Consider the following 72,089-nt stretch of genomic DNA (forward strand, 5'->3'; position numbering starts at 1 on the left):
CACCAGCAATTTCCTTGTCATCTCTTTCTGCCTGAAACAGACGCCTAGGTCTGAACACATATTTCAGACCCAGATTAAGAAATCAACAAATGCTGTTCCATTTGTAATGGGTAACTAAAGTACGCTATTGCTTAGTGCTAGATGTAGATAAAAAGCTTGCTTAGCTAGCTATAATCCTAATGTTTGCAGAAGGATCTTTGTGACTTAACGCTAACTAATGCTATTATAGTCAGAGAATGTCTCATTTGGCAACTGAAGGGAAAACTTGGGCAACTCTGACTTACTTTCCTTTTCCTTTAAAAAAAACCCCTCCTTATGTCCATCTCGTCTGTGGAACAGTCTTGTCTGAGGTGCTAGCTGCAAGCGCTATGCGTCGATCAAAGCGTATGGGAGTTGAATCTGCGTGCGTGATGCCAATTGTCTAGAAAACGTGGAGTGGAATTCTATTGCTACGGGTATTCTCCCTACTGAAAAAGTGGAACGGATTTGATTGTGAAGCAATGGAAAGATCGCTGGACTAGTAGACCAGTCATGCACTAATATTTGGATCGCAAATGTGGGGGGGGGGCTTTTTTTTTTTTAAGTGGGGGGGACATGACCCCCCCAAGTTGAAATGTTGGTCATATGCATAGATGTGTGTGTATGAAATCTATAAGCTTCTATGTTCATTGGTAAGAGACAGAAAGGGAAGATAATTAAGTTGAGTTCAAAGGAATGTGAGGTGCTGATGGCTCTGTGGGCAGTTTGCCCTGGGGGATGGGTGAAGCATCTTACCTTACCATCTGGCCTTCTGTCCTCTAGTCAGAGTAAAGGCCAATTTATACTTCAGCGTTTTTACGGACACGCACACAGGGAACGCCCTCTCCGTCAAGGAACTCCCTCTCCGTGCCCTCTCCCAACCCCTCGGAGAGCTCTACATGCACCTCCTGATTTTCCTGACTATCTGTCAGTCATTTTACTGATACCCCTTGGCTGTGGTCCATATTAATAACCGCTTGCGTCAGGGGCGGGGTTGCTGTGACCAACAAGAGAACAGAATCCTTTGATCGCCACTGTTGTAAGTTTTTACAATTCATATTTCAGCTAAACAATACATGTAAATCAGCATCTGAATTAAAATGTAACGAGAAATGGGCAGTGTAGTTGCTGAAAATTTGCTTATTTTATTGATGAAACGGTTCATTTGTAAATTTGCTCCGACTTTTTGATAACCTAGCTAGCATCGCAGTGCAGCGCCATCTACTGTTCTAGTGGTGAATTGCTTTCAGCACGCAGAGCCGTCCGAGTAGAATAAATTCAACCAATCCGTCCGACTCCGTGCGTCTGTCCGTAACAGAGTTGGAGAAGTATAAATCGGCCTTAAGGGGCTATTGAGGCAGTTGCTCTGAACTTTGGTTAGAGAAGGACTGTGTCCTGTTTCATTGTTTGTGTTAATTAAAGATCGCCACTGTTGTAAGTTTTTACAATTCATATTTCAGCTAAACAATACATGTAAATCAGCATCTGAATTAAAATGTAACGAGAAATGGGCAGTGTAGTTGCTGAAAATTTGCTTATTTTATTGATGAAACGGGTCATTTGTAAATTTGCTCCGACTTTTTGATAACCTAGCTAGCATCGCAGTGCAGCGCCATCTACTGTTCTAGTGGTGAATTGCTTTCAGCACGCAGAGCCGTCCGAGTAGAATAAATTCAACCAATCCGTGCGTAACAGAGTCGGAGAAGTATAAATCGGCCTTAAGGGGCTATTGAGGCAGTTGCTCTGAACTTTGGTTAGAGAAGGACTGTGTCCTGTTTCATTGTTTGTGTTAATTAAAAGTACTGTTTGAAGATAACCACACAAAGGACAGTTGACCATTTGGCTGGCCAACCCCTGTGGCTTTATTATCTACTGCTCTGGAGAGAGCTGTGACATCAAAGAACTGTGGGACACTTGGTATGAGTCAAACTGTCACTGAGTGGTGCTGGCCAATCACAGAGACCACTATATTGATGGATTAACCATCAGAATAACAATTTGTTCTAAGTTTATATAAGGCAGGGTTTTAGGGTTGTTCTTCACCATTCTCTTGAACGACCTGTAGGTTACATCTGCATGTCTTTCGATATGACGGGTCCTAAGTACTAAATTAATTATATTGAAACCGCCATTTTGACTGTTCAAATGTTCAAATCGCTAGAATGTCGCTAGAATTTTCTATGACAACCAGCCAAATAAATGGAACGTTTTTAGGATGTAGGCCGAAAATGAGATTCCCCTCTTTGAAAAACCAGCAGCCGCCACTGGTGGAGATGCTACTGGCTTGTAAAGCCCACTCAGCAGCAGTAGAAAAGAGACAGTAGACCACAAAGTATCGGAGGACAAGATTAGGACTCTGGGCTGGCCATTTAATAATTAAAATGTTCTTATTTTAAATTAACTGCTTTACACGTTTGCAGTGTGACAAAGGGCATTGTCTTGCATGAAAATTGTAGTCTGATTGGGAGATCCTTGCAGGTAAGGAACCACATGTTGCTGAAAGAGGTTCTGATAAACATTTGCATTCACCCTGCCATGTAGCTGTATAAGAGGAACTGAACTCCTGCTGCAGAAAATATCCCCCAATCCACAATGACACTTTCTCCTCCTCTCATTGACTTCTTTACACAGTCTTTCCCCAGCTTAATGCCGACCATAATGATTCCCATCTGACCCAAATACATTAAACTTGCTTCCATCACTAAAGTGAACTTTGGACCAGTTCTCTTCTGTCCACACAACATACTCATCAGCAAAAGCTAGTCTAGCCTTTTGATTCATTCTGCTGATGGTTGGACACTGCAGTGTGGGCTTTCAGTCCGAATTCTCTTAAACGACGAGACACTAAATGCCGAGACGGATCCTTATCTTGAACTGGCGTTGACCTGGCATTGAACTGGCAAGCAATTCCAGTTGCAGTGTTGAACCAATTCCCCATTGACACTCTCCGCATTATTCTGTCCTCTTGTACATTTGTCTTACATGGACGACCAGCTTTTTTGTGGAACTTGAATAAATTAGTGTCATTATAAAGCTGCAATATTCAGAACATGGTGTTGATTACAGAACTGGTCAATTTTGGATGGTTCAAAGATTTTTTTATAAAAATATAAATAAAACTCTACAGGGCTTACACTTTCGCATGGCACTGATGTTGCTGGCATATGTAGGTAGATTTCACAAAGTCGGAATGGATTTGGGTACATTTTTGTCATGCGCATTCAAACAATCCCCTTGAGTTTGGCTAGCAACAGCAGCTAGGCTAATTGCTCGTAGCACAATTTACCGGGGTCTGCTTCTTCACCGTGCAGGGCTGTAGTCTAACATCAAATGGTCGTATTTGACATTGACAGTTTTTTGGGGGGCATATTTTCAGTTAGCAGATGGTACTGTTTCAACCGAGATTCCATCTACCTAATAATACTGCCTGTGATAGAAGCTAGAATAGCTTGTTTCAAGGGGGTTCAGCTTGTTTCAAAGGTGATTATTATTGAATGAATGCAATATGAGTCGGCTAAATGCTTGAAAATATCCCTACTGTAGAAGGGAAAAACTTAGGTGACGTTTAAGTCATATATGTTAGGTTCATTCTACATTTACATTTAATCATTTAGCAGACGCCTGTATCCAGAGCGACTTTAACTTACAGTAAGTACAGGGACATGGCCACACTTCACGCAATCTTCATAAATAATAAGTAGGCATTTTTATATAAAATATACAGAAATATCAGTTGTCAAAATAGCAGTTAATAAACGGACCCATCTGCAACCGATGCAAGCAAGCACACCCTACAATTTCCCCAGAAATTGTACCCTCTCTAGTTTTATTTTCCAATAGACATTAACAATCACTAACATTGACCATCCTTCAAAATTCTTCTTGAAAGAACTACACAACATAGCAGTGTGACAAGCAGAGTTCCTGCACACACAGGGTTCACCACAGACTCATCCCCAAGTGGCATCTCCAGAGTTACATGTCTGTGCTCCTAGAGTAGAGAAACATTTCGTGGTGAGTGAGAGCGGCACAGCATATGGGATCTAAACATGTATTCACTTGCCTTAGTCTATTTAGAGTTAGGGTTAGTAACCTAATCTACTGTACTGAAGGTACAGGTGAAAACTGCCCTCACTGATAAAATAAAAAAAGCACTGATTTCATAAGAAGGGGAAAAGACACCAATACACTTGCTAAAACATTAACTAAATCTATTTTCTGTCAGTTTGTGAAAGAAGTCAAACTAAACTTTGAACAAAATTATGTAATGAACTTTTAAGGCTGACTGATAATCATAAATTCGGATTAAACTTGAGTCTGATACCTGCAAATTCTGAATGTTGATCCACTGGCACATGCTTATATTGACAGATGTGCATGGTGCATCCACAATGTTGTGAGGTGGAAGAAAATGGACTGGTGTACCTTAGAGAGAAAAAAAAAAAGTTCTATTTGTTTATAATATAAGAAAACACACTGCTTTGGACGTGATGCAGTCCAAAGCAGTTTACACAAAATAATTAATTTTTCATTAAAGATTGGTAAATTTAAGAAAAACTGAATACAAGACAACGCACAATTGTCAGCTTTGAACATTAGATTTGGAAGTTCAATTTGGACCAACTGAAAATTCTCCTCAGTAAGAGAGGGCTTGTGATAGCGCCCATGGATCAGGATGGGGAATTTGAGCTTCTTGCCAACCAGAGACACATACACAAGTGCAGTGAATCCTGCAGACATGTGAGCTGGAGTTTCTACATCAATTGCTGAATTCAGCAGCACCTATCAAAACAGAGTAGTAAAATATTAATTTGGTTATGTGCCTTGCAATTACCACAACACTCAACACAAAGCTCTACATTTGTGTTAGGTACAATGTGCCATCAAATTACCTGTAAATCGAGGTCTTCTTTCGGAGGTGCAAGTTGGTATGGATCAATGTAGAGTCCACTGGGAAATCTGTAGGACAGCAATATTCTGAGTCTATTTGGTGCCTCAGGACTAAACTCAACAGTGGTGACCAACTCCCTGAAACAAACCAAGGACAGTCTTGTTAAATCTCCATTTTGATTGTCACAGTGGTTGTCTGTATGAACATGGTCGTGGCCAGCTATAAGGTCACGAGGTCTGGAATAGGTTTGAATGGAAAACATTGGTACAATTGGTGCTAGAGAACTGTTTAATCATGCAGAAAAGTGCTAGACAATACTCCTTGCGTTCTCAGGACTTCTTTATGCTCGCTGACCAAAATGCAACTTCGAGCAGTCCCACAATGAGCTTTCCTCAAAATGCGCTGTTTCTGTGTCTGTAGCTTTAAATGCTAATGAGGAGGAGAGGGGCGGCAACATGCCCTAATGTTTACAACGGATGTATCGGGCTAGTAATCAGGAGGTTGCCGGATCGATTCCCCGCCGTGCCTAATGACGCTGTGTCCTTGGGCAAGGCACTTCACCCTACTTGCCTCGGGGGGAATGTCCCTGTACTTAATGTAAGTCGCTCTGGATAAGAGCGTCTGCTAAATGACTAAATGTAATGTAAATGTATTCACACACACACTTGATGCCATCTACCTCTACATTTGTGACAGTAACTCAGCTGGCTCGTAGCCCCGTTGCTGTAAGATGCCTCGAATTTGCCCATTCTCATCTGATCACCCTGGTTTGCAGAGATGCACACTCATAATAATTTCAAAGAGGGGAAATGCGGAACTCCCGCGCGCCATAACACCAACAGCATAACGGTTATCCAAATAACAAAGAAGTGTACAACACTGGCGTTACAGCGTTTGTATTCACACACACACTTGATGCCATCTACCTTTTACATTAGCAACAGTAACTCAGCTGTTAGAGCTAATGTTACAGCCACATTCTAAGGGTAGCAAGCTAGGTAAAAACAAATAAAAAAATACTTCTGATTTGTACATCCAAACACTGAGCAACTGTTATGCTTTGTTCGTTTGCTAGCCACGATGTCTCTCCAGGAAAAAACAATATCGTACTTGCCTTTGCATGATCGTAGCTCAGTTTTTCATGGGCGGGCCAGATTATCTGGGCGGGCAAAGCAGAGAGAAGGGCGGAACCCCGTTCCTTGTGACGTCACAAGGAGGAGATTTTCAAACAGAGCAATTGAGCCTTTATTTTCTCAAAGGAAGAGACGAACACCCAGGGCTTTGTTTAAACCTATCGAAAATTCTAGCCACTGGGGGACCAAAGGCAGGCTAAGGGAACTCATGTTAATGTTAAATAACCTCCTAAAGTGAAGTTTTCATGTAAAGTTGGTTTGAAGTTCGATAGTCATTGGGACGCCCAGTATTGTGTTATTTTAACCGGTGTTAGGTGCTACGACCGTCCGCTTAGCCAATGATTTGGCTGCCAAAACAACAAGTATGTTTAGGGACATCAACAAATTACACGTTTCAAAAGTCAGTAGCTTCTCTACAACATGAACTGGGAGCATCAAAATAATGTTAAACTGTTAAAGGTGTATGCATTCATGCTGTACAGACTTTTTTTGTTCATTTTCACCTCACACTATTTTAAATGAATTTATGAAAGTTTTAAACTTCAATAGCTTTTTGGTCAAAATATACAACAAAATACAATAAAAGGGCATATAAAAAAATACAATAAAACAAGGATTGTTCATTTCACTACTCCAAATGGGTCCACCTGCAGGTACTGAATATGACCACCAGAAGAAACATTGTCGCTGCACTCCATCATTTTCTGTGTGAGCATCTGCTCCAGCAGGACATTATGGAGTCTCATACTTTTTTGAACTTCAGAGGAAATCATTTTCAGAACATCTTTTGTAAGACTACTGGTGATATTACCACCACATAATTTGTCTTTTGGAGTCTTCCTGAGCTGCTGATGGATGTTGTGGATCGATCTGGCAATCTGACCTCTTCTCGGGAAGTTCACGTACCTAAATTATTTTTCCTTTTTTGCATGAGTTACTTTATCTCAGCACTTTGATGGTTATGCTTTTTTGTTGTGATTATGGGCTATTGTTTTCTCCTGAACACATACACGGCTTTGCATGTCTTAAATGTGCAAACTGCAGATACATGCAGGTATAGTCACATTCTTTTACAGTAGTGTGAGTACAGCAGGGCTGGACTTGGACAAAAAAATTGCCCTGGCATTTTTGCTCAGACCGGCCTACCACATTCGGTCGGACTCTGAGCCACTGCATCTGACACAAGAAACAGCAGGAGAGGGGCGGAGCCTGTTAAGAGAAATGATTGGGATATCCCAGTGTCAGTATATAGAAATAACCAATGCCATCCCTGGTTCATGGGCCGGTCAATGGGGAATTTATAATTCTTTTTATTACGTTTTTAATTTTACACCAGCCCAAAAGGTACCTCAGCCTGCCGGTTATTTGCCTGGTATGACAGATTACCAGTCCAGGCCTATTTGACTTACAGCTGGCCTTTGGGTTTTACACCTGACTCCACTTCCTAGGATTAGAAGAGTTTGGATATGTCACTATCATTAACACAAACTGTGATTAGATAAGAGAGTCTCAGCCTCCAAATGGACATGTGCAAATGTACTTTTTTAACAGTTAAACAGGGCTTTGAAATGTACATAGTCCCAAACATTTCATTTTCAAATGTTCAACCCATTCATGTTCAGTGTTCCGAAGCAAGTTAGCTGGTAAATTGAACAAATTACTGCATTATTTTAAAAACTCGCCCCTCCTTGAGTCACCACCTTACCGCGGTGGAGGGGTTTGCGTGTCCTAGTGATCCTGGAAGCTATGTTGTCGGGGGCTTCATGCCCCTGGTAGGGTCACCCAAGGCAAACAGGTTCCAGGTGAAAGACCAGACAAAGCGTGGCTCAAAAAACCAACCATGAAGAAATACAGCAATGGTTCTCAGTTGCCCCTGCCCGGAAGCGGGTCACCGGGGCCCCCCCCTGGAGCCAGGCCCGGGGGTGGGGCTCGATGGCGAGCGCCTGGTGGCCGGGCCTTTTCCCATGGGGCCCGGTCGGGCACAGCCCGAAGAGACAACGTGGGACCCTCTTCCAGTGGGCTCACCATCCGCAGGAGGGGTCATGGGGGTCGGGTGCAGTGTGAGACGGGCGGAGGCCGAAGGCGGGGGCCTTGGCGGTCCGATCCTCGGCTGCAAAAGTTAGCTTTAGGGACGTGGAACGTCACCTCGCTGGCGGGAAAGGAGCCTGAGCTGGTGCGCGAGGTAGAGAGTTTCCGGCTAGATATAGTCGGCCTCGCCTCGACGCACAGCGTGGGCTCCGGAACCAGTCTCCTTGAGAGGGGCTGGACTCTCTTCCACTCTGGAGTTGCCCTTGGTGAGAGGCGTCGAGCTGGGGTGGGAATACTGGTTTCCCCTCGGTTCGGCGCCTGTACATTGGGGTTCACCCCGGTGGACGAGAGGGTAGCCTCCCTCCGCCTTCGGGTGGGGGGACGGGTCCTCACTGTCGTTTGTGCTTATGCACCAAACGGCAGCTCAGAGTACCCACCCTTTTTGGAGTCTCTGGGGGGGGTGCTGGAAAGCGCTCCTCCTGGGGATTCCCTCGTCCTCCTGGGGGACTTCAATGCTCATGTGGGCAATGACAGTGAGACCTGGAGGGGCGTGATTGGGAGGAACGGCCCCCCCGATCTGAACCCGAGTGGTGTTTTGTTGTTGGACTTCTGTGCTAGACACGGTTTGTCCATAACGAACACCATGTTCAAGCATAAGGGTGTCCATATGTGCACCTGGCACCAGGACACCCGAGGTCTCAGTTCGATGATCGACTTTGTAGTCGTGTCATCGGACTTGGGGCCGCATGTCTTGGACACTCGGGTGAGGAGAGGGGCGGAGCTGTCAACTGATCACCACCTGGTGGTGAGTTGGCTTCGATGGTGGGGGAGGACGCCGGTCAGGCCTGGCAGGCCCAAACGTAATGTGAGGGTCTGCTGGGAACGTCTGGCGGAACCCTCTGTCAGAAGGAGCTTCAACTCCCACCTCCGGGAGAGCTTCGATCATGTCTCGGGGGGGGCCGGGGACATTGAGTCCGAATGGGCCATGTTCCGGGCCTCCATTGTTGAAGCGGCTGACCGGAGCTGCGGCCGCAGGGCGGTCGGTGCATGTCGCGGCGGTAACCCTCGGACCCGGTGGTGGACTCCGGAGGTGAGGGATGCCGTCAAGCTGAAGAAGGAGGCCTATCGGACTTTATTGGCTGGTAGGACTCCAGAGGCAGCTGATGTGTACCGGCAGGCCAAGCGGAACGCGGCTTTGGCGGTCGCGGAGGCAAAAACCCGGGCATGGGAGGAGTTCGGCGAGGCCATGGAGAATGACTTCCGAACGGCTTCAAAAAGGTTCTGGACCACCATCCGGCGGCTCAGGAGGGGGAAGCAGTGCTCTGTCAACACTGTATACGGTGGGGATGGTGCGCTGCTGACCTCGACGGGGGACGTCCTGGATCGGTGGAAGGAATACTTCGAAGACCTCCTTAATTCCACCAACACGCTTTCCGACGTGGAGGCAGAGTCTGGGGACATCGGGGGGGGCCCTTCTATCTCTGGGGCTGAGGTCGCCGAGGTGGTTGAAAAGCTCCGCGGTGGCAGGGCCCCTGGGGTGGATGAGGTCCGCCCGGAGTTCCTTAAGGCTCTGGATGTTGTAGGGCTGTCTTGGTTGACACGACTCTGCAACATCGCGTGGACATCGGGGACAGTGCCTCTGGACTGGCAGACCGGGGTGGTGGTTCCCCTCTTTAAAAAGGGGGACCGGAGGGTGTGCTCCAACTTTAGGGGGATCACACTCCTCAGCCTCCCTGGGAAAGTCTATTCAGGGGTCCTGGAGAGGAGGGTCCGTCGGATTGTCGAACCTCGGATTCAGGAGGAGCAATGTGGTTTTCGTCCTGGCCGTGGAACAGTGGACCAGCTTTATACCCTCCGCGGAGTCCTGGAGGGTACATGGGAGTTCGCCCAACCAGTCTACACATGTTTTGTGGATTTGGAAAAGGCGTTCGACCGTGTCCCTCGGGGGCTCATGTGGGGGGTGCTCCGAGAGTACGGGGTACCGGATTTCCTGATCGGGGCTGTCCGGTCCCTGTACGACCGGTGCCAGAGTTTGGTCCGCATTGCCGGTAGTAAGTCGAACTTGTTTCCGGTGAGGGTTGGACTCCGCCAGGGCTGCCCTATGTCACCGATTCTGTTCATTACCTATATGGACAGAATTTCTAGGCGCAGCCAGGGTGTTGAGGGGGTCCGGTTTGGTGACCTCAGGATCGGGTCGCTGCTTTTTGCGGATGATGTGGTCCTGTTGGCTTCATCGGGCCGTGACCTTCAGCTCTCACTGGAGCGGTTCGCAACCGAATGTGAAGCGGCTGGGATGCGAATCAGCACCTCCAAATCTGAGGCCATGGTAATCGACCGGAAAAGGGTGGAGTGCCATCTCCGGGTCGGGGAGGAGATCCTGAACCAAGCGGAGGAGTTCAAGTATCTCGGGGTCTTGTTCACGAGTGAGGGAAGAATGGAGCGCGAGGTCGACAGGCGGATCGGTGCGGCGTCCGCAGTGATGCGGGCTCTGCATCGGTCCGTCGTGGTGAAGAAGGAGCTGAGTCGAAAGGCGAAGCTCTCTATTTACCAGTCGATCTACGTTCCTACCCTCACCTATGGTCACGAACTATGGGTAGTGACCGAAAGAACGAGATCGCGAATACAAGCGGCCGAAATGAGCTTTCTCCGTAGGGTGTCCGGGCTCTCCCTTAGAGATAGGGTGAGAAGCTCGGTCATCCGGGAGGGGCTCAGAGTAGAACCGCTGCTCCTCCGCGTCGAGAGGAGCCAGCTGAGGTGGCTCGGGCATCTGATTAGGATGCCTCCTGGACGCCTCCCTGGTGAGGTGTTCCGGGCACGTCCCACTGGGAAGAGGCCCCGGGGAAGACCCAGGACACGCTGGAGGGACTATGTCTCTCAGCTGGCCTGGGAACGCCTTGGGGTCCCCCAGGAAGAGCTGGCGGAAGTGGCCGGGGGGAGGGAAGTCTGGGCCTCCCTGCTTAGGTCGCTGCCCCCGCGACCCGATCCCCGGACAAGCGGCAGATGACGACGACGACGATTTTAAAAACTTGCAAAATCCCTGCCGGACGCATTTTTTTGGTCTTGAAAAGAGGACATGTCCGGGTAAAAGAGGACATCTGGTCACCCAAATTTTATATAGCCAGCTTTACTTAAGTTTATTGTAAGATATAGGTTAGCTTGTTAGATTCTAAATGCAGTTAGATCTAGACTGTAGGTCTAGTATCTAACGTAAGGAACACTTTTACTGTAGCTAGCTAGGGAGCACGTGTATCATAAATGAGTTGGTTTATAGTCTGTCAAATTAGTTTTAGTTATTGCTGTTCGTTGGCATACAAAGTAAGTAATCTCTTATTAGCATAGTTAGTACATCTGATTAGAGCTAGCAACAATGAATTGCAGATTAAGGGGTCCCCTATCGTCCAGCTAGCTGTGTAGCAGTGTTTTTTTTTTTCGAGCTACTTGAACCAAGTGATCACGTGTCGGCGAGATCAAAGTGTGTCGTAACTCGCGCACAGTGCTCGTAAATTATTGTTGAAGTTTGCACATACCTTTTTTTGCACTGTAGAGCCCTGTGTGCTCCGATAAATTTCAGATTTTTTCTACCAAAATACCCTATATCTCCATCTACTATCCAATTTCGAGTGCCTCTCATGATATCGACATTTAAAAAGGACAGAAATGACTGGCAGGTCGACAAAAAACAACAAGACGTCGACTCAAACTTCTACGGATGGAAACTATCCCATCTGATCATAGCGACAGGATAACCCAGATAGAACATGATGTGGGTGGGCTTCAATCCAACCTAGAGTTGGTGATTCAGGAGAATGTTATGCTTAAGGCTAAGGTGGAACATTTGGAATCAAGATCAAAGCATCAAAACCCACGAGTGCTGGGGCTGCCGGAAAATACTCAGGGGAAAGATCCTAGAGATTTCATGGCTAAAGTGTTTTATACCCTGCTTGGTGGATTACTTTCTGAGCCTCCTGAGCCCGGGAAAAGCCGTTTTCCCGGGCGCCCGTAACAAGTCCCGAGCGCCTAAGGCAAAAAAAGTCTGCAATGAAAAAAATATGCGTGCAATGCATCTTAGCGAATATGTTCTCAATAGTATGTTTCAAGTAGGCTACAGCCGAACCCTTGTTCTGTTTTGATCAATAGTAATTGAGTTGATAAGCGTGTATTCTTGTCTGATCAATACGCAACTGTGAGGTGGCAAATGGACAGAGCGGCCAGTAAACTGTCGTTCCGCTGCGAGGGACAGCGACGTGCATGAATACACCTGTACAAATGCAAATTACATTTCCACTCAAAATGCGGACAAAAGTTTGATTAAAGATTTCCAACGCAGCCTCCATCGGTATTCTTAACCTGGAATGATAATATATAGTATAGAAACAAAGAAAAATATAGCTGCAAGCAGCGATGCGGGTTCCTCCGCAAAATGGCAAAATATTATAAAAATGTACATTGTAGAAGGTCAAGAGTTGGACAACAAGAGAGCAAAACTACTTCATGTTGGGCCAACTGCAATAGGCTGAATGGGGATTTGAACTCATGAGCATAAGGTTACAAGGCAGCCTCTCTATCCTCTCTGCTACACACCAACTGTTGAGAATATTAGAATAGAAAGGCCAGTATTAGCTTTGGTCAACTTTGGGACAAAGGTTAAAAGTTAAGTGGTTAAGTTAAGTGGAATTGCGTGAAATTGCGCATGGTATTTCATAATGATGTCATCCTGTTTAACTAAAAAGATTTTCCAATTTAAGACAGGCTAAAAGACTGTGGCTGGATTCAAACCTACAATCTTATACTTTGCAGGTCACTGTCCCTGTCCATTGAGTTATTCTCAGTGTTGAATATTGTCATGTTTAGTTACTGTATGAAAAAATAAAGCCGTTTCTTCTGTGGTAAGCGTTGTTAGATTAAGCCAAAGTTTAAACTACTAAAATTCAATCATATTTTGACATACCAAGGTGAAATTGTTGATGGTACTTCAGAGTGATGTCATCTTGCACCCAATAAGGTTTGAAAACCATCAGTCAAAATTATATTTGATTTATTGACACAAATATATTGAGGCAATGTGGACATTTACATAAATACACCCATTTCAGACATTTTGTATTACATTTCTCATTCCATTTCACCCTATATAAAAATACACCTGCCCGCACACTATCCCAATCCATGCCGTTTACCTCCCTGCCAGCGCAAGTCACCCCAAAGCAGAAATGCTGTAGCGGACGCATGAGGTTTAGATGACGACCAAAAATTGCCTCTCACAGTCAAAACACATTGCTCACAACACTGTTTCCAGAATTTCTCAAAGATGGCTTGAAGACCGCTTTCCAGAACCACAATCAACTTACTATCAAGAATAGCCTCATTGGCAAAAGGTTTATGGCACAGCCCATGATCAACTCCTTGCGGACATGGATGTACAATGGCCGACTCTCAGCTCCCATTAAACCACACAACATGCACTCTCAGGGTGACCAACAAGATTATTTTAACTAACAAACAACAATATTACAAACATCTAACTGAACGAACGCAACAACTGAAATCCCTTGCACAGCTGTTGTAACCAAACTATTTTCCACAAGTTTTGGCGTTTTTTGACATGCCACACTGCATGCTGTGTACCCAAGAGCGCTGACGCCCATGATCTAGCTGTGCTCCGACTGCGTGATATGACGAGAAGCTACTGACGCGCTACGGTCTCGGAGTCTCCTGAAATGGAACGCGTCTTTCGGCCTTGAAGCTGCGTGCGCATCATCATCAAGACCCCATGTATATGGCAAGATAATATCCAAGCTAACAATTTCTCCAAATCTGACTGCAGTTTTGTTACCATATTTACTGTGTGGAGCAGAAACTAGCAATTCCATGAATCAAAAGTCTATAACTTGAACAGGTTTCATTACTTAGGACACTAAAAGTCAGCAGCTTGGAATGCTGGGACATGGAAAGGATTACACATTTAGACTTTCATCAAAGTAAAAAATGCTGGTTTGTCCTTTTTCAGCAATGTCCTCAAAAAAGCAGTCTGCAGAGCTACTGTGTCTGGGGGTTACTGTCTGTCTCTGGAGGGGCAAGCAGGGCCTGCAGGCAGGGGCAAGCAGGGCCTGCAGGCAGGCAGTCAGGGCAGGCCAGCTGGATGAAGCTGTCCTGGGGTCAGGGCTAAAGAGAAGCTGTCCTGATCCTGATTCTGTCCAGCTAGAGGCGGGTAGTCCAGCAAGGGATCAGTGTTTCTCTCAGCATTGTGAAAGAAGTTTTGGGCCTATATGTAACATGAATGTGTTTCAGGAAGAAGCTTGATACAATGTATGTTAATTCAACTCCATTTGGTAGAGATGCCACCTGTAGTTTTATAACACCTAACTAAGAGACATGAAGTCTAAGAGACATGAAGTCTGGGTGACCTGATAGGGTTCTTGTCACCTGGGGGGAAGAGACAGTTGGTCTGAAGAAAATGTGGATTCAACTGTATTGTTCTAAGGATTTAACCAATGACAGAAGAGAATTGGTATAGCTTCAGGTCTGTAGGATGGACCAATGGCTTATGAGAACTGTTGTATCTATAAAATGGTCTGTTGAAGAATGTTCTGGGGGGTTCAGGGCCATCAGCTGAGTAGTGCTGGTGGGCTGGATTCTCCCGGTTCCATTCTAGAATGCTAGATGGAGCTGTATGGAATTGTCTTTGTGTTATTGTCTTATGTTTGTGTGCTGATGATGTTATGTTGGTAACGTTATTATGCTTAAACCTACGTCAAATAAACATTAACTCTATACTTCACCCAACTTCAGCTTGTACAATTGATTGTCTGCAAAAACTACCACGACAGTTTTGGAGGGGGCACTAGGATGTCCATTGAAGTGCGACTTGGACTCGTGAGTGGCAAGAACGGGATTCTTCCTCAGGGTCAGGTGGTTCAATGCGGCATTTTGAACAGGGGAAAAGTGGTGAGTTACTGAGATCGATTAATTTGAGTGAATTTGTGGTGAGGTTGAAGTTGTTGTTGAATTTGATGGGGTTTTGTTTGAATGGTACAATTTTAGTCGGATAAATAGATGTGCAATTCCATCTTAATTCGGGTCCAAATTGTGATATTGCTACATTCCTACTGTAAATCCTCTGTGTTTAGTCTTTGAGTAGTTCAAAGATGCAGTTGTGGTCTGTGTTAAGTCTTTGATGTTGTTCAGAGCTCCAGACGTGGCCAGTTTATGTTGCTGCGCCAGTTGTCATATGCATTGTGCGTATGGTTGTCCATCCATGGGTGTGTGGATGAGTGTTTGGGTAATGTGGAATGTTCTTGAAATTCACAGTGGATGATCTGTGAATGGATTGGTTGAAATTGTCATATCTAGTTACCATTTTTTTTTTTTTTTCTCACAAATACATGTTATTGCGATATTTTAGGGAATTGTATGAGCTATCTAGGTCTATTGAAGTCATGTAATTACTAAAGTATACTAATACATGTTAAAGGGTTCGAGACCCGTTGCGTTGAAGTCGTACAAAGGATCTTGAGTCCCATTAGGGGTTACGAGTTCTGCATGAGTTTATTGCTACTGAGATGTGTGTGTTATGATTAATTCTTAGTTTGGTGGTGGACCAATGCGTGGCAAACATTGGTTAATAAATCCTAACCAAATTGACAAGTTGCAGATTGTCGACCAGAACTGAGATGGATGTGTAAACGGCTAATCTGATGTGGTGGTTTCCATGTTGAATTTGAATCCCGACTTCTCTTTTATGTGAGGAAGGAGAAGTTAAAAGAAAAAGTGAGGAAATTGTATAAGTTTGTCTTTTGTGTTAAATGTTTGTTTGAAACAACGAGGAGTATAAGAAAATAACTAATCCATAAAATACACATAATTTTTTCTTCCGAATGTGCTAGTCCGCCGTCTGTTGAACAATGTCTGCTAAAAATTGCCAGAAAGACAGCGCTTGGATCGGAAAGATCAAGGCTGTGGTTTTGTGAGTGTCCAGAGAGACAGGGAAAAATGGCAAAGGGATTTGTCACAGTTTACAGACAGAATCAACAGCGATGGTGGCAAAGGAAGGAATTGCAGTTTCAAAATTGATACCACGGAAGGGTAATTGCCTAACACATGCGCACACACAACCAGAGACGACAACTACACAATGACATTTTGTATCCTGATTAGGAATTGTATTGAAGCTGGATTTTTGTTTTGTTTTTGAAAAACTGTTTATTGTTGGATGACATTAATTGTACAAAAAGAAAAACTGTGGAAATGTGAAAGAAGTTTTGGGCCTATATGTACAATGAATGTGTTTCAGGAAGGAGCTTGATACAATGTATGTTAATTCAACTCCATTTGGTAGAGATGCCACCTGTAGTTTTATAACACCTAACTAAGAGACATGAAGTCTAAGAGACATGAAGTCTGGGTGACCTGATAGGGTTCTTGTCACCTGGGAGGAAGAGACAGTTGGTCTGAAGAAAATGTGGATTCAACTGTATTGTTCTAAGGATTTAACCAATGACAGAAGAGAATTGGTATAGCTTCAGGTCTGTAGGATGGACCAATGGCTTTTGAGAACTGTTGTATCTATAAAATGGTCTGTTGAAGAATGTTCTGGGGGGGTTCAGGGCCATCAGCTGAGTAGTGCTAGTGGGCTGGATTCTCCCGGTTCCATTCTAGAATGCTAGATGGAGCTGTATGGAACTGTCTTTGTGTTATTGTCTTATGTTTGTGTGCTGATGATGTTATGTTGGTAACGTTATTATGCTTAAACCTACGTCAAATAAACATTAACTCTATACTTCACCCAACTTCAGCTTGAACAATTGATGCTATTTGCGATTGACTGCAAAAACTACCACGACAGCATCCTCTGTTGAACTCTGTTGAGCAGGCCTCTGCATGACCCTCCAGACCTGTAAAAGTGAAGAAAGGATCCATGTCAGTTGTAAAAAATGAAGCTTTTTACATCTACACTTGACATAAACTACAGTTTTGACTGTGAAATGCAGTGGCATTACTTGAACTTGAATCCAAATGTGTTGAACTGATTGGAGACCCGGCCATGCAAAGTCACTCAAAACATTTGGCTCGATTCCAGGCTCTGGCAAGAGTATTTAGCTCTAAACTGGTCAATATACACTTCTGACCAAAGACCAGCTCGACCTTTGCCTGTAAACTGACTGATTCTGACTGTCAGAGACCTTTAAATAGGCTGACCGAGTGAAACTAGCCTGGCTAACGTAGGTTGCTTTTTTTTGGAAAATGACAAATGAAATAGGCTTGTTTGAAAGATCCTATATACTGGCTATCTTCAGTAGACTCTTGTCTACAAAAAGCAGCCCTCCCTGACGTTTTAGGACTAGAATTTAGTGAAATACGATATCGTTTACACACTGCCAGTGAGTGAGCGAGCCGAGTCTGTCATTTAGGCTAAGTCAAAACAAATTACCCTCGGGACGCAGTCTCACTCCACTTGCAAGTTTTCCACAAATCACAAAAATAATTAGAGCATCCGGCTAGAAGCACAATTCCTACATCTCCTAAAGGCTTCCCTCCTCGAGGTTTGGTAACAAACACATTTTTGGTGTCAACCGAACTGTAAAATGGTGAACTTGTGAACATGACGCGACCAAAACATGGCTGCCGCCTAAGCCTATGCGGTCTCCCTGGCGCATAGGCCTATACAAAGACTTTCTCGACCCAAATCGAAATTCTGAGCAGACATGTCTGTGGGGAATTGCTTGTTCTCCTAAAAACTGCCCTCCTCTACCTTTTTGATGAATTCGCCGAGATGCTACATGATTCAGTAATTACACAGAGGGAAAAAGCTAGCTACTTTTCGAGTTCGGTTTTCCATCACTTCAAACTCACAATCTAAAGGTCTCAAAGTGCTCAAACCTTCACCATAATTCAAGAGTAGTGTACTTTCACGAACCCAATCATTGATTCTAGCTGAAAATGTGCAAAAATAGGACTTACCGAACGTGGCTCCAACACGGCTTTCTGGTGATTTCAGTTGAAAACAACAATGGCCGCTAAAAAATTATTTATATCCGTAAATGCGAGCTGATATTGGAAGCGAAATGAGGGTGAGGGTGGGGCTTGGTCAGCACACCATTTCCAGAAAGGATGTGTGTGCGTCTCGCCAAGCTCGCGCGTGTGTGTGCCAGTAGGTTGACCACCTGTTCCTCTTTGCGCTGTATAGCACAGCATTTTCAATATGCGACGTGCGGAACAAGGGGTGAAAATGCTGTGCGACAACGCAAAGCGGGACAGGTGGTCACCCTAGTGTCAAGGGGCAGGATGAGTCTGTGAGAATTTGGAGCGCGCGCGCACTGTGAAGCAATTCAATTGAATTCAATCATATATTGACATACCAAGGTGAAATTGTTTATGGTACTAGAGATTGATGTAGTCTTGAACCCTATTAGGTTTGAAAAACAATCAGTCAAAATTATATTTGATTTATTAACAAAAAAAGTATTGAGGCAATTTGGACATTTACATAAATACACTTCTTTCAGCCATTTTGTATTGCATTTCTTATTCCATGTCACCCTATGTAAAGACATGTATTCTACACATCTGTAATTCATTTCAAGTCGATTGGGTCTATGGTTTATGAGTAGACGGGTTTTGAAGGTTGTACCAAATTTGGACAGTACAAGATAATTCATCATGTCAAGTCTGACAATATGGGTCCTTGAGGCTTTTTTGTTCCCCATGAGAAGTAAGGCATGTATACCAATTTTCAGGCATTTTGGAGTAATGGGGCTCTGGGGAAATCACATAGACTTTGGGCGTGTTTTATAGCGCCACCTATGGGCGCACATGGGCCACTAGCCGTCTGGGAGTAATGAGTGACCTGTTGTATCATTGGGCCAAATTGGAAAAAATCGGGTCCAGGACTTTTTGAGCTATTGGGCCATTTAGCGGAGAAATATAATAATAATAAGAATAATAAGAATACTAACAAAAACAATAGGTTTCCTCCTACCGGAGGAACCCTAATAAAAGGAAATTGCAAAACACCTGGGAATAAATACATTGATTGTGTCATTGGGCAAGGCACTTCACCCTACTTGCCTCGGGGGGAATGTCCCTGTACCTACTGTAAGTTGCTCTGGATAAGAGCGTCTGCAAAATGACTAAATGTAGTATTTTTACAGCCGAACCCTCGTTCTGTTTTGATCAATAGTAATCGCGTTGATAGAAAGATCGAGTGTGTTGTTTTGTCTAATCAAGACGCAACTGTGATGTGCTTATTATTATTGGGTGTGCGTTACCTTCGGCAAGGGCACAACCTTTGCTCTCTCATATATATTATTTATACGTATTTTTGCCCCTAAAAACAATAAATTCCTAATAGATCCCTAAGGATCCCTCAATATTTGGACTACATAGACAACGTTGGTGTCAAAATGTTCATCTTGGTCACGATTGCGTTGCTTCTATTGGGATTCACGTTCCGTTGCAAGGTTTAGGTTTGAATTAAGTTTTTGTGGCAAAAAGTGCCTTATGTCAACGAAGGGTAGTCAATGCTAGCCTACGTCACAACGTCGGCACACGTTAGCAACGACGCATTAGATACGAAGTGCATAGATGTGCTAGACTGTTGCACAGCAAGTATCATATTGTGCCGTACTAGCAGCATTATACATTTAAGCAATTCAAGACTTGCATGTACAGCAAGTAATGTCACATTAAAGAATGTATTTAAACTCAAGCTTGTGTGGTGCGTTACTGTCTTCAATGCCACAGCCTAAACTTTGTCAAGGAAACATTTTTAATTTCCGTCGCATTCAAACAATCACCTCAGTGTAGTTTGGCCTAGCAACAGCAGCTAGGCCACAGTAGCTTGTTCGTAGCACAATTCAGCTTCTCCAGGCAGAGCTCTAGACTGAGACCAAAAAGTCGCTTTTGGCTTTGTTTCTGACAATGATCGCTCACAGCAAACTTTTTTTGAATGAGCAATTTCCCCCTAAATAAATATCAACCTTATTTATGTGTTTTGGGGCATATTTTCAGTCAGCAGATGGTACTGTTAGAATCGCAATTTCGACTGTAAAATACTGCCGGTGACAACGTTGTTAGAATACTAGTAGCTTGTTTCAAAGGGGGTTCAGCTTGTTTATTAAATGGACCCATCTGCAACCGACGCAAGCAAGCACACCCTACAATTTCCCCAGAAATAGTATCCTCTCTAGTTTTTTCAAATGTAATTTCCTGGACTTTTGGACGTTTTGTTTCCACAAACTAGATATCATATAATTTTGAGGCTCCTGTTCCGAGTGCAAGGGTGCATAGTCTCAGTTTATTGGGTGGCTTCACTGCCTAGGGCAGGGTTCCCCAATTAGATTTAGAAAGGGCCAAATTTGGCCAGGCATGCTTAGCCAAGGGCCAACATGTTATTTTTTTGGGCTACAGTTTTATGCATGGATATTACTTCTATTATGATTTTATAATTATTAGTAGTGGTGTTGGGAGTCACACAAGAGAAAAATGTACTCTTGAAACAAAATGTGTCCAAAACCGACTATTTAATTATGAAATGCCCCTGGAGCATATTCTGTGCAAACAGTCAGCAGACTAAAATTCCAGCAAACACAACAGACAGCTGTTCCATGTCGGTTCGGTCACAGGAATAGTCTACTGCTAGTGAAAATGCTTCTGTTTTCCTCAAATCGGTGAGTAGACTGGGAAAACACTCCTCCGCTAAAACATTGACTCTTTTGGTTGCCGTGTAAGCCAACAGCGGAACTTGCAGCGGAACAGTTTTATTTTTTATTTTTTTCTTGGTTTAAAACGTAGGCAGCCATGCCGATTGCATTAAGTAACTTGGCATTTGCGAATAGCTTCTTAGCTCTTGCAAGCTTCCAAGAAACGTGTAACGAGGAAGCTGTTGCGCAATCTTGTGCAGATGTTGTTTTACACATTTACATTACATTTATTCATTTAGCAGACGCTTTTATCCAAAGCGACTTCCAAGAGAGAACTTTACAAAGTGCATAGGTCACTGATAATAACAACAAGATAGCCCAACAGCATTGCGGGTAGTCAAAAACAAGAAGTATATATTGTGAACAACCAAAAAATAGTGCTAAAGGGAAGAAACCATAAGAGCATGTAGTTAAACAAGTTAAAATTACACAACATTAATCTCTAAGTGCAGGTGTACCTGTAGGAAAGCAATAAAAATAGGTTTAACTAAAATAGAATACAACAGTTTAAATCAGCTACCACTAACCAACAAGAGCAACAGTCTAAGCAAGAGTCATTGTGATCCTTGAGGAAACTAGCGTTGGGTTCAGCAAACCATTCCAAAGTACCATTGTACTCCCGGAACAAGTGCGTCTTGAGCCTTCTCTTGAAGGTGGAGAGACAGTCCGTGTCTCTGATGGAGGTGGGGAGTTGATTCCACCACTGGGGTGCCAGGCAGGAGAAGAGCTTGTGCTGGGACCGGGCGGTCTTACACATAGTTAAAACCGAGTGCTTGTATGATGTTAACATGCTTGCAATTTTTTGTTTGCGCTGGTCAGATTTTTCTGGATAGTTTACATTAAAAGCATGAATACAGTTAAAGCTGTCAGCGTGGGCCAGACATTTGGCTCTTGCGGGCCGTATCTGGCCCGCGGGCCGCTAATTGGGGATGGCTGGCCTAGGGTGTAACATCAATACAATATTAGGAGCAGATAACACTACATGAACAAACCAACAATTGGTTGTATGTACGTGTACTATGGCTGCTCGCTGCCCTCTGCTGACGAGCATCAGACGTTTGTGCTACGTTTTCAGTTGGAATGCTGGGATTTTGGGTGGTGATGGTATGATGCCCTGTCTTTTTGTTGTTATTTTTTGTTGTAGTTTTTTTTCTTTTTCTTGCTCCCTGTTCTTCCCCTCCCCACTACACCATGGTCCAATACTTATGGCAGGGCTGGGCACCTTTCTCATTGACAGATTCCTGGGGTATTACAAATGACAAATGCTAATATGCACAATGATAATATACACCAGGCGGTTTAAATGGGCATCTTCTTAAAGTAGTTACCTGGAACATGCGCGGCTTAGGAGGGCAAATTAAACGCTCAAAAGTTGTCTTTCCGCAGGAGACATATCTACGCATAGATGATCATTTGAGACTTTGAAATCCTTGGGTTAGATACATTTTTCATTCCAATTTTAATAGCAAATCTGGAGGCACTGCCATTTTAATACATAAGCGAATCACATCATTCACCAGAAAACTTGAGATGTGGCTGCAGCGAGTGAAAGATGGAAATGTGGACTAATTTGAGAACCTGAAATTACTCATTGAAGAGAACAAACTGCAGAACACAGTGATCCCATGCATGGAAGCACACATCTCTGCCCTTCAGAAACACTTCCAGAAATATTTCCTGATGCAGAATCCCAAAGAATATAACAGGATCCGTGACGCCTTCAGTGCAACACCACCTGCCGACTTCAGTACATCGGAGTACGAACAGTTCATTGATGTCACCTATGATTCAACAATCACTGCGTTTATATGGATTTGAATTACTGGCTTATTTGGACTGAAATAGAATGATCCGTTTCTTGTTAACAACTTTGTTCGAATAATTGCGGTCCGATCGACACCCCGATCGACACCCCAAGATAAATCGATCCGAGTCGGTTGAAAATGTGGACATCGCATGAACTGGACTCTGAGATCCCGCCACCCTCCCTCCCAGGTTGTGACCTGGAAGTCGAAAAAGACAATAAGTTGTCGCTGCCGGGAGCCGGCCCGGCAAAACCAAACAAACAACGCGAGCAAATAGCGGCAATAGCATTCCGGTCCTGCTTTTGTCATCATGCACGAAAGTAGAGAGACGTAGCTTCACCTTGCTCTCCGTTCGCAGTCTTTCTCGAAATGTTGATGTTGTTGTTGTTGGTAGTGGTGAAGAGGTCAAGCGGAAAGGGCTGTATCACCACTAGTTGTAATGAAAACAGCGCCACGTATCGTACTGGGATATGACATGCTTTCCGCCAATGATTCGGTTTATTCACTGCCATATATATTCGGATAATACCAGTTGCCCCAAAAATTCGCATTATCCGAATAAAGTTAGAATCAAATTGATACCATCATGTAAACGCAGTGAATGAGGCTTCAGATTCAGTCAAAGATACTGGCTGCATTTTGAATTGGAATGGAGAAAAGTTTACCCACTGCTAGGTAGGAGAGCCCTGGCCATACTTCTTCCTTTTGCCACATGTGAGATATGTTTTTCTGCTGTGGCCTCAATCAAGACAAAATACAGATCAAAGCTGGACATCGAAAATTTGACATCGAGTCTCAATCTCAAACCTGCAACCCATATTTGAGAAGATCTGCAGCATGTAGCAGGCCCACACCAGTCACTGAAAATATGTGAGGATTAAAGGTGTCATTTTTGCACAACAAACCTTTAGGTTTTTTTCTTCACGGAGTTGGTCATGTTTTAAAACCCATTTTTACAGACAGACAATTTTTGAAAAATTATTTGATAGCAATGTTGAACACTGTTACACTGAACATAATTACACGGTTAAGATGCTTAAAAACTGTTACAGGTTTGTATTAATTACAATGTGTGAAATCAAACTGTGGAAAAAAAAAAAATGTGTGTCCTGTTTTTTTTGGGGGGGGGGGGGGGGGGGGGGGACTCTTGAGTGTGCACCCACGGAGATTAACTTGCGATGGTAGGTGTGGGTTTTTCTATTTGTTAGTCAGGCCCGTGACAGAGCCCTTTGTCACAGACATATATGGATTGTGGCGGAGTTACGATGCTGAGCAAACATTCTTAGGTTTGACTTGTTTCCTATATAGCCTACCTTATGCAAAGTATCTTAATAAGTAATTGCCGGGCCAGTCAGAATTTTTTTTGTCAAAGGCTTTTGGGTCTGTGAATGAGTGTAAATTGGATGGCTTGATATGTATCCATTAAGAGAAGCACAGTAATGCTAGCTAGCTAACTAAATAGCTAATTTAGCTAAATCAACAATACTTACTGGAGTCGGGTGCATTTATGATAAGGATGCTTATAATAAGGATGATTACACCCCCACCCGCCACCTACGGTCTTCTTCAGACAACCGCCTGGTGGTCCCACCGCTCAAGACCGCCCGGTCCCAACACAAGCTCTTCTCCTGCCTGGCCCCCCAGTGGTGGAATCAACTCCCCACCTCCATCAGAGACACAGACTGTCTCTCCATCTTCAAGAGAAGGCTCAAGACGCACTTGTTCCGGGAGTACAACGGAACTTAGGAATGGTTTGCTGAACCCAATGCTAGTTTCCTCAAGGATCACAATGACTCTTGCTTAGAGACTGTTGCTCTTGTTGGTTAGTGGTAGCTGATTTAAACTGTTGTATTCTATTTTAGTTAATCTTCTATTTTTATTTTACTGTTGCTTGCTTTTCTACAGGTACACTTGCACTTAGAGATTCATGTTGTTTAATTGTAACTTACTTAACTACATGCTCTTATGGTTTTTCCCTTTGGTTCTTATTTTTTGGTTGTTCACAATGTGTGCTTCTTGTTTTGGCTACCCGCAATGCTTTGGGGCTATCTTGTTGCTTTTATCAGTGACCTATGCACTTTGTAAAGCTCTGTCTTGGAAGTCGCTTTGGATAAAAGCGTCTGCTAAATGAATACATGTAAATGTAGGATGCACCGAAATGAAAATGATTGTCCAAAGCTGAACAAAATGAAACACTTGGCCAAAGACCGAATACCGAACACGGTTTTTGTAAATTTTTTGCCATTGCATGAATAGCCAAAATGTGCTTTTTCTTTTTGTCTTGCCATTCAAAGAAAAATAAAATAAAATGTCTAAATATGTATTTACATCACATTTACATTTAGCAGATGCTCTTATCCAGAGCAACTTACAGTAAGTACAGGGACATTCCCCCCGAGGCAAGTAGGGTGAAGTGCCTTGCCCAAGGATACAACGTCATTTGGCACGGCGGGGAATTGATCCGGCAACCTTCTGATTACTAGCCCGACTGCCTCACCGCTCAGCCATCTGACTCATTTAAAATGTTTACATTCCAGCAGACACCAGTGTTTCCGCTATGTTGACTTTTCCGTGGCGGCCCGCCACGGCTACATTTCTGCGGTCACAGTATCAGAAATAGGGCTGTATAACATTTGTCTATCAGCAGTGATTGTTAGAAAGCGTATCGAAGGATAGCACGGACAAACGCTTCACAGCACAGTTGAGATTGCGTGTGTGAATGAGACGCCTTGAGAACTGTAGAGCTAAGTCGTATAACTTATGTTGTCAGTTAATTTAAGTCTGTTATTGTATTAGTCTATGGTTCTTGCTAATTTAAATTAAGTTAACTGGTGATTTTAGTTGTTTGTAGGCTATTCTTCCCCTGCTAGCGAAATTGCACATGTCGATTCGATAGCGATTGCTGCCCTTGCTCAGGTCTGTATTCTAGGTGCAATATTATGCTGAAGTAGTTTTAATTAATAAATAGTGGGTATATTGTTATTATTTGCGACAGAATGCTTAGCCTATCAAGATCAAATGAAGCAGACAGTGTACATGCTTCCGAGTGGCCTACCTTAATCGATAGGCTAGGTTACTGACCATTTACAATAAGTTGTTACGTCAATTATTAATTGGCAGCATTTATGCCATTTAAAACATACTTTATGATTGTAAGGTGTCATTAAGTAGCCTAACTTCCTTTAGGGGAAATAGGACAAAAATATGTGCAATATTACATTAGTTATTAGACTATTACATTAACCTGCTCCGAAATATAGGGTTAGGTTAGGGTTAGCACTTTGTTTCGGTCGAAAGCACAATATAACTTAAAATAAATACATTTGTAAAACAAAATACTTTTATGTGGTAATTTTTGAGTCCCCTTCCTTGAATTTATCCTATATTAGGCCTATGACTGCTGAAATAATGTAACATACTCTGTATGCACAGAAAAGACTAGTTCTTGCAAATGTTCTCAAAAAACATTTGCATTGGCTAGGCGGCTGGTTGTAAATAAAGACTGATGCATGCAGTGCTAAAGCCTGAGTGAAGGTGTAGTAAAGTCAACAAGACAAGAGGACACTGACTGTCCTAAACGTAAAACTTACTTGACCACGTTAATTTTTGCATCTTTCACAGACACTTTGAAATGCTTCCTCACTGTTGACATATGTGTTGCATTTATAAAGCACGTGTGCCTCGCTGGTTGCTATCTGATTGATATTTTGAGACCTCACACATTTTTTACCCTGGCTAGGGCCCTGTGAGTGAATATTCTAACATAATTTAGCTGACATGTTAGAGTAAGACCATTCTCTTAATTAAATGTCTTTTTTTTTCTTGCTGAAACAAACCATGGAGAAATCAAGGTAGATAATTCAAATCTACCACAAGTAGATACTGTTTAAATCAAGCTATATTTACCTGTGAAATCCACTTTTCTTGATATTCATTGAAACAAATGCATGCTTCAGCACTTGACTGGACAAACCACAATTGTTCTCATCTGCAAAAAAGAGAAATATTGTAAAGCAAAAAAGGTGTGATGTTACAGTGAAAGTGATTGCTGGTTGTTGAATACATTTATGTTTATAAATGTAGTTTTTTGGTCTTTTAACAGCAGTTCTTTTTTTTCATTTTTTTTTTTTAAGTACAGTCTTAATCACAAGGGTATTATGATTGTAGAGTTAATCAGGAATGCCGTCCCTTACACCGGAGATCAAGTTTTTGACAAGATGCCACTTGGCCACAGGGAAAGTGCCTCTATGCAGCTCAGACAAACTAGGTACAGTGGCAAAATAAGGTATGTGAACCCCTTGGAATTAACAGATTTTCTACAGTAATTTGCCATACAAATGTGATCTGATCCTCATCACACACAACAATAAACAAACACAGCGTGCTTAAGCTGATAACAGCATGATTACAAACAATACACATTTTCCATGTCTTTACTAAACACACCCATTCAACATTCACAGTGCTGGACGAAAAAGTAAGTGAACCTGAAGACTTATTACTTCAATAAAAGATAATTGGAGTCAATACCTTGCACACCTGGAGTATATTTATTTTAAAAAGTAGAACTACTTCCACTGAGGTTTTGGCCATGCTTTGGAGTCTTGATTAGGGATGTCACGAGAACCAATACTTACGGTACCTTCCGATGCTAAAATAACAAAACACCGACGATGCCCATTTTTTTTAAGTACCGTGAGCGCCGATGCCAGATGTTAGCATCGGTGCTGCGCCTTCAGGAGTGTTCCAGTCGATGTTTACATTAAGAAAAACAAGATAACAACTGCTGCTTTAGCGATCGCCCCGCTTCGACTTGTTGACAAGAAAGGCAAAAAAAGTAGTTTGCGTTTGAGGCAGATGACCGTGGCGTTATAATTAATCCGCAGAAGCCATTATGCAAAAAATGCTACCGCAGTCTTCAGACCAAGGGGGAATACTTCCAATTTAGCTAAGCACCTGAAAGATCGTCATCTGGATTTGTTAAAGGAATTCAAGGCAAGTTCTGATTCAGTTCCAGAAGAGGCGCAGCACCGATGCTAACATCTGGCATCATACAAAATAAATCCATGTTCGTTGAAGTCGCGGCGAAATTCTGAATACATCCAAAGAATGCTCTTTTTCTGTTTGTTTAATCTGTCATACTAAAATACACGTTACATGATGTTTGAGATGGTGGGCACGTGTGTTACAATGGCTTATGTACATAGTTTAGGTTAGCTGTAGTTTTAACGTTAGCCCAAAGCTTAGAAGGTAAACTCATGTCATGTTCATCTTGTTAGCTGAATGGCTTAATTGCACTTTATTATGGTGTGCTATGCTCTATTGCACATGTTTTGTATGTCTTTGTAGGACATTTAGCTATTTTTCAAATATTGTAAAGAAGTTCATGGTTCAAGTAGCCTACATGGAATCTTAGACAATCCTCTTTTTTTTTACCATGGTATCGAAATTGGCATCGAGAATCGTGTTATTTTAATGGTATTGGCACCGACTACTGAATTTTTGGTATCGTGACACCCCTAGTCTTGATGAGGCCAAGTCTGATGAAGGAGCAGGTTCACAGAGTGACGTCTCCTGGTCTCTTGAAAGTTAATCTGATACTGGCTCTGAGAGTGATTCAGAGATAATTCCCTGTAGTAAAAAATTCTGCACCTGCTCTTTCCTTCTGCTTATGTTCCAAGTATGTTAGGCTGATTCTTAGTGAGGCGTTCTTGTAAGTTTTTCTTAGCCTATAAATAGGTTTATATTACCCAAATAAGATTGATATTTCATTAAATAAAACAATTTTAAACTAAATTAATATACAGTCGGGTAAAAAAGGAAGAAGACAAAGTCAAAATATCTTGAGAAAAGCTCCTAGCCCCATACGGCACGCCAAGCGCAACACTGAAGTTGCTCTCACTGCTTTTCTGTGTTTGGTTGATGATATGTTGAAGCACATTCGGGACTGCACCGCTGTTGAGGCTCACAGTCAAGGAGAACAGCTCATGGAATATGACAGTTGATGAGCTACAGGCCTTCATTGCTAAAGTTTACATTTGTGGTGCGCGAGGTGGAAAAAGCATGGACTTGGTAAGCTTTTGGTCGGCTGTCTGTGGCTGTGCATTTTTCAAGAACAATGTCCCAAAACAGATTCCACGCAATCATGCGATTCCTGCGTTTCAACAAAAAGGAGAGCAGACAGATATAAAGATGGATGACGCTTCTCCACCTCCTCTTACTGTACAAAAATGAAGCCCAGACCCAGACACAGGTGCTGCCACGGGACACTGCGCAGTAGTGATTGGGTGGTGAAGTCGTGATATCAAGGTCCCACACATACACTCGCCTGACCAAATAACTTTTTACATAGCCTGGCTACGCAAATGTTAGAGCTAATCGTCTTTCCCACTGGTTGTACTGGGACTGAAGACTTGTTAAAATAAGGTAAATACAACAACTAACTACGTAGTCATATTTAGAAAGTACCACATCTTAATGTCAATCATGACATCTCACCCCCTTTTTATATCGTCAAACTCATTAAAAACTAGAGAGGGTACAATTTCTGGGGAAATTGTAAGGTCTGCTTGCTTGCATCAGTTGAAGGTGGGTCCGTCCCCTTAAAGGAGTCATTGATTGCAGAACTATATTTACCTTGTCACAGTTGAATAATGACAGTTCAGTGGGTAAAATGGACATACAGTGAACCTCAAAGTCCATTGACAGCTCTTTACTATGTAAATCTCACAATAAAAAAATGTAGCTGTAAAACAGTCTGTTTTGAAAACCTCCACTTTTTTGGCTCTGGTCTGTACCTTTATCACACCCCAGAATTTGCTGCTCTGTGTACTGTACAGAATTACAAAGAAGAACGTTTTTCTAGCATTTTGAAAATGGACTACGGTGGTAAATGCATTGTTCCAGGCTGTACAGGGAATGCTGACACTTTTCAGAGTCTTCCTAAGGAACCAAACACTCGACAGGCTGTGATCTTTGTCTATGAGAAGATCCCTGTGCAGTTCGACCCTCAATTACACATTTGCTCGAACCATTTCACCGAGGACAGTTTTGAATTAAATGAAAAGAGGTGCTGTTCCAACCGTATGCCCATCACAAACGCAAGCTGTAAGTATGATTTTGTCGCTAATGGTTAGCCTATTTGCAATGCTAACGTCTCCTGTATCTAGCATAGGTAGATTGCTAAATAAGTTTCTAAACACATTGCTCAACATACCTTACTTAGCAAATGACTTTAGCTAGACTAGCTGTAGTCAGCATTAGAAGGGAAGCTTCCGAAAAAATAGCCAGAAAACAAATAGCAGTCTAGCCTGTTGCTAAGGCCTGTCTAGATTATTTGAAAGAACTGGAGAAAGGCAGGTGCTAGATACAGGATACGTTAGCATTGCTAATAACTGTTACTGACAAAATCATACTACAGCTTGCGGTTGTGATGAACATAAAATCTGAACACACCTCTTTTCAGCAACAGCTTCATAGCAAATCCTGCTTTACATGTTTGCGAGTTTGCTAACGAGCAAGTTATGCTGTTGGTGTTATGGCACGGGCGATATCCGCCTTTCTCCTCATTGAGATTATTTATGAGTGTGCACCTCTGCAAACCAGGGTGATCAGATGAGAATGGGCAAATTCGAGGCATATAACAGCAACGGGGCTACGAGCTAGCTGAGTTACTGTCACTAATTTAAAGGTAGATGGCATCAAGTGTGTGTGTGAACAAACGCTGTAACGCCAGTGTTGTACACTTCTTTGTTATTTGAATAACCGTTCTGCTGTTGGTGTTATGGCGCACGATATCCGCCTTTCTCTTCATTGAAATAACAATGAGTGTGCACCTCTGCAAACCAGGGTGATCAGATGAGAATGGGCAAATTCGAGGCATATTACAGCAACGGGGGCTACGAGCCATTGCGATACATCCGTTGTAAACATTAGCGCATGTTGCCGCCCCTCTCCTCCTCATTAGCATTTAAAGCTACAGACACCAAAACAGCGCGTTCTGAGGAAAGCTCTTTGTGGGACTACTCATAGTGGCTATAATTCTGCACCATGGCTGAATTTCCGGAAAGAGACTTCAGATACAGTATTAGGGGACCACTAAGGCCTATGTAAAAGCATCCAAAAACAGCATTTCATGTCTCCTTTAAGGCCGTCCTCAAAGTGAGCATAAACTATTAGGATTTTTTTTCTTGAATAGTGCCGTGGCCGTAGCGGCCGTTTGTTTGACCGGCCGTTCGGGAAATCTCCCGAGTCTCCCGATGGCCAGTCCGACCCTGGTTACTGTACACAATATGTCGTGCGAGTTACCATTTAGTAACTTACTGTTGCAAGTAATAAAAGCCAGCTCGCATTAAATGGCTAATTTGGAGTAGGGCTGGGCAAAATAAATAGAAGTAATAACTTCCCTCATATTGTAACATTAATTTATTTTCAATAATATCGATAATGTTGATAGAGAATAATTAGGAACAGCAGTCCATTTAATTTCTGTGATGCAGCGGGAAGTTGCGGAGAAATGGTAGCCTACACTCACAAAAATATACTAAGCACCTTGAGTGGAGTAGCTAATGTTAACCGCGGAAAATAAGTCTTATTGTTGAAAACAGTGGCAGGGATAGCCATGGCGAGGGAGCAACTTCCAATGAAGAAAATATTGATAAAAAGGGTTTGTCTTTCTCCAGTTATTTGGAAGTGGTTTGGCTTTTTGAAATCCGACAAAGAGCAGAGCCATTTTTGGTGCAAATTGTGTAGTGAACAAACGTGGCATTTCTGGTAATACGGCAAACTGCAAATGTGGACTTCTCGACAGGTCTACAAACACATTTGTAAGCAGAGATTTGTTCAAACGTTTGTTAACCGAGACCGTCCATATTTGGTTTCTTATTCACTTTATTCCGCCCCGCCCACCTTTTCAATCTTTTTGCACTTCCGTTGTATTGGCACTTCCGGTTTACTGGGGATATCATTAAATTCAATGGAGAACTGCCAAGAAGTCCCGCTGCTAAAATATTAAATAATTAGGTGGATTTGTGCCAGATGTGCAACAAGTCAACAAAGCACCCTTTCACTGGATGGCTTGAAAACAACTGTTAAGTGTTTATATAATTCGTTTGCCGGTCAAATTGCTGCCCTGCACTCTGCTGTGCTGCAATAAGGCGTAACATTAGCCACAAACATAAGATGTTTTAACGATTTCACTGCAGGGCATATGCATTTGCTATACCTTGTTTGAAAGCTTAGGTCCTCTAGAATTCAGTTGTGTTTTAAATTTTACAGTCAATACATGTATTTGAGATTCCCCCGCAAAACCGACCAGCTAACATTGTTAGCAGTAGAACGTTAGCTTCTTGCTTATCTACTTGAGGCTTTTACATCAGGTCTCTGCTATTAGCCATAAACTGCAAATGTATGAGTGACAAATTACACAAATGGTGCTGTAATAATAAATAGTAACAACGTTTTCATCAAGGGTCATTGGTACAAGCTTTATGCAACGTGTTAAAACATACATGATTTATAGGTTGTGCACTAGTAATCTTCCCTCTTGTGTAATGGCAGTTAGAAAGACTCATCTATTAAATAATTTGATTGCTTCGTTGTTTCAAAAGCTTTACATTACATTTAAATGCACTGCAGCAGTTGTTTTGCTCATAGCCAGGGGCTGTTCTACAAGGGGGGCCTACAGGGGCCAGGGCCCCTGTAAAAATGTCCCTGGCCCCCCCTGAGCTGACTGTAAAAAAAAAAAAAAAAAAAAAAAAAAAAGTTAGAAAAAAAGTTACAAAAAAGAAAAATAGTTTTTTCTTCTTCTAGTAATCATCATCAAATGAGGAAGGGACATTGCAGCATTTTTGCCCCAGTAAATACAAAAGTTAGAGAAGCATATCAAGGTATTGAGCTGAAGAGCTGGAAGAGGGAGAGCCAGAGCCGTTTGTATGATTTTAATGTAAAGCAAAATTTAAGTATTTAATGTCTAAATATCATTTGTTTGTTTTTAATGTGCCCCCCTGATTAAACACTGGCCCCCCCTTGGCCCCCCCAGTAAAATTTGTCTAGAACCGCCACTGCTCATAGCCATGCCCATACATTTGGTTATAATCTCTACTAATATCATAAATTGAGAACACTAAAACATACTACAATATAGCAAGTTTATCTCTTATTACACACTTTATGTTGCAAGTGATACGAGCCAAAAGGAAACTTCTGTGTTTTTGTTTTTATTCAGCGCCTTCAGCCAGGGACGCAGATCCTCAACTTTGGTTGGAGATCGGTGCAAAGTAAATGTCGGCCCACAACACTCGGACCTCTCCTTTTCACAGTGTTTCCCACACAGACTAATTTGTGGCGGTGCGCCACAGAATCAAAACCGGCCGCCACATATTGCGTTTCGTAACAATATTTAGGTTAAAATACGCGGCTTATATGTTCAGCAGCATTTCCTTTCCCTGGTCTCCCTCCATCTCTCTGTCACTCACGCTTCTTTCTCACATACGCACACTGTCACAACTATAGCAACGATGCATACCTACGCCGTTCTAGTAAGACCGACTGCTATATCAGCGAGCATTCAGCATTAGTGCCATAGCTAAAGAGCTAGGTAAGTTGAGGCAACTTTTCGCTAAGTACCTACGAACATGTCTTAGTCAAAGGTTCCCCTTCGTTCTTTTAGTGAGAAGTCTCAGGAGCTAGCTACTTACCCGGCGTCATGGAGCCGACCAGTTAAATTGTTATTTAGCAGTAGCGTTGTTACCTGCATATGCAGAAATTATAGTTTTAGCAGGGCTGCCAACTTTTTCCAAAACCTTGGCGTGAGATATGGTGCGAGGGGCAAGCTTTCGCGAGCTTCACTCCCCCCCCCCCACCTCAATGTAACTCTCGCCATGGAGTGGGGGGAGAGACAATGCGAGTTTACACGGCTGTTTGCGCGTCAATGTTGCTTCACTCCGTTAACCTGCGCGTCATACGTTACTGTTTACAACGTTAGATTGGCTACTTGTTTGGCGTTGCCTTTTCAGCGTGAGATATACAAGGTGTGGCGTGAGAGCGTGAGAAATGGTTGAAATGTGTGTGTCACACGGCGAAACCGTGAGAGTTGGCAGCTCTGGTTTTAGTTTGTTGTTGTTGATTTTGTAAAGGTGTTATTCATTTTGGATTAATATTTAATATAATAAAGTTCTGGGTAACAAATTAATAACAGAGGAATTATTTAGATCCCCCACTCGGTCTGACATGAAACAACCCCAACACCACCACCCCCCCCCCCCCCAGCCCCCGCCACAAATAGATTTCTAATCTGTTGGAAACACTGGTCCATGGTCAAAACAATGATAATATAATACAGGGTCTGATTCCGTTTTTTCCAGTTGTTATGGCAGCCACAAACTGCACAGTTGACGCTGGGCATCTCTATTAGCCTTAAATTAGTACCAGAGCCTGTTTAAGACATTCTCTTTTAGTACAGTTATAAAGCGGAAAGTATCTCAACCGGAAATGAGAATACACGGATTGCCGCGCCTATCGTGACTTCCGGAATAAAGTGAATATACTACAACATTACGTGGGAAAATCCCAAATCAAACACGACAAATCAGGAGCAGACGGAATGTTGTCAACATCTCCAAGGCAATCGCTTGCCGTAAATCATTTACAGATCTTTCGAGACCTTTTGCCGACTTCTTAGAACGTCTCTGGACCAATAAGAACAGCGTATTTGTCCAATTATAATACTAGTATATAAGAAACCTTTTTTACCACCTGAAGCAAAATCACTCGTTGGAACCTGCAGAAAGTGTGAGTTTGCACCAAGGTATTGATAAAAAGCAAGGTTTTAAAAAGCTTAAGTTACTTGACCCCAGGTATGTGCTCCCTGGCCGCAAACATTTCTCTCACTCCGCGCTTTCTAAACTTTATGCCGAGTGTAAGGAAAAAGTGAAGACACTTATTTTGCTACTACTACGGATCTGTGGTCTATCGTCTTAATTATCACTATCGAATGGAAATACAAATATCGATAACAATAATGGAACTCCACCAGTGAAATGTTGGAGTGCTATCTTGAGCAGCAGGCAGCTGTATACTCTCCACTGACAGACAAGACCCTGAAAAAAATTAAGACATCGTCACTTTGTCTGATGCTGACGTGAAAGTGGCAGAGGAGGTTCTCTAGGTGCTCAAATCACTCAAAACAGTTACAACCCTATTGAGCACTGAAACTGCACCATCTGCAGTTCTTATTTAACCAATTCTTCTTTGTCTGGCAAATCAACCCCACTGGCATTACTTTCAGACATCATTAACGCTCGCTTACACTTGCCAACAAAAGCAGTTTACTCATATGAATGTTTGCTTCCTCTGGAGTTGCGCTAGCTTATTTGTTGACTTTCATTGGCTGGCACAATGCGTGCAGCATCCATGCTGCATGTTTTTTTGAAAAAGATGAATATTTGAACTAGCCCTAGGCAGTATTGCTTGACTTATATTTTATACCAAACAGAAACACTTTACTAATAGATTTATTAATATATCGTGATATCCATGATATGGCAAAATCCATATCATGGCACAACACAATACCGGTATTCGCGTTCATACCGTTATACCGCCCACCCCTACTGCTGATTGGTTGGTTTACAACGAGTAAAATGGCAGCGCAAAGACGCAACACGATCAACAGCACTCACTGAAAGGTGGAGACTAGGGTTGGTAATGAATAATCGATGATCGATTAATTGTCATTAAGAATTCATTCGAATAAAAATCCAAGCACAATGAATAATCGTTGTATCGCCGCATTGTATCGCATTATGAGAACAACATATTCCGTATCTTGCGCGAGCGCGACTTCCTACAGCAGACGAACAAAAATGAAGAGGGCTAGGAGAAGTGCAGTGTGGGACCATTTCTCAAGAAAAGATAAAGTCAACTGCAGTTCCTGTGACGCTGTATTTACTTACCATAGTACAACGTCTCCTCTAATATATCATTTAACAAATATACATCCAAACGTAAATTCCGGCGAAGCCAGTACCAGCGGAGGTCTCCAGCAGCAAACCATTCAGGCTACACTTGCTAGGAGGACGGATGACAAGTGAGCTAACGAAAGTAGGATAGTCTGTAAGGTAGCTATAGCCTACATCTTGCTAATAAGTTGCCACAACGGTCAGTTTAAAACAATGATTTAATATGGCATTAAGACATGTTTTGTTATTATTCTTGTGTATTTGTGTCTGATGACCAGTCAACTTCGCTCATAGTTTTACGTTAAGTAACGTAGGTCAAGTTAAAACTCAATTGTCAAATAATTAGGCTTCCGCTACGGTTGAGAAGCCTGACGTTTAAAAAGGATGGATTCAAGTCTTTATTATTTATTCATTTTTCAAAGGTCTATGCTGCAGCCAGGCAGTGATGCGTTGCAATCGCAACCTGTTAAAAAAAACATGGAGGGGGGGGGGGGGGGCGTCATGCCTTAGCAAATAATCGATTAATTGTTCTATAACGTTGTTAATAGTCGAACATGAAAACTCCTGTTAAGTCCCATCCCTAGTGGAGACTAGAAAGAAAAACTTTCAAATAAATCTATTGTGCCTACACAACACTGTTTTCAAAAGATCGACTAGATATCATTTGAAATGATCACGTTAGTTGTTTCCACTTCTGTTGTCGAAGAAAACGGGATCAACTTAGGTGAAAGGTGGGTAACGTTATAGCTTAGCAACCAAACTATCGTGATTCAACTCAGCTTCAGTTGGCTATCTTGCTAGCTATAACTAATTAAAAATTAACCTGACAAAGATCTGGGGCCTGTTCCATAAAGGCCGCTCAAATAAGTTTGATTTAAAGTCCCAAACCAGACTTGGATTTGCTTAACAAGTTAAGCGGGGCTAAAGCGGTTCCATAAATTCAAATTTCAGCTCACGCAGTCCTACTAATTCAAGTCAGATTTAAGAAGTCAAGCTAATTGCGCGTGCACACTATTCTTAAGCAGCCCGAGAAGTAAAACATGGATCATACAATCCACCACGGCAAAAGCAATGCACACAGCCACGTGACTTCTTCCAGAAAGAACGTTCCCTTTAAGCCTTGTACTATGACAGCTCCCTCATCCACCGCTTCATCAAAATGAAACGACACGCCATGATTGACGTGAACGATAGGCTACGTAGGTCGAGGTCCTTTTTTAGACCTTTACTTCGTTGATTAAAAACAGACACCCTCTAAACATATGTAACTGTATATATTTTTATACATTGTTTTAAATAAATAGCCTACTATTGGATTTAGGTTTGTTTTGCAATTGTAGACTACTGTTAACAACTATATAGCTTTGATAATTATACTCAGATAATTTAGATTGAGATAGGCCTATCCCTGATGCCTAAACATTTGAAATCACAAACTAGGCAAGCCATAGGCTACGTTTAACTTTGCGTGTATCAAATCATTGTTCATCATCATTTGACCCGTTAATTAGTAGCGTCACATATATGTGATCGTTCGAAAGCGGGCCCCACAGAGTACTGTCACACGCAGGGTCGGACTGGCCATCGGGAGACTCGGGAGAGTTCCCGAACGGCCGCTCAAACAAACGGCCGCTACGGCCACGGAACTATTAAAAAAAAAATCCTAATAGTTTACACTCACTTTGAGGATGGCCTTAATACCATTCAACTGTTTAACTGGAGCAATCCAAAATCCAAAGGGTGGGGGTGTGCATTTCCCCCGTGTAAAGTTGAACGGTGCACTTGTCCGTCCATTTTACAGATCAGGATTGGTAAAAAATCTATCGTTTTCCGAGTACAGACAATTCCTTGGAGCTATTTTAGCTAACATCGTTGTTTCTTTAGCAAAGAAATGGAAAGGAAAAGAAAAATAAAAAAACAAAGGGCACTGCAAGCAAATGCCGCACAATGTAGAAGTATAGAATACATGTTTACGCCGTTAAAAGACGGAGAGAGTTTGCAGCCCGAAAATGCGGCTGTAACAGAGGCGCCAGGTGCAAGTAGCTGTAAGCTGCTGTATTTTCGACATTTAGAAAATTCTATAATATAATTCCAAACCATATTGTTTTTATTTTACTAAAAACATTATCAGGGTTTTTCCTGGGTCAAAATGGGTCTTCGGTGCTCCAATTTTTGTTTTTTCTATATATATATATATATATATATATATATATTCTTTTTTCTAATCAATGTATTTATTCACAAGTGTTTTGCACCCCCCACCCCTCCACACACACACACATATGTTCGTCCTATTTCCCTTGAAGCAATTAAGTTATAAAGTATGTTCTAAATGGCATAAATGCTGCCAATTAATAATTGACGTAACTACTTATTGTAAATGGTCAGCAGCCTAGCCTATCGATTAAGTTAGGCCACTCTGAAGCATGTACACTGCCTGCTTCATTTGATCTTGATAGGCTAAGCATTCTGTAGCAAATATTAACAATAAACCCACTTTTTTATTAATTAAAACTACTTCAGCATAATAATGCACCTAAAATACAAACCTGAGAAAGGGCAGCAATCGCTATCAAATCAACAGACGTGCAATTTAGCTAGCAGGGGAAGAATACAAACAACGAAAATCACCAGTTACCTTTATTTAAATTTGCAAGAACTATAGACTTATACACTAACGGGCTTTTAAACTGACAACATAAGTTATACGACTTACAGTTCTCAAGGACGCACATACGCAATCTCAACTGCGGTGTGAAGCGCGTGTCCATGCTATTCTCCGACATGCACTAACAATCACGGCTGATATAGGGGAGAGCGGGGGCGAAAGTAAGCCCACCATTTTTCAGAAAACCTTAATTTTAAAAGAGAATGTTTTAGACATAGATATATTTTTGCTTGGGTCTATAACTTATAAGTGTGGTCTATCAATACCAGATGGTATTTTGTACAAATGTCGAACAACTTCAGTATAATTTCATTTTGAACACAAGTTGCACATTGTTACTTTCGACCCCATCAGTTGGGACGAAAGTAACACAGGGGTGGGTCAAAAGTAACACAACGATACAAGCTAGATTTTTTGTGTTACTCTGGTTTTTATTACATATACCTGACTATGACCTTGTTAATATGTAACTGCAAACATATTTTGTCCATTAGTTTTGCAAAATAACTATGAACTTTACATTTCAGTTGCATCAAATATTTATTATAATTTTTTACTGAATCAGACCTCTGTCTGTCTTTCTGACCCTCACTCTTGGCATATTCTGTTGATATAATATGACATAAACACGTTTTAATAAATGCTTTCCACAAAAAGAAATTCACCACATACTATTGCATTAGCGGCGGGACAAAAGTAACAAGTGTTACTTTCGTCCCGACAGGAACTCCTGACATTAAAACCAGATTTACTTTTATACTGAAAAACTCTTGACAAGGCAACCTTCAGAATGTGTAAGAGCACTAAATAACTTTAAGATAACTAAAGTTATTATTTATACTAAAGTTATTAGTTATATTAACTAAATAACTTTAATAACGTAGATTTGATCAGTGACACATGAAACGGGAAACACAACTTCTAATTAGCAAAAAAGGACCTCCTCAGTAATTTACTTTGCGCACTCGAAAAGTTAGCACCTAACAGCGGCAAACGAAATCACGTGAAATTTGGCAGTTCCATCAATGGTTGCATGCTGAAGGTGCTGTCATAACTTGGAAAGCAAATGAAGTCAGGGCTCTGAGAAAATCGCTTTTTGTCCCGTGTTACTTTCGCCCCCGCTCTCCCCTACGGACTAAACTTTTGTACAGCCTGATTTCTAATACCGTGGCGGCAGAAATTTAGCCATAGAAGAAACACTGCACTGTTATCATTCCAGGTTAAGAATACCAATGGACGCTGCGTTTAAATCGTAAATCAAACTTTTGTCAGCATTTTGAGTGGAAATGTAATTTGCATTTGTAGGCTACAGGTGTACTATTCGTGCACGTCGGGCTGGCCCTCGCAGTGGAACGACAATTTACTGGCCGCTCTGTCCATTCGCGCACCTCACAGTTGCGTATTGATCAGACAAGAAGACACGCTTATCAACTTGATTATTATTGATCAAAACAGAACGAGGGTTCGGCTGTAGCCTACTTGAAACATACTATTGGGAACATATTCGCTGACATGTATTGCTCGCGTGATAAACACAGGTTTTTTTTTTTCTTTATCGCTGACCTTTTTTGCCTTTGGCGCTCGAGATTTGTCATTGGCGCTCGGGAAAACGGCATTGGCGCGCGCCAACATTTTCTCTATGTAGGAAAAACCCTGATTATACATTTGGTATTACTGTTAGCCAATATATAGGCTATACATTTTAAATGAAGTAAAAGAAATGGCCAAGAGAAAAAGGCACTCATCTAAATATGCACAACATGTTTTTTGGCTTTAAATGTGCTATGTGGCTCAAATGCAATTGTCTAGATCTTTTGTTCTATGTATTAAAGCAGGCACAGGTGACAGAGGAAAAGAGATGGAGGCTGCTGTGGTGACAGGGTCCAGTGTAGAGACTATGACAGGTGCAGCACTGCAACTGTACACAAGAGTCAGTCTGTTAACAGGGTTATTATATGGAAATTAGTTTGTTGAATTAATTGTCATTATTGAATATAGTTAACTGATTATTGTTCTTTTGCAACATCAAATAGCAGATGCAGAAACAGAGACAAGTATGGAAAAAGAAAGTGAGGGAGAAAGTGTGTGTGGGGGGGGGGGGGGGGGGGGGGGGGTGGGCCGGTCTGTGTTTCAAAGTCCCGGGCCCAGTCCGACCCTGGTCACACGTGTCTGGCTTATTCGGTAAACTCGCTTTATGGAACAGGCCTCTGGACAAACATGCATCGTGAATTGTAGATTTAAATGACAACAAAGCAGGTTATTTATTCGAATGAAACACAGTCAGGAACATGAAATAACATTAGCCCCATTGCCAATAAACAAAATCATCACACATTCTACCTATGATAGATTACAGATAGATACGTTAGCATTGCTAATAACCATTAGCAACCAAATCATACTGCAGCTTGCGGTTGTGATGAACATAAGGTCGAAACAGCACCTCTTTTCAGCAACAGCTTCATAGCAAATCCTGCTTTACATTGTCCCAGGTTTTCAAAACTGTCCTCGGTGAAATGGCTCGACCAAATGTGTAATTGAGGGTCGAACTGCACAAGGAACTTCTCATAGACAAACATCACAGCCCTTTGAGTGTTTGGTTCCTTGTGAAGACTCTGAAGTTTCAGCATTCCCTGTACAGCCTGGAAAAACTGCATTTACAACCGTAGTCCATTTTCAATCTTGTTGAAAAATGTTCTTTGTAATTCCGTGCCGAACTGACGTCAGTTCGGTGGCTTTTTCAAAATCGACTTTTACAGCTACATTTTTTTATTGTGAGATTTGTATAGGAAACAGGTGACAATGGACTTTGAGGTTCACTGTAGGTCCATTTTACCCACTGAACTGTCCTTATTCAACTGTGACAAGGTAAATTCGGTTTCACAGTCAATGACCCCTTTAAAAAATTTTTTGAAAGATTTGAAAGTATTTTTTTCCGCAGGGTCAGGCCGCAGAGCCAACAGGAGCAGACTCAGGGGCATCTCCTCCACAAGTCGGCCATGAAGGAGCTTTTAGGGGAGACCTTTGTCGCCGAGGACACGGGCAAGACATTTACCATCGAAAAGGAGGTGGCATCCGACAATGCAGCCAGCAGTATTCCAGTGGATGGTGATCCAATGGCATGGTGGAAAAGCAATGAGTGTAAATTCTTGACTGAATTTTTTGGAAGATCATTTTATAAGCTCAGATCTGCTCTGCGTTTCTTTTTTTCTTTTTCATATGATGGACACTAGGGATGGGCATTCGACTAAATTGTCTTAATCGATCGTCGGGAGAATTAACGATCGATTTTCGATTAATCATTAACATTTTTATATTAAAATTCACAATTTATAGGCTATATTAAAATGCAGTGAAAATACACAGCGTGTTTCCGCATTGAGATCTGTGTAAAGGGCCTTATTATCGTCCACTCTAAATCTCCAACGTTCGGGGCCCCATTATCGTCCACAACCGTTTCTTCCGTTAATTTCTTAAAGAAAATATGCAGCAGCAACGAAAGAAAGTAACTCATCGATATGTACACATCTTATTATGCTGCACACCAAATTACAGTTTCTTACTTCGAGATTTGAGTTCCTTCCGCAGCACAAACTGACAATTCTCCATTGAAAGTGGTTGGGTGGATGATAACTCGGACCCCCTGGCTAACTGCTAAAATCAGGAAAGTAACATTTCTAGGCATATCCGGATTGGATTTCAATACCGGAATGTTATAATATAGGTGTGTATCTATATATTAAAGTATAATGCTGTGACATAGGCCTAACGCTTTTAATTTGTAGTATAACGACATGTTGGTAACATTGCTAACGAGCGTCGAGAACTAGGTGGACGATAATGGGACCCCTTACTAGGTATTACAAGAAAAACAACTATTTCTGTAACTCCTAGAAGCGGAGCCGACAGCTAGAAGCCTGTGTTCAAACACAACTGACCCTCGTTTTTTTCCGGCTAATTAACAAAGCTTCATAAAAACCTTTGCCCTCAACAATACTTAAGGGTAGCATATCCATCTCGATGGACTTACAGATCTGTTGGGTAATTTTCTCTGCTCGTTGTGCATCGCAGCTCCTCCGTGCTAGCACCAAGAGCAGGATGCACCGCCACTAACAAGGGTCGGATGTACATTCTTCAAGTGGTACATCATTTGAGTCGTGGAGGAGTTGTATTTATACTCAGCTTTGCAGTGAACAAAGGAATTTTTTAGTCAATATGGTCTCACGCTACACTTCGCCGTGACCTCTTCATATTTACTTTTGAAATAGCTACATGGAAACTCGCCGGTAATTGAGTAGGCCTGTGGCGTTTTTTTCCAAACATTGGCTTCAGTTGGTAAAATGTTTAGCTAATTGCTGCCACATAGCGAAATCCATTGCAATCCTTCAAGACTCACACTACGCAACAGAACACGCATTAGTTTTATCGATGAACAAATAATGTTATCGACTAAATTCTTAATGATCGATAATCGATCGTCGATTAATTATGCCCATCCCTAATGGACACTATTAACATGGAGCAAAGGCAATGTCAGAAGATGACTTAGTCATAGTCGGTGATTCATTAGAACATTTGTTGTCTAGCTCTTCAATCTCTCAGCAAAATTTTGGCTAATTATTTGGCTAAAGGATGCCACACATGTCAGACAGAAGTTTACCGACATTAAAAACTGTTATTGTCGGTTGACTGATCGCGTTGTTGTACCCAGTCAAAGGAATAAACACACAAGAACATCATGAACATTCAATGGTCTTGCCAGTTATCCTGGCAAAACATGTAGCATTATGTTCTTCATTTCTTGCCAGGACACGGTCCAACGTAGCCTGGCTCTGCCCTCCTATGTACTTCAGCTCAATTTAGATTTAACTTCTGTATTAGGTCTGGGATTTCAGTGCATCAGTCGGTTTTCAGAAACAACTTTTTTGTAGGTCCAATCAGCGAACAGAGGGAGTGGCTGAGAACGATGACGTTGATGTCGTGCACTAGTTTGAGTTGTAGTTCAGTAATGGCGGCGGAGAAAGATGCGAGCAAAGCTATTCTGCGGTTGTGGCAACGCTGCCGAATATCCATAAGTTAAAGCCGGAGCAAGAACAATCCTTGCTGAGTTTTGTTGGTGGTCATGATGTTGTGGCCCTCCTCCCCACGGGGTTCAGGAAAAGTTTCATTTTCCAGCTGCGGCAGCTAGCTCCATTGTGAAGGAGTTGGCTAAGGCGAACGCTAGTGATTGGTTATGGCAGATCAGAGTGGCTCTGGGCAGATCCAATAGTTTTAAACTTCAACAGAGTACCCGCCTTCAAGGAAGTTAACGCTTGTCAATGGAGCGATCCCAGACCCTCTGTACAAATTAAATGTACGAGGGTCTGGTTAGGACCAGGCTAGGTCCAAGTAGCCTAGGCATACGTAAAATTGAAAGCTAATTCGTTTGGAATTTCTAGGCTATACGTGACGTTACATGTTGATGTTCAGCCTATTCAATTTAACAACTTCAGAAGGACAAGATTTATTGTCCTTCTGAATTATTATATCCACATATCAATGTTTAATTATTAAATCTACTGCAAAAATAGGACAAAGGAACACCAACAAAATGTGAATAGCCTACAAGCAATAAGCATACTACTGTAGTATAACGGTGCGTTCAAACTGCAGCGTTTTTTACCGCTCTGCACCGCTGGCCTTCCCACAGTGCACCACGCTCGGGGGCGTGTTAAAAATGTTAATACAGAGTTGTAGTTCTCTAAGGTCACTGTTGTAGTTTGTGTAAAACGGTGTCATGGACAAGTGTGCAGACTTGGGTTCATGTATTTACAATAGCGATCATTATTGATATATAGGTGTTCCTGTCGCTAGCTAAAGTGACGAGACTGAATTTAACACACCAGGGACACCGACAACCTCGGCAACCCTGCGCCAGGTATACATTTTTTGTTAACGTCTCTTTAATCATATAGAGGCGTATAAAACAAGAATGAGTGTGTAAACACACATACGATGAGTTGCTCTTTCATCTTGAAATTGTCAAACCTAGAAATGTTTACCATGAGCAACAGTTGCTACATTCCAAGAAACAAGAAACCAACCTGATTGGCCAACGCTAGCGTTTTCACGCTCCTCATTTACATAAAGTCCACTACAGCGGAGCGGGCGGCGAGTGGGCGTCGGCTTCCAATCCATTTTCAATGAAAACGGATTCCGCCCGGTTTCATTGAAAATGAATTGGAATCCGACGCCCACTCGCCGCCCGATCCGCTGTAGTGGACATGCACCGTAACAGGCTAGAGGCGATTCTAGGTTTTAAAATTGGTCGTAGCACTCTATCTAACCACTCGTTCAGGTGCTTTCTCGAGTGTTTGCAACCAACTACTGCACACGTCGTTCCCGAACCACTTTTCTTCATGTTGTACATTTGATATCCTCTTTGTCACTGCGATATCAGTGCTTTGCCGGCACAATGGAGCTAGCTAGCAAAACATACCCAGCCCGCCAGAACGGAAGTGGATTGCATATAGGGGAGCAGTTCAGGAAGTAGAGTGGAAACGGCAAAAAAATATGGAAGTTTATTAGACTCTTTATTCGAATGTTGTCAAAGCGGCCCGTAAGCGCCTCTTCTTCCTGAGGAGACTGAAGAAGTTTGGTATGGACTCAGTCATCCTCACTAACTTTTACAGATGCACTATAGAGAGCATTCTGACTGGTTGTATCACAGTGTGGTATGGGAGCTGCACAGACCGGGACCGCAAGGCCCTACGAAGTGTGGTCCATTCTGCTGAGTTCATCATCGGCAGGAAGCTCCCAGCCCTACAGGACACCTACCACACACGTTGCCTAAGGAAAGCCAGCAGGATTCTAAGAGACTGTTCCCACCCATCCTTCAGTCTCTTTACCCCGTTGCCTTCTGGCAGGCGTTACCGCAGCATCCGGTCGCGCACACGCAGACTGGACAACAGTTTCTACCCAAGGGTCATCAGGCTTCTTAATGGACACTGATATAGACATTTTACTGCACACTAGTCACTTATACACTGTCACTTTCAGCTACTGGTTGCTCTTTCAGTAACATTGCACTACTGTACCTCACTGTACCTCGCCACCAGGCTCCTGTTTGGTCATTGACATAGTCACTGATCTGCAAATTTGCACTATTGCACTGTACTCCACTTAGGTTAGAATAGGTTATAGGGTTGAAACAGGTTTTTTGTGCATTAGGGTTAGTATAGCGTACTATTTATTGTTATCTGTAATTTAGGAAGTTTTAGTGTTAGGGTTAGTATAGTTGTTTATTTATGGCTATCTGTATATTTAGGAAATTCACTTATCTAAGCTCAGCATAGATGTACATTTGTTCCGTGTACTTATATGTTATGTTATGTTATGCCAGGTGCTTGCGTTGTCTTGTCTTAAGAATTTCAGTGCACAGTCTAACCTTGTGTTGTTCTGTGCATCTGACAAATAAAAGACTTGAACGGAAAAGCAGTTGTCAAATGGCAATTCTATGTGCAAATGACAATTCAATCCGCAAGTTTCTATTATTTTGAATAAAAATTTGAATGAACGCTTATTGCATTGCATTTCATATTGACACAGTTTTTTCGACTCTTTATTCAAATGGAAATTCAATGTGGTAGCTAAACAGCGCCCCCTGTTGGACCGAATTCTTACTTCCTCGCAGAATTCCACTCCCTACGCGTGAACGCGCACTGCCTTCCTAGCGTATTGCTATGTGTAGATTGGCGAACCGAGGCGATTTAAGTGTTGAACCTATGGTTCCCTCGACTTAGGCTTTGAGCAAACTGTCAGAAGGCTATTTAATTCATGTTTCATTAAAATATAAGTTATGTTGCACTGCACTTCAGAGCCTATACGATGTGTATGTCATGCTACATGTAAAATCTGAATGATTGTCTCACGAAAATAGACATAGTGTTGAGCTGCACTTGCACCTTGTATGCATTGCAGTAGGCTACTGTGTATGAATTCTCTTTATCTCACATGCTACCTCACCAATTTAACAATCCTAAAAATCAACTGCTAATTGAATCAACTTTTTAATGATGCAACAATTCAGTATTTCTTTTTAACTGACTGGGGGAGTAGGATTTTGGCAACACTGTTTTTCATCAGAATCATAAAGGGTTTTAATCGCCATGAAAGTTTGCACAGACAAGGAATTTACTTTGGCAGGAAGGTGCATACATTAAACATAAAGGAACCGTAAAACTTAAATATGTGGTCTAGCTAATACTAAGAGGATTTATAATAAATATAAAATATAAAGTAGCCATAATTTACAAAATAAAAATTGTTTTAAAAACTACAAATAGTACAAAATATACAAATAGTGTAATATAGTGCAAACTGCAATGTGGCAAGGTGTCATTGTGCAGATTGTGATTAAAGTCAGTGTGAGCCCATGGCCTTGTTGAAAAGGCCAACAGCGGATGGGAAGACGTGTGGCATTGGTCCTGATGGACCGCAGCCTTCTGACAGAGGGGAGTGGCTGAAACAGTGTGTCCAGGGTTGGAGGAGTCGGCCACAATCTTCCTTGCTCGCCTCAGGATCCTTGAGGTGTGCAGGTCCTCGAGAATGGATTGTATCCGATCACCTTCTCAGCACTGTGGATGATACGTTGCAGTCTGCTCTTGTCCTTGGCAGTAGCAGCAACGTTCCAGATGGTGAGGGAGGAGGTGAGGATGGAGGTGAGGATGGTGCACTTCTGTGTAGAAGTGCACCATCATTGTCTTTGGCAGGTTGAATTTCTTCAGCTGCTGTAGGAAGTACAGGAAGTGCTTTCTTGGTGAGGGAGCTGATGTTCAGTTCCCACTTGAGGTCCTGGGAGAGGATAGTCCCCAGGAAGCGGAAGGACTCCACAGTGTTGACTGGGGAGTCGCACAGGGTGATGGGGGTGAGTGGGGCTGTGTTCTTCCTGAAGTCCACAACCATCTCCACTGTCTTAAGAGCATTGAGCTCCAAGTTGTTCTGGCTGCACCAGGTTGTCAGCTTCCCAGCTGTAATCAGACCCGTCAGAGATGAGCCCAATGAGGGTGGTGTCGTCCGCCAACTTCGAGTTTGACGGATGGAGGACTGGAGGTGCAGCTGTTGGTGTACCGGGAGAGCTTCAGCTGGGAGAGCTTGTCCTGAAGCAGGGTGGGGATGATGGTGTTGAAGGCAGAGCTGAAGTCCACAAACAGGATCCTAGCGTAGGATGCTGGGGAGTCCAGGTGCTGTAGGGTGAAGTGGAGGGCCATGTTAACTGCGTCGTCCACAGACCTGTTGGCTCTGTAGGCAAACTGCAGGGGGTCCAGGAGAGGGTTTGTGATGGACTTGAGGTGTGCCAGCACCAGGTGCTCAAAATACTTCATTACGACAGAGGTCAGGGCGACGGGTCTGTAGTCATTATGTCCTGTTGGCCTTGGCTTTTTGGGCACAGGGATGATGGTGAATAACATCATACCTGCCGAAATCCTCCCCCCCTCATATCTTGGGACTATACGATTTGACACACCTCCAACTTATTTTGGTGGCTCCTCATGCCCTGTAAAGTGAGCTTTTGATACTAGTTGCAAAAATGTAAAAGTTAGAAGGGGAGTAGGATTTTGGCAACACTCTTTTTCATACCTACCAAAATCCCCCCCCCCCCAGTGGCGGCACTCACTGGGTAATAGTTTATCAACTGGTAGGTATTGAATACAATACTTTTATCACTACTAGACACATTTATAATGAAGTATTGGTGTTTCTTTGTAAAAGAGGTAATGTTATTATAGGTGACAGTGACAGTTTTTGCCATTCCTAATGTTTGATCATTCATTATCATTCCACAAATTTGCCTTAATGTTTATCCAAAATCTCAGGTTGGCTGTGACAGCTGCCTCAGATGGTTCCATCAGTGTTGTTCTCAAATCCAACTGACAGGAATATGTCTGTGCTGCCTGCCGTAAACAGCCCTGATCTGTTTTCATGATCAAGCCACAAACTTGTTAAAACTCTTATTTAAATTATCACAATTTGTGTCTTTTTTTCTACCTTTTGTTAAATATATCATTATAGTTTTTTTGTTTAAAATAAATGTGATGGAACCAATCAAAATGTCATCATTTTTTATATGTTTTTCACTAGCCAGTCACATAGGGAAGGTCCAGACTTGGCGTACTAAAACCAAGCACCGTACATTGCAAGTTAGAAGATACTAACTAGGCTGTGGGAAGCAGGATCTATAAAATTGATATGATTGTAAACACAAAACAGTTGTGTGGCAAGTAGTTTACTGAGAGGGAAATAGAAGTTGAATTCTGGTAGGAGGGACCTGTGAGCAGGGGCCTTTTTAGAACTTTTTTAGTAAGTAGCCTATAATAGCAAGTAGCCAACAACGTAATCAAGAATCAGAAGATATTAGTTTTACTAAAAGTGATATGTACAAATGAATACAAAGAAGGATTGCTCGCTTTAACCAGACAGTGACAATGATAACAGCAGTGTTTCCCACACATAGACTATTTCGTGGCGGTGCGCCACAGGTTAAACACCGGCCGCCACACATTGAGTTTCGTTTTTTTTACGCTATTACGTACACGCAGCGTACTCGTTCAGTTGCATTTCCTCTCCCTCAGTGTCTGTCACTCACGCGTCTCACATACAAACGCACAAACAGCCCCTCCCCTCCGTGCACACCACGTCTGTCTCGCGTGTCATGAAAACGAGATCATCCTATTTGGCCTATTTGGTGCAGAGAAGACGGCTGGCGAAAGTTTACGAAAGGTTGGTATCTCTTTACACAATAAAAAGTGCTATAAAAAATATTATATTTCAATACAATGTTGTCAGTGTATTGTTGGAGTCCCGACCCGACCCTTAGAAAACAAGCGATTCCCTGAAAGTTATCTGGTCGCAAGTTTTCGGTAAAATGCAGTTGGGTTGTCGAGGTAAAAACATTATGCTAGGTTATATGTAGCACCTGTGAATCAATAAACGTATTATAAATAATATTATGTAATGTTTTTACTTTAACACAATGTTTGCTGCTTCAATTCAGATGAGTATAGAAAAGTACTTTGTGAAAAAGGCACGTATTGAGGATGAGGACCAGCCAGAACCGGAGGTATCAGTCTGAAACAGCGCTGAACAGTCCGACCAGTATAGTAATTAGTTTTGTTATTAATTTGTTTACAATATTTCAGGCTTCAACCAGTGCTGCTCAGTCAAAAAGACAGGGTCAGGGAGAGAAAGAAATAGTTTCTTTAGGCCTTGAAGAAAGAGTAGGAGAGGATGACGGCATCCATGCTGCTGTGAGAGAGACTGCTGAAACAACAGGTAAGGTGTACAAACAGATGTGGACACAGGCAGGTAAGAAAGCAGGTTCCAGGACAAGGGAAATCATTTATATTCTTCTGTTTCTAGCAGACAGGACTTTGGCAACATCCAAAGGCACCAAACACAGGGGCACTGGATTCAACCCTGAGTGGTTGAACATGCTTCAGTTCAAGCCATGGTTGTACCACACACAGCATGGTAAACTTAATGCCTGGATACTATTCTATCCTTTACAAATAATCTGAACTATATTTGTATTGATTATTCGTTTTATATGATTATTATTTATGTAATAAATGTGAAGTGTGACTGTGGAATGTCTATTTAACTAATTTCATTAATTATCAATGTACTTTTAAGGGATGTTTTGTAGACTGTGCAGGCATCACAAGCCTGCACCCAAGAAAGGTGCCACAAAGAGGGCTTTTGTTGAGTTCGGGGCCAATACCTACAGGCAAGACTATTTGGAGCGGCACATCACCAAAGAGCACCACCAGGAAAGCATCAGATGCCAGGCATCACTTGCATCCGGTAATTTCTGAGTCCAATAGCAGATCATATATAATAATAATAATATAACTTCATTTAGTATACGCCCAAATTATTTTCTAACAATTTTGGCATTAACAGGTGTCTCTGTAATGGACTCGTTTGAGCCTACTATTGTGCTAGAGCACGAGGCCGTCATTGGTGGCTTCAAGTGTCTCTATTGGCTGGTAAAAAATGAAAAGGCCCACCACACCAACTACTCAAAGCTTCTGAGCCTGGCAGAGCTTTTGGGCTGTGATTACTTTAAGAAGTTAAAGGTAACACACCTAAACCGTAAGATAAATGTCACCTATTATTTAAAAATTCATTTAATCTTTACTTTAATGACTATACATTTGTTCCCTTTCCCAATGTCTAGATTGACCACAGGAACAATTACAGGTCTCATAGAATAATTGATGAGATGCTTGAGATTTTATCTCATGAAATTGAGGAGCCTATTCTGATGGCCATAAGAGCATCACAGGCAATTAGCCTGGAAATAGACGAAAGCACAGATGTGTCTGTGTCCAGGCAGCTCGATCTGCATGTCAGGTATGCATTTATTTTCTTTGTCAGATTTACATGTCGGTCCCTGTTGAAGAACTGTGGATACTAAATGCTTTTCTCACAGATACATGGATAAAGAGGGAAAAGTAGTGAACCAATTTCTGGATCTTGTCACTGTTCCGGATGGAAAAGCTGACACCATTGTGTCAGCTGTTAAAAAAGTGCTACTAGAGAAAGGTATCCCAACAGAGAGGCTGTATGGGCTCGGGACTGATGGGGCAGCCGTAATGACAGGTAATTATTTTAAACCATGTGAGAGTATCTTGGCGGTTGAATCCCTAAATATTGTGACTAAATGTTGTTTTTTTAAATCTAGGGCGTTTGAATGGGGTTGCAAAGCAGCTAACTGACAGCTTCCCCAAACTTGTGACCGTGGCCTGTGCTGCCCACAGACTGGCCCTTGCCTGCAAAGATGCATCAAATGATGTGAAATACATGGCCACTTTCAGAAACCACTTGCAGGACCTCTACCTGTATTTTAGAAACAGTGCAAATCGTACTGCCACTCTCAAGGCTGCATCCATAACCCTGGGTGTCAGTGACTTGAAGCTTAAGGTAATATTATTCTGATACTAATAGTTATCTTCTGTCTATTCATAACTAATCATTATTGCATATGACATCTACAGGAAGTGAAGGACACACGCTGGCTCTCACAGCACAAGGCCATTGAGACCCTACAGAGGAACCTGAGTGCCGTCCTTGGAGCCTTGGCAGAGGAGGCAGAGGTGCGCAAATGTCCTGGGGCAAAGGGACTCTACACATTCTGTGCTACGTACAGATTTGTGGCTGCCGTGTACCTCCAGGCCGATGTTTTGCCCCACCTCGCCTGCCTCTCTAAAATCTTTCAGAAAGCACATGTTAATTTCTTACATATCAAAGAGCAGGTATGATAAATGTGCACAATCTAATTCAAATCTGCTTGATGTGATGCATTGAAATTATTGTTTGCATGCACTAAATGGCAGGAATTTTTTTTTTTAAATTTAGGTTCCTGTGACAATCCAGACTCTAAAAAATATAAATGAGGCTGGACAAACTCCACTCCCTGGATCCTTCTTGTCTCGCCTCCATGAGGATCTTGATGATCCCCAAGGACTTGGAGCCTTTAACATTCAGCACGAGGAGGAGAGGGATAGGAGAGGGCGAGAGGTCCAAGATGAGTCACGGGTGGGGAAATGGGCCAGATTCCAGCGAGAGGTAAATTATCATTTGCTTAGTGCATGAGTACAGCACTCTTGTTAGGTGAGCTTCACTGTCTTCACATGACAAAATTAAAAATTAATTAGTGCAGGCCTAAATGCCACATTTCAAAACTTTTTTCAAGATAATTATTAATCCTGAACTGAACATATTGTCTGGTTTGGCCATTGATGAGTATTATCAAAACTGAGTGTAGGCTCTTCCTAAAAAGATGCCAATCTTGTAATTGTAGATCATTCACCCGTACATAACCGGCCTGGTAAAAAATCTGGAGAAGAGATTCCATAATCTGGACATCCTTGGAGCCTTCCATGTCTTGGGGCCACAGTCAGCTACTCTAAAAGATGACACAGTGAATATCGCTCATCTGCAGACTCTTTCAAGGAAATGTTGCCCTCAACATGAGAAGGAAGTAGTTCAGGAGTGGCTCTCGTTCAAGAACCATGTCCTTACTGGGATATTCAAGGTGAGTGAGTGAATTGACCTGACTGTTCACTCACAACACACACACACACTAATGCCATGACAAACCCTTATCTTTCAAGAACAAGAACCAGGAGGAGCTCTTGAGTTTACTGGCAAGTGAATTTGATGAGTGGGCCAACCTCTACCCCTGCCTGAGCCTTCTTGCGAGCATTGCTCTGGTTATCCCTGTTTCCTCAGTCAACTGCGAACGGGATTTCTCCACAATGAACAGAGTAATAGCAATACATTGAAATTCCCAACGTCTTTATATTGTTGCAGTTTGTATTGTTAATAATTAGCATTTTGCTTTATCTTCAGGTGAAAACAGACCTCAGGAACCAACTACAGAGAGAACACCTGGCAGCTTGCCTGAGGATCTCCATCAATGGACCATCTCCTGAAGCCTTCCCGTATAATAGGGCATTAGAAACTTTTTTTAGCAAGCCCCGCAAAATACGTTGCTCCAACAAAAGTTGCAGACTTTGCTACAAGAAGTAGTATAGGGTGTGACGTGTACTGTACTAAAGTTTAGGGAAGTTGTGTATAGTGTGAATAATATAGTTCTATATTTAGTGATGTGTTTTTTTATATGACGAGGCCCCCCCCCCCCCCCCCCCCCCCCCCCCCCCCCCCCCCCCCCCCCCCCCCCCCCCCCCGGTCGGCCCCCACACATTGAGGTTGGATCTGTGGGAAACACTGTAACAGCAGTCGCAACTACAACTTAATTCACAATTACCTCATTCCGATAATAGGACAGTGTAGCACAACATCAACATCGTTTCTCAAGTGCAGCTCAACACTACGTCTATTTTCGTGAGACAATCATTCAGATTTTACATGTAGCACGACATACAAATCGTATAGGCTCTCAAGTGCAGCGCAACATAACTTATATTTTAATGAAACATGAATTAAATAGCCTACTGACAGTTTGCTCAAAGCCTAAATCGAGGGAACCATAGGTTCAACACTTAAATCGCCTCGGTTCGCCAATCTACACATAGCAAAACGCTAGGAAGAAATTGCGTGTTCACGCGTAGGGGAGTGGAATTCTGCGAGGGAGTGAGAATTCGGTCCAACAAGGGGCGCTGTTTAGCTACCACATTGAATTGCCATTTGACAAATGAATTGCCATTTGAATTAAGAGTCGAAAAAATCGTGTCAATATGAAATGCAATGCAATAAGCGTTCTTTCAAATTTGTATTCAAAATAATACAAACTGAATTGCAGATTGCATTGTCATTTGCACATTGCATTGCCATTTGACAACTGCTTTGCCATTTGAGTTGCGGATTGCATTGCCACTTTGCACATTGAATTGCCATTTGACAAATGCATTTCCATTCATATAAAGAGTCTAATAAACGTCCATACAAAAACGTGTATATCTGCTTCTTGATCGGACTTGTACCACATTCTGACAGTTTTCTGCAATGCCTTAGCTCCAGCTCATAAACTCGCGACTGGTTGTCGCAAAGTATGACGTATACAGCTAGTTGCAAGCATGCACGAGTTTCGGAGCTAGGAACAAGCTTCTGCGCAAGACCGAACGAGTCGGTCTGGAAAGATGGCGTGGTCCATTTAGCACTATCGCTTGCCACTGAGCACTTTTCATAGAAATGAATGGGGACGCAATCTTGGAAGACAGAAGTAGCTGTCTCTAGTTATATTAACTCTATGAACTCACTACGTTGCTACGTCTAAACTTTTGTTGGCCGTTTACGACTACGTCGTGGCAACGTAATATGGTTTACTGGGTTTGCCCGATTTTGATATCAGAATCATGAACTACAAATATTATTCATTGCAGTCCTTAAATGGCGGATTTTGTAGATTTTTACGAGTCAATTGTTAGAGCAAGTTAGGCTAGCTATCAAAAGGGGCTAGTTCTAGTTAGGCGGCTAGTATGTTTCGAGTACGTCTGCTCCACATTAAATAGCATTTATGCTGCAATATGCTTTACGCTTCATAGATATACCCATACTTTACCTGATTTTGTTGATCCATAAAAAAACAATAAATAAACACAGAAAAGCAGCACGGGATACATCTGAACAATCCTTCTCTCAGGAATACACAGACTACTGTGAAGCCAGCACCAAACATGATTTTAGGAGTTTCAAAATAAAGGTCCCACCTAATCGTCATCTCTCTAATACTGCCAGGAATCTGTCTGTGTGCATGTGTTTCTACAAATTAGAATGGGTTTATTTTCTGATTAATAGTCCGACTCCCTAACCGCTCAGCCAACTGAGCAGTAAAAAGTGCATGTTATGCTACAGCATTTCGCAGTTGGGAAGAGTAATTAAAACTAGAAAAGGTACATTTCCTGAAGAAAATGTGTGTGTTTGCTGAAAGCAGTTGAAAAGATGAATAGTGAAGAACTTTTTAAACGTTTTTAAAAGAGATATGTGCAATAAACAATGTGAGAGTATGTTGTGAAAGTATGTAGGTGAGAAAAAGCATTTAATAACTCCACAAAAGAAAAATATTTATTTCTGCATTGCAATATTTTCTTACTGGAGTGATGAAAAGAGTATCTTATTTACTTTCAAAAGTCTAAAAGTGTTCAAAGTATTAAAGATTGAAAGATTAAGAAACAGAAAGTGTTTCTAGTTCTAGTTTTAAACATTTGCAAATATAGTGATGTTAAAAGTATAAAGCAGACGGTGACCTCATCAAAAACAGGTTTTATTTGTTTACATTTAGAAAACTATTTTGTGAATCGTCAATTTTGAAAAAATTAACACAGTTCAGTCCAGACAATCACGTATTACATTTGAGCATATTGTTTGTTACATGACATGGACATGTAGATTTAACTTTGGCGGAGTGGATGATCTAAGGGAAGCACTCCCTGCCTCCTCGTTGCAACATATACATACATGACATATGAGGCAGGGAGCAATAGAGATATATAATCCCCTTGATGGATAGAACATACAGACAGCATGGGGGAAAAGGGGATGGTGAAGGGGGGCAGCAGCACTGATCATGCAACAAATGGGCTGAGGGTGTGCGTGTGTGCGTATCCGCGCTGCCTTTTAATGCCGTCGTATCGGACATGGCCCAATGGGCTTGTGCTGGCTAACACAGGTGTGGTAATGAGCGGAGGACGCGCACTGCCCGAATTCCCTGCCTGAACTAGCTGTGCTTATTAGTTAGTATCAGCATGTCAAAACTAACATACAGACAAGCCTCATATGTTGCACATACAAACAAAAAATCACTATCTCTCCATGAGGAAAAACAATAGTAAATATAAAGATGTCAATAAATATTTCTTAATATTCTCTTTATGCATCTATACTGTATGTGGAATGTAAAATTAGCAAAGTAAATATGGTTTTGTCTTTGTATATTTAATTGTCCAAGTAAATATGACTTGTTTATGAAACTGCATTAATCAGACATAAGTTACAGTTAAATTGATTGGAAAATTGGAAATAAAGAAAGAAAAAAAACCTTTCTGCAAATAGCCGTTGGGTTTCCCCCAAAGATCCCACAACATAGTGACACTTTAGCCAACCAGAAGGAAACTTAAATGGCCTTTTGGTAGCGCTTTCTAGGCTCTTTTTATATTGTCACTATCAGTACCAAGCCAGCAAATGTATGTCTGCAAGACGTCTTGCCGATGTATGTTAAAGATCTGTGGAACATCTGTAAGACGTCTTCGAGACATAGTTTGCACATAGGGAAAGCGTCTCTGAGACGTTTATATTCGATCTTTAAACGACCTTTAGCCAATGTATTCAAGATATACCTGAATACGTCATAATAGAAGCTACATTGTTTTATCGTATCTTATTGACCTCATTCCGGAAGTCACGATGGGCGCGGTCATCCGCGTATTCTCATTTCTGTTTTACGTACTTTCCGCTCTATAACAGTACTAAAAGAGAATGTCTTAAACAGGCTCTGGTACTAATTTAAGGCTAATAGAGATGCCCAGCGTGAATCATGTAAGTTTTAACACGTTGCATAAAGCTTGCACCAAAGACCCTTGATGAAAACGTTTTTACTATTTATTATTACAGCACAATTTGTCACTCATACATTTGCAGTTTATGGCTAATAGCAGAGACTTGATGTAAAAACTAGAGCCTCAAGTAGATAAACAAGAAGCTAACGTTCTGCTGCTGACAATGCTAGCTGGTCGGTTTTGCGGGGGAATCTCAAATACATGTACTGACTGAAAAATGTATCACACGACTGAATTCTAGAGGACCTAAGCTTTCAAACAAAGTTTAGCAAATGCATATGCCCTGCAGTGAAATCGTTAGGACATATTATGTTTGTGTGCCCAGTTTATTGAACGCCAACTGTGCCAAAATGTCTAAATTGTCGTTTGTGTGCAGACGTTACATTTTAACGTGTACAGACCTCAAAAATTGACGTCTGTGCATGTTTTTACGTCTGTACATGGCCGTTTTTAACGTCTGTACACGTTTGGACCATCTATGCTTCCATGCTATTGGCTGGGACCACATTTTGACCTAGTGTCTGCGCTAGGCTTTACGTAGTCCTACTGTGATCATGTGGGCTCTTATGTAGCTATCATTTACAGGGCTCTCAAGTGTCATGCATTGAGCATGACAGTCACTAATTTTGGTATTTTGTCACGCCCTCCTGCCACACATTTTATTTCTCCCGCAGAAAAAAAATATTTATAATATATTTAATATTTACTAGAGCTGTCAGTTTAACGCGTTATTAACGGTGTTAACGCAAACCCAAATTAACGGCGTCAATTTTTTTATTGCGCGATTTACGCTCTTTTTGGCCTAGCAAACTTTGTAGTTTTTTTCACATGCTGTTGCAACAATTACCGACGTTAGAAAGACTACAACACCACACCGGATCTAGCTAGACCGGAAATAAAACAACAGCCAAACACACTTGTTTGGCTTGCGAGCCGGCTAAAGAGTAGTAGCAGAGCCCGTTTACGGATATTAGACATTCTCTGGTAGTAGGCTAACGTTACGTTTTGAGTGGATGGCGAGCGCAAGACGCCGAAATGGATGCCAATAAGATTCTGAATGGAAAGTTTACTTTTAAAAAGTTGCCAAATGGTTCCATTGACAAGACCAAAGTGATCTGTGTGTTTTGTCGTTGTTAACTGAGCTATCATCGCAGCACGTCCAGTCTGAAATACCACTTGATGGCCAAGCACACAGCTGATGCGATTCATGCGAATTCTCCGCCCCCTCGTCAAAGCCAGGCGATTGCAATGTTGTTTTCAATAAAAAAAATATTTGCACGAAGCAATCCGAACCACTTTTCCATGTTGATAAGAGCTTTAAAATTTGAAAAAAGAATGGGACAAAAAGAAATCAAGGGACATTTAGAATAGATAAAAATGTGCGATTAATTGATTAATCGCGAGTTAACTATGACATTAATGCGATTAATCGCGATTAAATATTTTAATCGTTTGACAGCACTGATATTTACATTTAGTCATTTAGCAGACGCTCTTATCCAGAGCGACTTACAGTAAGTACAGGGACATTCCCCCGAGGCAAGTAGGGTGAAGTGCCTTGCCCAAGGACACAACGTCATTTGGCTCAGCCGGGAATTGAACTGGCGACCTTCAGATTACTAGCCCGATTCCCCACCGCTCAGCCATCTGACTCCCTACATATATGCCGCAGCACCCAATAAAAATTCCTCTGGCCGCGCCACTCTCACTATGGAACCGGCAGGAATCAAGCGTGTCTCTCCTGGAGTTCTTAGTCGAGCCTGCCACTTATCAGCCAATCAAAAAAAAGAAAGGGTCTATACAATAGCCAATCGGAAAATAGCACCATTGTGTCTAGGTAAGATTTAATGCAACAACCAATGGAAAAAAGGCATATCCTGTAATTTTTCGTGATTCTGCTACAACGTCTTCTGAAAGTTTTGTTCACCTACAAAGCAAACCACTGGAGCTCGAGCATCATTTTGAGCACAGTCATGATCTCCTGTTTTAATGTTACAACAAAGTCACAACTTGTTTGACACAAACAATGACAACTTGACTGCTGTTAGAAAATGTTTCCCAGATAATTAGCATCAGTTTTTCATGAGTGACTTAACCAACAGTTTTACAGCCTGTTCACTGACAACACCTGCTCAGCACAAGTAGTTCATAGATGCAGCCGGTGTGTATCGGTTAAACTCACTCCTCAGGTATGTAACAGGCCACCAGCATCGACAGATTACTAACTTTTCGTTGGCGTACTTGGTAGTGGTGGCGCTTGGGATGTTAGAGGTGGCAGGTCCGAACACAGTGCGGGACGAACATAGGCCCAATACCTCTGACGGAGGTTGCAATACTTACAATACTTCGTCTGTTACATGTAATAGGTCTAGTCATAATTTCGTTATCACAAGATGACTGATGTTGTGTCAAATGATGTTGTGTCCTTGGGCAAGGCACTTCACCCTACTTGCCTCGGGGGGAATGTCCCTGTACTTACTGTAAGTCGCTCTGGATAAGAGCGTCTGCTAAATGACTAAATGTAAATGTAAAGTCTCTTCCCAACGTTGCAACTGGGGCAAATGAGGGCTAAAATTAGTGACAACAGTCCCAACTTCATTACTGAACACAATAGAAGAGGGAAGTTTTCGCACACAAGATCAAACGATGTGGAACTACCAAAGGGGTTGATTGGAGCTAAATACACGGCTCAAATGCACACAAATGGACAAACATGTAACTGCCTTCTTGACACTGGATCTCAAGCAACGACAGTCTTTCCATGAGAGCTACCTCTCAAACTTAAAGATCCATCCTTTGAATGAGCTGTTAGAAGTAGAGGCTGCAAATGGTCAAGCCGTACCCTATTCAGGCTTCATAAAAGCAGATATTACCTTCCCCGAGAGCTGCTTTGGCTTTGAGATCACTGTGCCCACCTTTTCTTTAGTCGTACCAGACATGCAGTCTAGCGCACAATCAAAACTCTTGATAGGCACAAGTACTTTGGACATAGTTTATGAGAACTGCCAGTGTTTCCCACAGATTAGAAATCTAGTTGTGGCGGGGGGGGGGGGGGGGAAGAGTCGTAATAAGGGGGGGGGGAGTCGTAATAATTCCTTCGTAAATAATTCGTTACACAGTTCATTTGTTAATAATATGTTACATTAAATATGAATCCTAAATGATTCACACCTTCACACAATTAACAACAACTAATATATCATTTCTGCATTATGCATGTAGCCATGCTAGTGCTAAACAACTATTTAACTGGTCGGCTCCAGGACGCCGGGTAAGTAGCTTGCTCCTGAGACTTCTCACCAAAAGAACGAAGGGGAACCTTCGAGTAAGGTACCTAGCGAAAAGTAGCCTCAACTTTCCTCGACTTTTAGCTACGGCACTAATGCTGAAAGCTCGCTGATATAGCTGTCGGTCTTACTAGAACGGCGTATGTATGCATTGTTGCTAACGTGTGCTGACGTTGTGACTGTGCATATGTGAGAAAGACGCATGAGTGACAGAGAGACGGAGGGAGGGCAGGGGAAAGGAAATGCAGCTGAACGAATACGCTGCGTGTTTTAACCTAAATAGCGATTAAAAAAATGTTTCACGAAACGCAATATGTGGCGGCCGGTGTTGATTCTGTGACGCACCGCCACAAATTAGTCTATGTGTGGGAAACACTGACTGCTCTAGTGAAAACACAAACTTGCAAGCTCTACCCTATGGTTGCAGAGTTGTTATAAAAGTGATGCAGCAGATAAATAAGCAAAAAGAAGAAGCAGCCTAGGGTTAGTGAGGTTGTCAGGGAAAGACCCTACATCTGGAGTAAGCTCTTGGAGCTTGTTGTTGACGGTGAAGCCAAAAAACTTGTCCCTCTGTCTTCTCTCAAACTGGCCTTTCAGATCACACATGACCTAGTAAACTGAGGTTATGCAAAAAGCTTTTGATTCCAGTGTCTCGATACAGTCAGTGAATAGCTTCAAAACATGACTGAGTAAGAAAAAGTGAATCTCATGCACATCACAGGCATGTTCGTCGCCAAAACATGCACTTTGGGACATTCATCCTCTCCTAAACTCCTGAAGTAACTGGTGAGAGGTTCCCAGTATTTAGCTATTCTGTCAACTGCTGGAAGTAATGACAACCACCTTGTCACAACATGTCGCAAAAGATTGCAGTTATCCATTTCCAAAAATTCACAAAATTATTTCAGCTGTGCTGTCCTGCTGGCTGAGATGCTGAAATGGCTATAGATCTTGACCACAATATTTTCAACATCAATATCCATTTTTGCTGCTGCAAATTTGGATGCATTGTGCAATACGTGAGCAAGACAGTTAGCAGAATTTGTCATTTTGAGCCAGTTTAAGTTTCTGATAGACACTCTTTTTTCCCATAGTTCACACTCGCATTGTCTGCTGTTTAATAAAAAATGCAGATTGTTTTCTTTTATGTAATCCACGTGTGTGTGTACGGAGTATGAGGCTAATACATTTTCACACAATGCTTGTGCTTTGGTTCTCCCTAGGGTCACACCTTTAGCTACCACAGAGCCTTCATAAATAAGTTTCTCAACTTTTGCACTGCAGTCTAAACTGCAGTGGTGATGTTTTACAGTATGAAATAATTGTCAGCTCAGCAGCGGTCGTTTTATCATCCGCTGTTGTTTTCGGAGCAAAAAAACGATGTCAACGAAGAGTGCCCGGCAGAACTAGTATAATCTTTGTGCCTTTCTGTAGCGGCATGCCGCTCTACAGCCCCTTTCCCCTTACTACTACTTGTATCGTTTGCACTATCTGTATTTTTAGGTTAGATTGTAAATTAGGGCTTTTTATAAATAACAAGTAGTCAAAAAGGAGGACAAAAGGGCGAAAAGACGGACACGCTACAGCGGTCCGGACAAAAGGCTGGAAAACCGGACTGTCCGGCCGAAATCCGGACGTCTGGTCACCCTACTGACAAGTGGGAAGCGACTGTGCATGTCGTTGTTAATTGGAAAGGAGACCTTCCTGTTTACACCGTCAAGCCATCAAGATGGTGCCCTTAGAACTCTGCATAGAGATCTCCTACTACCTTGCGGTTTCTTACCAGTGTCTGAGGCGGAACCTCCCACCGTGCCAAGAAAACCCCAAAAGCCATGTACTCGACAGCATCCACAACCTGTCCCTGATGAGCGAGAGTTAGATTCAGAAGAAGATGATAACTTTTTGTCATATTCTTTCCGAGATCCAGTCTCAAGATTCACAAGTTCCAGTCATGAATACCATGTGACCATGCCTCTCAGGGAGCAATCCAGTTCTTCTGTTTAGACTACTTTTTCGGATACTGCAGCAGTCCCCAACAGTGTTCCAGAGGAATCTGATGAAATCCCTCAGAGAAGTCCATCCTTACCAGAGAGAATGCTCACCTGACGTAGAACCCAGATCTATAACTGACCAACCTGAAAGGGAAAACTCACCTGAAGTAGAACCCAGATCTATAACTGACCAACCTGAAAAGGAAAAGTTACCTGAACAATCACCAGACGAACCTGTGGATAACATTGAAATCACACATCAAAATGAAACGGAGATCAATGAAGAAGGAGATAATAGAGATGAAGGTGAAACACAGACTACAGTGAGAAGATCTTTAAGGCAAAGAGAACCACCAAAAAGACTCACATATCCTCAATGTGGGAACCCTTAGTGACCATTGTTCAAACATTACTTCAAAGTCTAGGCACAGCTATCACTAATTCCCTGGTAGAGTCTAGCTTAACACCCTTACCTGAACCAGAGATAGTATAACGTATATGCAAATGGTCTTGCATAGATTTAAGAGGGGAGTGTGTAAAGGCCAATTTATACTTCTGCGTCTCCGTTAACGGACAGACGCACGCACTGAGTCGGACGGATTGGTTGAATTTATACTACTCTGACGGCACCGCCAGAACAGTAGATGGCTCTGCACTGCGATGCTATCTAGGTTATCTAAAAATCAGAGCAAATTTACAAATGAACCGTTTCATCAATAAAATAAGCACATTTTCAGCAACTACAATGCCCATTTCTCGTTACATTTTAATTCAGATGCTGATTTACATGTACTGTTTAGCTGAAATATGAATTGTAAAAACTTACAATGGCGGTCAAAGGATTCTATTCTCTTGTTGCTCACGGCAACCCCGCCCCCACCCCTGACGCAAGCGGTTCTTAATACGGACCAATCACAGCCAAGGGGTATTAGTAAAATGACGGACGGACACACGGATAGTCAGGAAAATCAGGAGGTGCACGCAGAGCTCTGCGAAGGGCTCGGAGAGGACACGCAGAGGGCGTTTCTTGACGGAGAGGGCGTTCCCCGTGTGCGTGTGCGTAAAAACCCAGAAGTATAAATCGGCCTTAACCCAGGTTAAAAATAAATATGATTTTGTTAATAAATATGTGAATAAATAGTATTAAAACTTACCCGAGTAAAATGTTAATTAGTTATTAAATCCATGATTTAATCTGATTATTTATTTTTTAAATAAGGTATCCTGGTACTTTAAGATACAGCTAATCAGAATAATTTACATTTACATTTACATTTATTCATTTAGCAGACGCTTTTATCCAAAGCGACTTCCAAGAGAGAGCCTTACAAAGTGCATAGGTCACTGATAATAACAACAAGATCAGCAGCATTGCGGGTAGTCAAAAACAAGAAGTACATTTTGTGAACGACCAAAAAATAGTGCTAAAGGGAAGAAACCATAAGAGCATGTAGTTAAAGGGGCAATTGACTGGGTTTTTGGGGTATTTCACACTGTTCCTTAAGGTCTCCGAATAGGGTATGTAACATTGGTTGGGTTGAAAATGGCCCGGGTGCTGTTCTATGCCCTCTGACAGATCCTCTGAAATGTTCCCGGGAAAAAACTTTCCTTTTATGGTATTTACATTTACATTTAGTCATTTAGCAGACGCTCTTATCCAGAGCGACTTACAGTAAGTACAGGGACATTCCCCCCGAGGCAAGTAGGGTGAAGTGCCTTGCCCAAGGACACAACATCATGTGGCACGGCGGGGAATCGATCCGGCAACCTTCTGATTACTAGCCCAACTCCCTCACCGCTCAGCCATCTGACTCCCTTATGCTCATTAATATTTAAATAAGCTGCGCGCTGATTGGTTGGTTATCAACGAGTGAAGCTGGGAGCAAAAACGCAACACGGCCAACAGCAGCACTCGCTGAAACACCGAAGTTGGAGACTTGAAATAAAAACGCGCAAATAAATCTATTGTGTCTACACAACACTGTTTTCAACAGGTTGACTATATATCATTTGAAATGATAACATTACTTGTTTCCACTTCTGTTGTTGAAGCAAACTGGATTGACTTAGGTGGGTAGAACGTTAGGCTACAGCTTAGCAACCAAACCATATCGTGATTCTACTCGGCTTCAGTTAGGTAGCTAGGCTAGCTCTAGATATCTTGCTGTAAAATAACATGACAAAGATCTGGACAAACATGCATCGTGAATTGTAGATTTTCATTACACAGGTTATTTATTTGAATGAAACACAGTCAGGAACATGAATCAACGTTAGCCCCATTGCCAATAAACTAGGCTAAATTATCACACATTCTATGCTCCTGCGTTATTAACTAGCAAGCTGAACTTGTTTACATGCCTACAGTCTAGGTGTTACTAGTAACAGTTACTAGCAATGCTAACGTATCCTGTATCTAAAACCTGCCTTTCTCCAGTTCTTTCAAATAGATTATCTAGACAGGCGTTAGCAATAAGCCAGAATGCAGTTCGTTTTCTGGCTATTTTTCGGAAGCTTCCCTTCTAATGCCGACTACAGCTAGTCTAGCTAGAGTCATTTGATGTGTGTAGAAACGTATTTAGCATTCTACCTGGTATGCTATATACAGGAAACGTTAGCATTGCTAATAACTGTTAGCACAACATCATACTGTCCTTATAGCTTGCGGTTGCAATGAGCATACGGTTGGAACAGCACCTCTTTCCAGGTTCAGCTTCCTAGCATATCCTGCTTGAAATTGTCCAAGGTTGTCAAAACTGTCTTGGGTGAAATGTTCAGAGCAAATGAATGATTGAGTGTCGAACTTCGCCGGGATCTTCTCATAGACAACAGCAGCCATGCTTGTTGAATGTTTGGCTCCTTGGGAAGACTGTGAGTGTTAGCCTTCAATATCCTTGTTATAATTCAAAACGTTCTTCTTTGTAATTCCTTATAAGTAGCCTACACAGAGCAGCGCGCAGCTAAATTAGTATCGGAGATAGACGCTACCTCTGGCTGGTCTGGATGTAAATTCTGGGGCGTGACAAAGATACAGACCAGAGCCAATAAGAGGGCTACGTAGGACCGGTGGCTTTGTTGAAAAGCTAGCGTTTTACAGCCAAATTTTTTCTTTTTGAGATTTGAATAGGAAAGAGGTGTCAATGGACTTTGATATTCACGGTATGTTCAGTTTACCCTCCGAACTGTCGTTTTTCAACAATGACAAGGTAAAATCGGTTTTGCAGTCAATTGCCCCTTTAAACAAGTTAAATTACACAACATTAATCTCTAAGTGCAGGTGTACCTGTAGGAAAGCAATAAAAATAGGATTAACTAAAATAGAATACAACAGTTTAAACCAGCTACCACTTACCAACAAGAGCAACAGTCTAAGCAAGAGTCATTGTGATCCTTGAGGAAACTAGCGTTGGGTTCAGCAAACCATTCCTAAGTACCATTGTACTCCCGGAACAAGTGCGTCTTGAGCCTTCTCTTGAAGGTGGAGAGTGTCTCTGATGGAGGTGGGGAGTTGATTCCACCACTGGGGTGCCAGGCAGGAGAAGAGCTTGTGCTGGGACCGGGCGGTCTTGAGAGGTGGGACCACCAGGCGGTTGTCTGAAGAAGACCGTAGGTGGCGGGTGGGGGTGTAAGGCTGCAGGAGAGACTTGATGTAGTCGGGCGCAGTCCCGTTCACTGCTCGGAAGGTCAGTATCAGGGTCTTGAATCTGATGCGGGCCGTTATGGGTAGCCAGTGGAGGGAGATGAGGAGCGGGGTAACGTGGGAGCGTCTGGGTAGATTGTAGACCAGGCGGGCCGCTGCGTTCTGAATCCTCTGAAGAGGGCGGGTTGCGCATGATGGGAGACCGGCGAGCAGCGAGTTGCAGTAGTCCAACTTGGAGAGGACTAAGTGCTTGGACAAGCAGCTGGGTGGAGTGCTCAGACAGGTATCTCCTGATCTTCCGGATGTTGTAGAGGGTGAATCTACACGACCGGGAGACCGCAGCAATGTGGGCCGTGAGGGAGAGCTCGTCATCCATGGTAACCCCAAGGTTCCTGGCAGAGGATGAGGGGGTCACCGTCGCAGATCCCAGGGTGATTGAGAAGTCATGGGAGATGGAGGGTTTGGCCGGGATGATGAGAAGTTCCGTTTTGGCAAGGTTCAACTGGAGGTGGTGCTCAGTCACCCAGGCGGAGATGTCTGCGAGGCAGGCCTCAATCCTAGCTGAGATCCCCGGATCGGTCGGAGGGAACGACAGGTACAGCTGCGTGTCGTCAGCGTAGCAGTGGTAGGAGAAGCCATGGGAGGTGATGATTGGTCCAAGTGAGGTGGTGTACAGAGAGAAGAGAAGGGGACCAAGGACGGAGCCCTGTGGGACACCAGTGGAGAGCTGGCGAGGGTAATTGTAGCTCTTCCTGTGGCAGGAAGAACGTAGCTGCAGTAGATTAAAGACAGCGATATAGAAGAGAGACGCTTGTTTGAAACCAGTGAGCTAAGCCTCCATGCGGCTGCATCCATGCTAGCATTTTAGCTCCATGCTTGCAGAAGAATAGATGGCGAGCCATCCCAGCGAATAACCGCACTGAACTGAATCCTGTTCCATCGGAGGAAAGCTTTTCTGATGCGAGCATAAATCCTTTTGTCCAACGAATGGTAGGACTGACGAAAACCTTCATTACTTTAATCAGAAGTTCGTATGAACATTGGATTTCGTGGTTCTCACAGTGCGTTCACACTGCAGCGACGCGAATCGCTTGCCATCGCTCGCCTTCCCACAGTTCACCACACTGGGGGGGCGTTTCAAACAGATCAATGTAGAATGTAGTTCTCTAAAGTCACTGTAGTAGTTGTCATGGCCAAGTGTGCAGACTTGGGTTTACATACACGCAACATCGATCAAAATACAACTTATATACAAAATACAAAACTGTTCAATAAACATACACGTTGACATGTGTAAAAACATTTTATTATATTACTCAAAGTCTCTGCTAATCTGTCGATAAGACCAGGGAGTTCCAGCCGGGCTACTACTGTAACTAGCTACAACAAAGTTACGTAATGTGACGAGAGACTGAATTTGAAAGTACAAAAAACCCACCAGGAGCCCGACAACGTCGGCAAACCTGCACCTGGCCTCATTCTTTTTATCAATGTCTTTGTTCAAATACAGGGACGTATCGTACAGGACTGGATATGCAGCCACACAGGCGATTAGCTTCTCCTCCATCTTAAAATCTGAAAGCTAGAAATGTCACCGTCAGATCGACGGACTCTTCCTACCTCAAGTGGAATTCACGAACTGCACAAGTGGTCGTAAGAAAGAATCCGTCTGAACTTGTTACCACACACTGAACTGAATATACAACATTACATTCACAGTTAGCCTGGCTGCCAGCCCAACTTAGCCCCACCCACAAAAAATGTTGGTTGTAGGTCTATCCAATTGAGCGAAGAGGCATTTGTTTTACGAGTTCGGTTGAAACACGCCCCATAGTGGTGTCGTTCGTGAACGATTCGTTCATTTTGAACGAATCCTTAGAAGGACTCGGGAGTAACGAGTCCTCTCAACGAGTGATTCGTTAATTTCCCGACTCTATCTTTCTACAAGTCTTTGGATCATTTTTCACGTGACCTGCATAGGCTCTGTAGCTAGAGGAAACGAACAATTCGTTCATTTCCCGACTCTGTCTTTCTACGAGTCTTTGGATAATTTTTCACGTGACCTGCATAGGCTCTGTAGCTAGAGGAAACGAACGATTCGTTCATTTCCCGACTCGGTCTTTCTACGAGTCTTTGGATCCTTTTTCACTTGACCCGCATTGTATTTTTTAGTAGAGGAAACATTTTCCTTATTCCCTTTCGCGTGGCCGCTGTTTTAGTAAGACGTGAATATTCGCTCAAGTCATCATACTGACTGATTTTGTTATTTTCACTTTACATTTACACTTACAGTTTAGTGCAGTGTAATTGTTTGACGTGATAATTAAATGCTAGTGTGATAATACATGACCAAATCATACAAACTCGTGATACATTATTTTAATGCAGGAATTTCATTTGAAATAGTATCTGCTGGTGCACATGTCATGCACTAACCTACATGAGAATATCAGACGTGTTTGCAGTGGACGTATAGCCCCCCCCCCCGTTGAAATGAACGAATGACTCGAAAAAAGATTTGTTCATTTTACTGAACGAGATTCAAAGAACCGAATCAGTTAAATGAACCGAACATCCCATCACTAACGCCCCATACTCACAGCCCAACGGAGAGTTATCAGACTCATATTCTGACTAGAATTATGAGTATGACAACGTCAGGCTAATTCACTGTATGTTTATAATGTTTTCTTTTGATATTTGAATGTTATACTTGAAATTTGATTTTGATTGTATGCATATTATTTTCCGATGTATGTTGGTGAAGCATATGTTGGGTTATATACTAATGCTATTATAATAACTCACTGGTTTAGCTGAGGTATAACGTAGGAAAGTAAACTAGATGTTTAAATAGGCCTAATTCAATATAAATTTAGAACTTAATAGAACTTAACTCAGAGTTAACTCAAATATAAGATAAATAATAATTCCAAGTTACATTTATGCATTTAGCAGACGCTTTTATCCAAAGCGACTAGTTACTGTTTAAAAACTAAATTAAACAGAAGTCAAATTTAGAATTTGATAAAACAAAAACAGTAAATAGTAAATCATTTCGGTGTCTAAAAGAAAAAGATAGAATTTCAAATTGAATTTAATTCATTTGAAGATGTGTATGTAACGTGTGTTATGTTAATTATATTGTAAATGTGTCATATGGTTCCAATTCTCTATTCAATCCAAACAACTAATTTCTTTGCTATTCTTATAAAAAGAAGCCGGCATTTAAATTCATCCTATGGTCTGTGGTGTGTTTACTATATTAATGTTTCCATTGTTTAACTATACCAACTGCTCCTACCGAACCTAGACTCTGGTCCTTTTTAATAACTTATCTATTACTTGTAATAAGTGCTACACAATGTATTTATTATTTTAAACTCCCTGGGGGGGGGGGGGGGGGGGGTTAGCAAACTATACCTTGTTTGCTAACTGCCATTAAAAGAACCAAAGAAGAAGACAAACGTGTGTGATTTCGAGTTAATGTAATGTCGTTTTCCATTTGGGGGAGCGTGTTTTTGTATTGGGGGGAGGTAAACAAGTCATCCGATTTGGGGGGAGTTGACTCGTATTGGGGGGGAGTGTTTTCATTTGGGGGATGTACTCATATTTGGGGGGGTGTTTTGCACTTCAGGGCCACCGTACAAAACCCTTTCGCATTCCCCCATGAGTATCTTCCTGAAAGATATAGATTCTAAGCAGAGGGAATTACGTATATTGCCAGCCGTATGTTGCCAATGCGACGCATTGAAGCTGTGCACTCAGTCCCACAGACTGAATGCATAACGTTTCGTTATTTCGGAATTTTCTTTAATGGCTGTTGCCACCATATTCTGATTAATGGAGTGATGAAAAATAGATATCCAAAGTGCCCTTTGTAAAAACTTTGGACTCTAATATGTTGACAAAATGAAACAAGGTTTTTCACTCAATGTTCTGATTTCTGTTCTGGAAATATATGCAAATGATATCATATTTTACAACTTAATCATTTGCTCATTTAAACATAAGCCTACATTTACAGGAAACTAGTAATTAAAACATTATTTGACCTACTATTAGTTATCAACTGGGGAGGTTTTATGTTGATACGTTATCCCTATTCACTGGGGTATCTCCCCTTAACCCTTTTGTCCTTGGGTTGTTGTTTCCTAATCATTTCCATATCAGAAATTGGGGTTTCTTTCAACCAAAACCTTTCAAACCAAAAAGAACAATGGGTATCTGTACAAAGCTCTTCACAAGTGATACATAAATGATCATTTCACTACTTTCATTGAATTTTGATGTTTCATTCACTTTTATAGCATTTTTCAAAAATAATAAATAGGACATTGAAATAGAGAAGTGTTAAAAACCCCCACAAAAGATTCAAAAGGCACAACAAAAAAGCCCCAAAAAGGTTTAAAAATACCAAAATGTTGAAAAAAGTTTAACAATTACATCCTTGTGTGTTTTCCCTTCCCTAGGAACACAGAAAAATATGTCAGTGTAACTAAGTTTAGTGTAGAATTCATTCAGTCATGTAATATCTCCAGGGTCCTTTTATACAGGGTCCTCACATTGTCTGCTCCAACCTGAAACAAATAAAGAACATTGTCCCTTTGCAAGGCACACTTGAGAAAGTTGAAGGTGTTCATTTGACTACTGTGTTTCAAAGTTCATTGCTTATAACTTGTGTCTTGGCCTTGAAGTGGAGGCCCTAGGTTCAGGGGGAGGAAGAAGTTCCTCTTCCTGCTGAGTTTAAAACCATAGCAATTTAATCAATTGAGTCATATTTGAAATGAGCACTTTAAGGAATTGTGTCTTATGTTGAGACCACCACCATAAGTGAGTCATTACAAACACTTCAATCACAGCCACGCGTTCACACACACTCACCATCTGTGTTGCAAGGGTAAATAAATTGTACCCCCAAAATGTTCTCTGAGCAGGCAGACACAGTTTCCTGATCATCTAGGACCTCCACTTGAGAAAGTAAATGGCATATTTGATCAATATTTAGCAATCACATATGGTATACATACTGGCGTATGACCATTTAGTCTCACGGTTACCTCTGTATGGCACAGTGGGACGACAGTGGGTGGTGGCAGCAACACCACTGTATTTCCTATCACTGCAGAGAACAGTTATACATTTCACTCCTACAATATTTATAAATAATTGTTGAATGAAAATGGTCACCAGGGCCGGCCCAAGCCTTTATGGGGCCTTAAGCAGAATTGATTTAGGGGCCCCTCGGCGTGAATTATTATAATTTTTTCGTAATTACCGTATTTATTTGATTAAACCTTGATTTATTACACATTGTTCATTTTTGGTGCGCCGTTTATTCGAGGGCGACGTTCATTTGGGGGCGACATTTAATCAAAGAAATACAGTATTCTAGGTTATCTGCGCTAGCATGTTAACTTGTTAGTTTGCTACATTCAGGGAGTCCGATGGTTGAGCGGTGAGGGAGTCGGGCTAGGAATCAGAAGGATGCCGGATCGATTCCCCGCTGGCCAAATGACCTTGTGTCCTTGGGCAAGGCACTTCACCCTACTTGCCTCGGGGGGAATGTCCCTGTACTTACTGTAAGTTGCTCTGGATAAGAGCGTCTGCTAAATGACAATGTGAATGTTCTTAGATAGTTTGAACAGTACGGTCTTCTAAATCACCGATTAAGCAACGAGTCAATGTCAAAGCTCTACCTCATCTGCTTTTTGTTAACGCTGATTTGCAAGGAATGCAAGAACAGCTAGATAGCGAAAACACCTACACTACTGTACATACTGTAAACTAGTTTAGCTTGCTAACGCAAGAGCACCTGCTTCTCTCCAGTTCTTTCAATAGATAATCTAGACAGGCGTTGCAATAGGATAGACTGCTATTTGTTTTCTGGCAATTTTTTCGTAAGCTTCCCTTCAAATGCCAACTAACAGCTAGTCTCTAGCTAGCTAGAGTCATAGTGGACTCCGAGTGCAACCCAAGAGAATGTTCATTAAAATGACATGCTGTTGCTAGATATTTCAGGACATGCTGCTCCTACCGTATTTCTGGGGCGGCGATTATTACACAATTTTCATTTTTGGTGCGGCGTTTAATCGAGGGCGGCAGCGTGTAATCGAAGAAACACGGTACATTAAACTGTAACTTAATGTTCTCTTGGGGGCCCTCTGGTGGCCACGGGGGCCCTAAGCAGCCGCTTAGTTCGCTTAGGCCTTGGGCCGGCCCTGATGGACACATAGATTACTTGAAACATACATATGCCTCGGCTTCCAACCTGCTGCCACCAGGGTCTGAAGAAATGCCCCCTTCCACTCCTTCCATCATGGGGTGACCCTGATAGCTGTAGAGGGCCAGCTCCTCGGCAGGTGTGAAGTCCTTATTTTTTATTTGCTCCCATGATCGTTTGCCACTGCCAGGGTTGCAAATAAATAATACAGCAACACAGGTTTAACGTTATGGAATGCACACGTGTAATTATGGTTATGTATTATGGTTATGTATTATCTTCAATAAGTCAAGTAGCTTACGCATTTACAGCGTATGCTATTTTCTGCCAGCTTGGCAGCAGCGACTTCATTGAATTTTGCCTGTATTATATGTCTGTATTCCTGATATGCTTGTATTACAATATTTCATGCAGGAGGAGTAAACAAAGTTGGTAAACCACTTCAAGTGAACGCGCACAATGGGTGGAGTTAGAGAATTGATAACCGCCGTCGTAGTACCGCTTATCGTGATTGCGATTGTTAGGCTTCGCGTAGCCGGGTAACTGAAAGTAATTCAGAGCATGTTGATCTTGATTTGTAGTACAGGCCCCTGGAGTACCAGGAACAACTGCAGTTCAAGAGAAAAATGTTGAAGGCATCGTGTTTTGAATCTTGCTTCTTCAGATCATGTTTAAATATGACGAGTACA

General features: G+C 42.2%; 2 protein-coding genes across 8 annotated transcripts; one reads left to right on the forward strand and one right to left on the reverse strand.

The window, feature by feature from the left end:
• Nucleotides 1-3,815: 3,815 nt before the first annotated feature.
• pigx (phosphatidylinositol glycan anchor biosynthesis, class X) lies at nucleotides 3,816-54,396 on the reverse strand. Of its 4 annotated transcripts, none has more exons than XM_047050098.1 (6): nucleotides 54,267-54,396; nucleotides 26,480-26,561; nucleotides 4,911-4,977; nucleotides 4,733-4,800; nucleotides 4,343-4,443; nucleotides 3,816-4,009 (listed from the first exon to the last, which is right to left on the reverse strand). In XM_047050098.1, the coding sequence occupies exons 1-6, from the start codon at nucleotides 54,325-54,327 to the stop codon at nucleotides 3,969-3,971; spliced, it is 420 nt and encodes a 139-aa protein (XP_046906054.1). In that variant the 5' UTR covers nucleotides 54,328-54,396; the 3' UTR covers nucleotides 3,816-3,968. The 4 variants fall into 4 exon arrangements, with proteins under 4 accessions (XP_046906054.1, XP_046906052.1, XP_046906053.1 ...); XM_047050096.1 differs by having other exon boundaries at nucleotides 4,596-4,800; XM_047050097.1 differs by having other exon boundaries at nucleotides 4,911-5,046.
• On the forward strand, nucleotides 47,843-52,901 carry LOC124487771 (zinc finger protein 862-like). 4 transcript variants are annotated; one of them, XM_047050093.1, is made up of 12 exons: nucleotides 47,843-48,958; nucleotides 49,598-49,708; nucleotides 49,871-50,041; nucleotides 50,141-50,316; nucleotides 50,418-50,593; nucleotides 50,673-50,842; nucleotides 50,925-51,163; nucleotides 51,238-51,495; nucleotides 51,599-51,808; nucleotides 52,044-52,277; nucleotides 52,357-52,509; nucleotides 52,595-52,901. In XM_047050093.1, exons 2-12 carry the CDS (start codon nucleotides 49,669-49,671, stop codon nucleotides 52,772-52,774), a joined length of 2,007 nt encoding a protein of 668 aa, XP_046906049.1. In that variant the 5' UTR covers nucleotides 47,843-48,958; nucleotides 49,598-49,668; the 3' UTR covers nucleotides 52,775-52,901. The 4 variants fall into 4 exon arrangements, with proteins under 4 accessions (XP_046906049.1, XP_046906050.1, XP_046906048.1 ...); XM_047050094.1 differs by having other exon boundaries at nucleotides 49,601-49,708; XM_047050092.1 differs by lacking the exon at nucleotides 47,843-48,958 and adding an exon at nucleotides 48,965-49,510 and having other exon boundaries at nucleotides 49,601-49,708.
• Nucleotides 54,397-72,089: the final 17,693 nt, after the last annotated feature.

The sequence above is a fragment of the Hypomesus transpacificus genome, unplaced genomic scaffold (assembly GCF_021917145.1).
Source record: "Hypomesus transpacificus isolate Combined female unplaced genomic scaffold, fHypTra1 scaffold_100, whole genome shotgun sequence".
Lineage (NCBI taxonomy): Eukaryota > Metazoa > Chordata > Actinopteri > Osmeriformes > Osmeridae > Hypomesus > Hypomesus transpacificus.

Bases quoted from the DNA above. Each gene is read 5' to 3' on its own strand.
- LOC124487771 (XM_047050091.1), top strand. From the start codon at position 49,276: ATGAGGACCAGCCAGAACCGGAGGTATCAGTCTGAAACAGCGCTGAAC. The intron at 51,164-51,237 runs GTAATATTATTC...TGACATCTACAG, and splicing joins TCAGTGACTTGAAGCTTAAG to GAAGTGAAGGACACACGCTG. The intron at 51,809-52,043 runs GTAAATTATCAT...TTGTAATTGTAG, and splicing joins GGGCCAGATTCCAGCGAGAG to ATCATTCACCCGTACATAAC.
- pigx (XM_047050095.1), bottom strand. From the start codon at position 54,327: ATGTATCCCGTGCTGCTTTTCTGTGTTTATTTATTGTTTTTTTATGGA. The intron at 4,801-4,910 runs GTAATTTGATGG...CTGTTTTGATAG, and splicing joins AAGAAGACCTCGATTTACAG to GTGCTGCTGAATTCAGCAAT. The intron at 4,444-4,595 runs GTGCGTTGTCTT...TTTCTCTCTAAG, and splicing joins AATGTTCAAAGCTGACAATT to GTACACCAGTCCATTTTCTT.